At 39.5% G+C, this 58,025-nt stretch overlaps 10 protein-coding genes and 1 long non-coding RNA gene across 22 annotated transcripts; 7 read left to right on the top strand and 4 right to left on the bottom strand.

Annotated features, from left to right (window-relative positions):
- The first annotated feature begins 4,129 nt into the window (after positions 1-4,129).
- On the top strand, positions 4,130-9,652 carry LOC116198528. Of its 3 annotated transcripts, none has more exons than XR_004155338.1 (6): positions 4,130-4,292; positions 4,386-4,598; positions 5,199-5,293; positions 5,515-7,063; positions 7,663-7,763; positions 8,741-9,652. It is a non-coding gene; the product is annotated as an uncharacterized LOC116198528 (long non-coding RNA). The 3 variants fall into 3 exon arrangements; XR_004155337.1 differs by having other exon boundaries at positions 7,637-7,763; XR_004155339.1 differs by lacking the exons at positions 7,663-7,763; positions 8,741-9,652 and adding an exon at positions 7,637-7,651 and having other exon boundaries at positions 5,515-6,762; positions 6,938-7,063.
- A 966-nt stretch (positions 9,653-10,618) lies between these two features.
- On the top strand, positions 10,619-14,829 carry LOC116201585 (methyltransferase-like protein 22). 5 transcript variants are annotated; one of them, XM_031532867.1, is made up of 10 exons: positions 10,619-10,822; positions 11,204-11,317; positions 11,973-12,046; positions 12,119-12,221; positions 12,767-12,817; positions 13,058-13,211; positions 13,295-13,433; positions 13,510-13,615; positions 13,791-13,963; positions 14,477-14,829. In XM_031532867.1, the coding sequence occupies exons 1-9, from the start codon at positions 10,660-10,662 to the stop codon at positions 13,958-13,960; spliced, it is 1,074 nt and encodes a 357-aa protein (XP_031388727.1). In that variant the 5' UTR covers positions 10,619-10,659; the 3' UTR covers positions 13,961-13,963; positions 14,477-14,829. The 5 variants fall into 5 exon arrangements, with proteins under 5 accessions (XP_031388727.1, XP_031388728.1, XP_031388730.1 ...); XM_031532868.1 differs by having other exon boundaries at positions 14,458-14,829; XM_031532870.1 differs by lacking the exon at positions 14,477-14,829 and having other exon boundaries at positions 10,621-10,822; positions 11,246-11,317; positions 13,791-14,340.
- Positions 14,830-14,900: 71 nt separating this feature from the next.
- LOC116201583 (protein ALTERED PHOSPHATE STARVATION RESPONSE 1-like) lies at positions 14,901-18,531 on the top strand. The gene is made up of 4 exons (XM_031532864.1): positions 14,901-16,163; positions 16,342-16,517; positions 16,693-16,916; positions 17,495-18,531. Exons 1-4 carry the CDS (start codon positions 15,227-15,229, stop codon positions 18,303-18,305), a joined length of 2,148 nt encoding a protein of 715 aa, XP_031388724.1. The 5' UTR covers positions 14,901-15,226; the 3' UTR covers positions 18,306-18,531.
- A 328-nt stretch (positions 18,532-18,859) lies between these two features.
- On the bottom strand, positions 18,860-22,709 carry LOC116201584 (pre-mRNA-splicing factor SLU7-like). The gene is made up of 10 exons (XM_031532865.1): positions 22,468-22,709; positions 21,745-21,908; positions 21,540-21,652; positions 20,715-21,143; positions 20,466-20,601; positions 20,072-20,371; positions 19,746-19,962; positions 19,554-19,657; positions 19,319-19,387; positions 18,860-19,217 (listed from the first exon to the last, which is right to left on the bottom strand). Exons 1-10 carry the CDS (start codon positions 22,481-22,483, stop codon positions 19,140-19,142), a joined length of 1,626 nt encoding a protein of 541 aa, XP_031388725.1. The 5' UTR covers positions 22,484-22,709; the 3' UTR covers positions 18,860-19,139.
- A 500-nt stretch (positions 22,710-23,209) lies between these two features.
- On the bottom strand, positions 23,210-25,474 carry LOC116201062 (ras-related protein RHN1-like). Of its 3 annotated transcripts, none has more exons than XM_031532138.1 (7): positions 25,238-25,474; positions 24,498-24,619; positions 24,231-24,398; positions 24,070-24,118; positions 23,819-23,892; positions 23,582-23,675; positions 23,210-23,482 (listed from the first exon to the last, which is right to left on the bottom strand). In XM_031532138.1, the coding sequence occupies exons 1-7, from the start codon at positions 25,278-25,280 to the stop codon at positions 23,382-23,384; spliced, it is 651 nt and encodes a 216-aa protein (XP_031387998.1). In that variant the 5' UTR covers positions 25,281-25,474; the 3' UTR covers positions 23,210-23,381. The 3 variants fall into 3 exon arrangements, with proteins under 3 accessions (XP_031387998.1, XP_031388001.1, XP_031388000.1); XM_031532141.1 differs by having other exon boundaries at positions 25,242-25,460; XM_031532140.1 differs by having other exon boundaries at positions 24,498-24,575; positions 25,242-25,455.
- A 1,347-nt stretch (positions 25,475-26,821) lies between these two features.
- Positions 26,822-28,773, top strand: LOC116201061. Its single transcript, XM_031532137.1, has 3 exons — positions 26,822-27,501; positions 28,293-28,364; positions 28,503-28,773. Exons 1-3 carry the CDS (start codon positions 26,908-26,910, stop codon positions 28,503-28,505), a joined length of 669 nt encoding a protein of 222 aa, XP_031387997.1. The 5' UTR covers positions 26,822-26,907; the 3' UTR covers positions 28,506-28,773.
- Positions 28,774-29,057: 284 nt separating this feature from the next.
- On the top strand, positions 29,058-33,776 carry LOC116201058 (pentatricopeptide repeat-containing protein At3g16010). The gene is made up of 6 exons (XM_031532132.1): positions 29,058-29,754; positions 29,857-29,947; positions 30,502-31,983; positions 32,227-32,596; positions 32,744-32,838; positions 33,307-33,776. The coding sequence occupies exons 1-4, from the start codon at positions 29,707-29,709 to the stop codon at positions 32,586-32,588; spliced, it is 1,983 nt and encodes a 660-aa protein (XP_031387992.1). The 5' UTR covers positions 29,058-29,706; the 3' UTR covers positions 32,589-32,596; positions 32,744-32,838; positions 33,307-33,776.
- Positions 33,777-33,883: 107 nt separating this feature from the next.
- Positions 33,884-36,161, bottom strand: LOC116201059 (trihelix transcription factor ASIL2-like). 4 transcript variants are annotated; one of them, XM_031532133.1, is made up of 3 exons: positions 35,946-36,161; positions 35,706-35,786; positions 33,884-35,602 (listed from the first exon to the last, which is right to left on the bottom strand). In XM_031532133.1, exon 3 carries the CDS (start codon positions 35,409-35,411, stop codon positions 34,155-34,157), a length of 1,257 nt encoding a protein of 418 aa, XP_031387993.1. In that variant the 5' UTR covers positions 35,412-35,602; positions 35,706-35,786; positions 35,946-36,161; the 3' UTR covers positions 33,884-34,154. The 4 variants fall into 4 exon arrangements, with proteins under 4 accessions (XP_031387993.1, XP_031387994.1, XP_031387995.1 ...); XM_031532134.1 differs by having other exon boundaries at positions 33,884-35,531; XM_031532135.1 differs by having other exon boundaries at positions 35,706-35,775.
- Positions 36,162-39,077: 2,916 nt separating this feature from the next.
- Positions 39,078-41,269, top strand: LOC116201276 (FCS-Like Zinc finger 8-like). Its single transcript, XM_031532445.1, has 3 exons — positions 39,078-39,186; positions 39,610-40,601; positions 40,849-41,269. Exons 2-3 carry the CDS (start codon positions 39,673-39,675, stop codon positions 40,997-40,999), a joined length of 1,080 nt encoding a protein of 359 aa, XP_031388305.1. The 5' UTR covers positions 39,078-39,186; positions 39,610-39,672; the 3' UTR covers positions 41,000-41,269.
- A 2,823-nt stretch (positions 41,270-44,092) lies between these two features.
- Positions 44,093-46,290, top strand: LOC116200300 (protein SYS1 homolog). The gene is made up of 3 exons (XM_031531159.1): positions 44,093-44,944; positions 45,351-45,577; positions 45,852-46,290. Exons 1-3 carry the CDS (start codon positions 44,721-44,723, stop codon positions 45,857-45,859), a joined length of 459 nt encoding a protein of 152 aa, XP_031387019.1. The 5' UTR covers positions 44,093-44,720; the 3' UTR covers positions 45,860-46,290.
- A 464-nt stretch (positions 46,291-46,754) lies between these two features.
- Positions 46,755-52,070, bottom strand: LOC116200299 (probable sulfate transporter 3.4). The gene is made up of 13 exons (XM_031531158.1): positions 51,609-52,070; positions 50,336-50,384; positions 49,708-49,915; positions 49,426-49,597; positions 49,237-49,302; positions 49,039-49,152; positions 48,792-48,908; positions 48,510-48,636; positions 48,097-48,383; positions 47,745-47,935; positions 47,512-47,597; positions 47,293-47,369; positions 46,755-47,183 (listed from the first exon to the last, which is right to left on the bottom strand). Exons 1-13 carry the CDS (start codon positions 51,969-51,971, stop codon positions 47,040-47,042), a joined length of 2,001 nt encoding a protein of 666 aa, XP_031387018.1. The 5' UTR covers positions 51,972-52,070; the 3' UTR covers positions 46,755-47,039.
- Positions 52,071-58,025: the final 5,955 nt, after the last annotated feature.

Raw genomic sequence — 58,025 nt, 5'->3', positions numbered from 1 at the left:
ATGGAGTTGGCTAAGCTGACACTGAACCAGTTCAACGTATCGGCCAACAGACTGGATGGCGAGGTCCCATTGGTATTCAATCACGGGTTGTTCATCTCAAGCTCGATGGGAAACCCAGGCTTAGGCAGCCCGAATTTGAACCCGCTGCCAAGATGCTCCAAACCCGGGAAGGGTAAGCTGTACATTGTGGCGGTTCTCACAATATGCGCTTTGGTGCTCTTGGTTTCGCTCACTTGGTTCCTGAGGGCTAAACTGCACGTATGCCGTGGAATGCGCAAGAGCCTGTGGAAGATAACCATGTTCCGGCGAGTCGGGTTCAGCCACGGTGATTTGTTTAATCACCTTCTACCGGGTTAGGCTGAAGTCAGATCAGATGGTGGCTGCAAAGAAGCTATAAAAAGTAATAATTTGTGGATTAGTCGGAGCCACTGGGCTTCCGAATACCGGGATTCACACCGGAAAAAAGAAACTATCTGGATCTATATTTATATGTCTATCTATATATTATGTAATGTAGATTCCTGCACGAGAGCTCTCCATTCTATTAATGAGGAGATTTCATTCGCAACCGTCAACTCTTGAACGATCGACCCTTCGAATCCCCGTACATTAATATATACATAGATTTTTTTCACATTTTTCATAATTATTTTTTTAGAATTTTGACAATATTATTAGATATTTTCAAGAATATTATTTATTTTAAATTTTTTGTTATTATTGTAAGATTCATAAATACAATAATATCAATAACAATATATATAATAAAACCACAAAAAATTCCACACAACACGGATTAGACAACTAGTTTTTATTTCATTGTATGTTCTATACTCTTGAGCCTTTTTTATATAAAAAATAAAAATAAAAAACTCTTTTGTTTAAAAGAAAAAAAAAATCTGATTCTTCATATTTGATGCATAGAGCGTACATGATACATGATATATAGAGGATCAAAGGAACCAACGTCTGAATTTACGAAATCCGAGATGATCGATCGGTCAATCAATCAAACTTCAGACCCAGAGATGGAGACAACCTCAAAGTTCGGAGCTTGCGGGAGATTTCAAGGGGATGAAGCAAAGGCTGCGGGAGGTGGCGCGTGGTGAACTTCAAAAAGAATTCGGGTAATATTGATATCTAATGAAAGAGATATTATTTCGATTTTCTTGGAATTAGAATATTTAAATAAGATTGCATCGGATCAATGAGTACAAGTTTAGAGATATATCTTTCAATTTACGAATCTTCACATTTATATTTCGCAGTTTGTTGCTATAAATAGGTGAAATATTATATGTAATCTTCTGAACGAGTTTGAATAATAAATTGCTCCCGTAATTTTGGCCTACTCACCGCGTACTGTTTAGTATCTCTAATTCGCTCCTCTTTTATTTAATTTTTTTTTTCATGAACGTACTTCGTTAGGCCCGGTGCAAGTTCCATGAACTTACTATACGGACTTCAACTGGGTTAATAGGTAGAATTCACATAATTGTAAAATTACTTCTTCAATTAGCGGTCCGACAGAAAATCATCCCCATGCTTGACTATGATGTCCCATTCACCAAGAGATTGTTTTGTTAGTTTATAAAAACAAACTTAACTTAACTTTTTCCTAATTCAACATAACACTTATTACTTTTTTTTAATCTTTTTCTTTAAATTTTATATCATATTTTTTTATTTATTATTACAATTAATTTTATAGTACTAAATTCTCTTAACTATTCGACACTTTTTCTCAATTTCAACATTTTTTCCTCAATTCAACAATACGATAATTATTTTTTTTATCTTTTTCTTCAAATTCTCCTTTAAACTTTTTCCAACTACTTTTATCTTCATCTCCTCAAATCAAACTAAATCAAATTAAATCAAATTCAACTTTTTTACCTAACGCTATGTACAATTCTTGTTTGTCCTTCACCAGCTTCCAACTTATTTATTGTCTTTGAAAGCCATCTGATAATGAGTTCAGGATGTTCTTTGTGGGCAAATATATCAAAGAAATCAGACTAAAACTTTTCTCAAGCTACGATAATAATGGGTTTGATTGGATCTGTAACGTCCGGTTACGAGATAGCACAAAATGTTTCCATAATCATAATCTCGATTGGTGATAGTTACATTTACGTTTTTTTAATGTTCTTTTCGATCACGAAAGAGGCTACTAAACCTAGTATAAAGAAATAAAAATCCTAAATAGTTAATAAATGTGCACAGATACTAGAGACACGCCGAAAAAATAAAGGTACACGGATAATTTACTACGAGAATCGGACTTGAAACTTCTTAATTATCAGATGAGGTATGCAACATTGCATTATATATATTTTTTCTAATCATATATTGTCCTTTTAGATCCAACAAATGGTAAATAAACCACGTGCCTGTCATTGGAAGTTGGATGTTTATTTCCTCTCCTCCTATTTCCTACTACACCATGGACACCACCATTTTTATCGGTTATAGGGATGCCTGTAGGTCTAATATAATAAATAAAAATCCTAATTATAGCTAATAAAGGGCACATGTAATCCCACTGGGTGCGGTGTCGAGCCTCAAACCTCTTGTTTTTCAAGTAAGAACGTACGCCATTGCGCAGCATCCTCTTTTAATTAGACATCTCCATTTTAGTGAGAAAAAGTTAATTTTTTTCATCATTTGAATTATTTCCACGCATTAATTACGAACTAACAAATTCCCAAAAAAAGAAAAGAAACACAAGATATTGAGAAAAGGATCATTAATCACGGATACAAAAAATGTTTTTTTTACTGCTTCACATTAAGAAAATTATGGGCCTAAAAGTATTAGCACAGTTTTTTTTATATTAATCTTTGTTTTTAATCATCATAATGTAACATTATATCATAAATTGATCCAAATTCCAATAAAACTTTCATGCTTATTTCATCAGTTCTTGAGCCATATTCCACCCCTCTATACTCCTTCATGGGCAGGAGATAATAATGTCTACGACAGAGACAGCCGAACATAAAATGGTAGACCCGATAGACCTGCATTTGATCTTGCATTATTCTGTCCGGAAAATGTTGAGATATATTATCCCACGCGGTAAAATTGAGAAAGAAACTACAAGTTTATATGAGGTTTGGATCAAGTAACCTATCGGCTTAAACTTTTGGGTTGCCGATGTGTTCAAGTCCGTATGGTCCAAGTAGAAATTTTACATTATATCAGAGTAAGTTATGCTTTCGCGCGTGCATGTGGGCGCACACCATGCCAGATTCTGTTTTGAGGCAGCTAAGAATGTGCCTTATATTAGTTAGGCCCAAGAGTGGTCCGGTCCAATTTCGAGGTAATTAAAAGGTACACCTCTAGTTAGATTCGAGGGTGGAGCTCGAGGCTAGTTTGGTGTTTGTTCCCCTCATCCGAGCACGAAAGAGGATGTTCGGCTCGTGGTCGGTTGTCGAGGGTAGGTGTCAATAGCCTCCTATTTTTCTCCATGCCAAGCCGGCATACAAAGAAGTCATGCACGAAGTTTCTAGCTAATAGGTATAGGGAAAAGAAGTCATGCACGAAGTTCACTTTGAGAAATTATATTTCAATTCTAATTTCGATAGAAAAATATAGTCAAGCTTACGAATTCAAATGTCAGATATGTTCTCTAGATCGAGCTGGAAATATGAACATGACCGAACACATATTATGAAATCCGGTCATCAATCCTCCAACAACTTTCGCCGCCAATTTCATCTAAAAATCCACATTCCGAGCATCTAAACATTTCGCCATCAATCCTTTCACAAGGCTTTGCGACAGAGTTAATATGGCTCCACTCATATGCTGATGAAAGAGCAACGGATTAAAGGAGCTGCTAGCAAAAGCTTTGTGCGACCTCCGAACATATCATGTACAAAACCAGAAAGTGAAGCGAGCGAATAAGAGCGACCAACCAAAGAGGGGCCTAACTGAAAGAAGCAGCAAAGTACACGGACCAATTCTAACATTTTGCCTCATCTGTATAGGACTCCTGTGATTCTTCAAAAATTGGTCAATGGTTCATAGGGAAAGCCGAAGACGGGTAGGTCTGAGCTTAAAGCTCTGAGATCAATGGCAGCTCCGAGCATTGATTTCTCTCAATCTCTCATTTCTCTCTCTCTCTCTCTCTCTCTCTCTCTCTCTCTTTCGGGGGGGGGGGGGGGGGGGGGGGTGGTTAAAACGCAAACCATCAGAGCAAATGATCCCTCTTGAATTGATTTCAGGATCATATATGTCTTCTCCTTATTAATTCCTCTTCATAATCAAATCAGTCCAAAATCATGGTATTGCACGCTTTCTTGATCTCTGTTCACTTGAACCTGCACTTATCCATTCAACGAATTTCACTTTTTGTGACGTTCTTCATTTTTCTGCAGTCTCTGATGCCACAGATGACCAGATCACTGGTCAGGGTAGTCACTTTGCTGGTGGCCCGGCCTGCTTTGACGATCACGACCCTACTTCACTACAGTGATTTCCTCCCCCGGCACCTCAACCTCGAGAGGTCGGTCCAACGCGAGCTGCTCAATCGAGAGAACTACCTCTTCCACTTCCTCGTCAACGTCCTTAGATGTTTCCGGTACATTCGAGTACGTAATCAACTGCTCTTTCCTGTCTCTAAAGACAATAATAAACTTAAGCAAGGAATTCTGTACACTCACTCTTACCGAATCAATGTACATGGCTGATGTTTATTCAAGAGAGCAACAGAAAAGAAGGAAAGAATGTCAGAGAGAAAATCAAGGAAGATATTGTACATACCGATACGTAGATGCCTAATTTGGGAGATATGCAAATATTCTAGAATTCTCGATCCTTAACGCTATCTGTTTGCCCATCATGACTGATATTTTCACGCTCTCTGATTATCCTGCAAAGATCAATCGTGATCTGTGGGTCACGTCAGTAGAATCATAAAATTCTACGCTCAACTTTTACTAAGAATTAACTTAGAATCATGTGATCTCGTAAATCGTAACCCCGATACCATGATATAGTTAAGTTTGGTCCCGCATGGAACAGTGACCTCTGGTGATTATGTATAGATTCTATGCCTATGTTGATATTTCAGTCAGAGTATGGAACTAACATATATTGCAATATCGTCTGGTAGACTGTAATCAAATCAAGTCTTCTAATTCATTTTTTCTTCTTGTTTTTTTTAAATATATATTCATTCCTATCTTCAGAACGGCTCGAGATTATTGCTGGCAAATTTTCCGGTGGACGCTTCATTCCTCGAGGAGATTTTAGCAAATTTGAGAGCCTTCACATTCTTCATCTGGTGAGTTTCAGACGTGCGCAAAATTAGCTGAGGCAGCTTCACAACATATGTGACTAAGAGACCGATGATGAACTAAGTCATGTTCGTATTTCTATGATCCATGATAAGCTGTGTAAAGAATTTGTTGGAGAGCTTCTTTTCTTCACTGTTCGTCCTAAAATTTTACAATTCTCTACATATATCAGGAAGAATTACCTTATCTTTTTCTTCTTCTTTTGAAGATGGGAACTTGACAGCTTCTCCCTGATGCAAAGAGCCGATCGAGATGAACTTCCAAAGGACCTTTGCGAGATTTAGGACGAATGGGTCGATGAGGATTTGAGCACGTGAGGTTGGGACGGACTTAAAAGTTTCTCGTCATATTAACTCGAAAATAAGAGGTTCGTAATGGAATTACTGAATAATTCTTCCTCGGAATCGGTCATTCCGACTTCTTGTAAAACCGTCTAAGCAGAGTATCACAGCTCCCTCTTGTAAATTAATGGATCTCTGAAACATCAAAATGGTATGCGTTGATGCAGATAGTGAACTTACTCGAACAAAGACGAAGCAGTCAATATTCAAATAACTTTGTGGACTATATATGTCCCTTTGAGCTTCACCAAGTTCCCAAAGAGATGCTTTCATCAAAGAAACATCGAGAAACCACGTTTTTAGCAGCAGAGGCAAGAGTTTGCTTAATCACTCGATGGGATATAAACTTAGAAGGAATTACATACGGCAGTAAACCATAATCAGCAGAATGAGATTCACACGAGTTCATGATCTGATGATTGTCATCAGGCCACAAATTTCCCACATTGGAATCTGCTGACACTGGTAATGTATCAGCCAACTTTTGCCTGTAACATTACAAATTGACAATAACAAGTTTACAAGACGATATCACATCCATTAGCCCTTCAATGTATCAATGCGCCCGGGCCATGTGGAAATAAGAGTGAGTAATAAATATACAAAAATAGAGGGGAAAGTTGGTAATGGAACAAAGAAATTCGACTCACAAATCACGGAGAGGGAGAAGAGATGAACATGATATCCGTGGTTTGGGCCACTGGTGTGGCAACTTCAAGTATAGAGAATCCCTCAAGAACAAACACTAACCCCTATATTATGAGTTCACTCACTCTCTGTGTTTCTCTGTCCCTGAAATACAAGAACGAGCCCGAAATACAAAGTGGACCTGAATCATGTCAAAATATCCTACAGCCCAAGCCCTTCGTTTTTACGACATAATTCATGACTCGGATTTTACAACATTTAATCGGACCAGGCTTTATATTAGGTAGGAAACATAAAATTGTAGATGCATACACAACAGGAAGCATGAAGCTAAAATCCCAACAGGAATGAGGACCTCTGAATCATAGGACCTCATATGAAATTAACCGGATTAGACTCCATTTGATCGGGAGTCAGGCAGCGGCATGGCTTCTTCCTGTAAAAACAACAACAAATGAGCAGAAAAGGTGGGCTTAATTGACAATTGTCCTTGATCTTGCTACGTTTCGTGTTGAACAGGATCCCGCCTTGAAATCCCCACTGTTCCTCATGTAGTTCTGCGAATTCCTTGTTAGTTATCAACTTGTACCAACCCTTGCAAACACTCTTCAACTGAACAAGGTTCTCGGCTGGAATTCGCAGCAAAATCTCCGTCAAACACATCAACTGGCAATGGTGCTACTGTATTTTGTGCCTGGTCGTCATCTTCCGTCTCGTTTGTCTCCGTGACCCACATACAACAAGCCGTGTGAACTTTCTTGCTGACAGGTACAAGGAAGAGAACAAGCTCATAATTTCCGAAGCTCCAGTATTCGATAGGTTTGATGCAATTAATCTTTTTTGTTCCTTGCTGTCTTGCATCTCATCTGTCCTGGATATGATAAGCTGCAAAAAATGTTCTTCGTGAATAAGGATTTCAAAATAAAACGGACTCAATCTTTTTGAGGCTATATGAGGTTGATTGAAGTGTTTCTGAATGGTGACCTCGACGATAGTTTATATGCCCCTTTTCAAATGCCAAATTCAGGAGTTTGACTGCCAAAACAAAAAAAAAAAAAAAAAACAAAAATCGTTCTTTCAGTTGGTAGATTGACACATGATGTGACCAATTGTTTGGTCTTAGGATTTCCATTTCCCCCATTTTCGATGGATGACTAAGTCGCCTCATTTTTGCCAGCTCAAGTTTTTAGTTTCTGTTTACTTCAGAAAATTATTTTCTTCTGTCTATTGAAATCTATTTTTTCTTCCTGCAAAATTATATGAAATTCATGTTTGTGACTTCAAAGGTTAACTATTTTCTCTAGATGTGAAAATATGAACATCGTCGTGCTTTTCTGATAGCTTCTTTACGAAGATGAACCTTGCAGAGGACTGGTTTGGGAGCTTCTTCTCTTTACGCCCTTAAGAAAAGAATTCTCATTCGAGGAAGATGTGATCCTGACAACATGCACAGAAACATTTCATGCAGGTAAATTTACTAATGGTGAACAATGGTCCATCTTTGTTGCCTCATCAACTATTTTATCGAGGATCAACTTATATGTTCGATTGCTTTACTCACATAATTATATATCAATTTAAATTTTAAGAAGTGAAATACCCAAATTAGTTCACAAAAAAATTACAATAAAGCAGAAATGGTTCTCAGCTTTCCAACAGATTGGGCATCTGTTTCTTCTTCTTGCCAAAACTGATAAGGCTATAAACATGAACAGCATAAGATCGCAAATTCTCCATATCGTATTCATGGCAAAATGTTATATATGGATCAAAGTCCTCCCCGGCTATGTCCCACTTGTCAGATTTTATGTCGTAGGCAAGCATCGCTTTTCCATATTTGACAAGCAGCTTGTTACCCTCATCGAAAACTGTCATGGGTTGAGGATAAGATCCATGATTTATTGACTCCTCCGCCGGCAAGAGACCATAAGCAGAGTCGAGTTCAATCAGTCGATGTCTTGACCACACCTTGATTCTCCAGGTCCCTAAGAACCCACAGATCTAACTGCTTTCCCCATAGATTGTAAACTGTATAAAACATTCCATTCGAGGCAAACTGAGCATCAAACGGACAACTTGTGGGAGGGAGTGTCGGGAAATAAGGTGTATATTTCAATCTCCCTGTTGCGATTCCAATGGACATTATGCACGGTTCCTCTCTCTCGCCAGTCCAATACCTCATTATGTAATGTATCTTCCCATTCATGAAGACACTTGCTAGAACCACAGCACACGGAAATGGAGTTGAATGTAGGTCCAATTCCTCCCACATTGGGAGCTGATCTTTATCTCCATGCAACTCGAAAACCAGTAACTTCGAGGATAATCCAAGATTCTTATATATTTTTATCTGAACGGTCGTATACTAATGTCCAATACAACCGTTCAACATTTGGATAACCAGTGGAAGGGAGCAACCTGAAGGATCTAGTGACTGGTTTGCAGATGGACAATCAAGGAATTTCACCAGTAATTCCTATGAGAAGCAATCCATTGCAGGAATCAAGGATCGAAAATTTCAACCAAGTGAACCTCCCTATCTCCTGATATTCTTTAATCATGACTCCACGGATGCAATCTTCGATTTGCATAATTGTCTGTCGACTTATAGATCCTGCCACTACATTTAAAGGACAGAGGAGAGCTGATACTGAAACCTGAAGGTAGGACAGTCTAACAGAAAATTGGAGGCCCGAGTGACCATGCTCTGGAATATCGTCCTGAATATGATCCCCCCCATGAGATCTCCACCGTTCGAGATGCAACTCAGCAAAGTCGTGGTTGCTTATCAACTCGTGCCACTCCTTGCAAACGCCCTTCGCTTGAACAAGACTCTCAGCAGAGAGCAGCAGAAAAGTCTCGGTCAACACTTGAAGAGGCTACTGTGGTCCGTGCCTCATCGGCATCTCCGATCTGGTTTGCCTCTGTAACCGCATGCAGCAAGCCATGATGGAAACGTCTTGCCGCTAAGTACATGGAAAAGAACAGGCTTACGCTTTCCAAAGCTCCGGTGCCATCTTGTATACTCAATGCAGTTCTTGTTTGTTCCTCACTGTCTTCCGTCTCGTGCATCCTAGAACGCGCATACGAGAAGTCGCATAGGAACTTCTTTGTGGATAAATGCATCGAAGAGAACAAACTCATTTTTTTTCTGGAGCTATACAAATTTGAGCTCTAGTGCAATGTCTGATACGAGGTTGTGCGAAGTGTTTTCGCATCATAAATAGGTTATGTGTGCAACCCAATTTGAGGAGGTTAAATCCTACAGATGGTTTAATAATGGGCTGGTCTGTTCGTCCGAGTATAGTCCATAGAGAGAATTGGTTGAATACATGAACCGACTTTGGTTTGGTTTTATTGGACTCCGCAAGTTTCAATTTTTTTTCTTTTCCAGCATTTAAATCGTTTCTCCACATTTAACAAACTCAACCAAATTCTCATATTTTTCAACTCATTTTCCCCAAAAAAAAAATAATCTAAAGTTATAACAATTTCTAATTAAACTTTTTTTAACTAATTTCATCCGTCAACAGTTAAATATAGATAAAACTTTCTGTCACAATTTTTACCTTCTTGCCCATTTTACGTCCCCAATTTCGCTTACATAAATACTTCTTCGTGTCTCCAAAATCATTTTTTTTCGTTGATGAGAACATAGCCGGAATAAAATGAACCCACTGGCCACAATAAAATGCAAAAAGTTAATTGTCTAAAAAAATACAAAATTTTCACATTTTATCAATTATAGCACGGACTTTTTTTCTCGACTTAAAAATATACAAACTATCAATTTGATATCAGTTTTAGCATGTCTCAACTTGTGACCACACCCTCCGATTAAGGTAGCCGAGGTTGCTGGTGACCTTATAGGAGTGGCGGTGAGCCTCAATGAGGCCCTCATTGCCCCGTATCTGAAAAAAAAAAAAAAAAAAAAAGAAAGTAAAATCGAGAAAAGAATGAAGGAGCTAGGTGGTGGAAGTCTCTTCGGCGGCCACCATCCTCTTAATTGGGGTTATGGAAAACGTTTGCCGTCATGGGCAACCTTGATCGGGCGAGCGGTGGTTGCCATTGAGGCTCACCGATCGAAAAAATGAAAGTCGTGCTAACATTGATATCAAATTGATAGTTTGTATATTTTTAGGTTAAGAAAAAAAATTCCTGCTAGAATTAATAAAAGGTGAAAAGTTTTATTTTAGACCACTAACCCAAATGCAAATTGAAAAGTGCAAAATTGTATTTGGGGTGAAGTCGAATAATAGGCAAAACATCAGGGGGCAAAACACAATTTTCCAATTCTCCGCCATTTTTGTAAAGCAGAGCGCGCTCATAGCTCGCAGCTGAAATCACTCACTCCTCGGAGCTCAATGGAGCAGAGAGTTGAATCGCCAACTTCTGCCATCGACGATGGAGATTCGAATAGAGATGATGAAGAAGAGGAGGAGGAGGTGATGAGTGAGGTTCACATAGGCTGCCCTCCGGGTACCTCGGGCCCCCACATCTCCCTCTTCACCATCTCCATTCCACCAGGTACTTCAAACCTAGCTCCTCAGTCGAGTATTATGTTTTCTGATAGCTTCTCGGGTGATGGAAAGCCTGTGATTGTGTTAGTATCGCCACAATTGATGATGAACTGTGTGAAGAATTTGCTCCAGAGCTCCTGCTCTTCACCATCTTCGGAAAAGCTCAAAAATCTGCATTTCAGGAAGAATTTTTGATGAAGATGGGAACTTGACAACTTCTCTTTTATGCCTAGAGTCAGAGAGCTCGTGAGAGTGAAAATTTTTCCCGAATGGCAGAGTGTTAACTGTGACTTTGTTAGAACTTGCTCTTCTATTCTGTTTGTTCGAGAATTAAGAGGTTTGTTATAGAATTTCGGGATGATGTTTTCTCTGAATTAGTTATTTGAAGCTTTTGTAGATTGTGTGACCAGAGATAGTAACCTGTCTGCAGAGGATCGATCTCCGGAGCATGGAGAGGTCTGTGTGGACGAAGATGGTGATCTTGTTCTGACAAGACGGAGCAGTGAGTATTCAAGTAGCTTTATGGACTATCTGTTCTCTTGTTTTTGTTGAACTTCCTGCGAAAAGCCATGCATCTTATATAAACTGTGTGGACAAGATGACCTGCTTAGATGTGTATAGATGTTAAGTGTGTTGCCATGAGTTGGGATTTGGATGTTCGTGCTTCAACAAGTTCTTTGCGAAATGCTTTTTAGGTGGCATCAAGGGAATCTCCAAACCTTTTCTTAGCAGCGAAGGCAGGATTTTCTGAAAGAGTGTCAATTTTGAGAGAGAGAGCCTGCAACTTTGGAGAGTTTACTATACTGAATGCAGTAATATTAGATGCTGCTTCCCTGATTACATGAGTTACCCCTTGACAAACTCTCGTAATATATTCTAGCCAGAAACAATTGAGTTTAGATTCTGCTATCTTTTAGGATTATTCAGTCAATTACTAGTTACTCCAAGAAGAATTTCTTGATTTTGTTTTTTTTCCCCCATTATCGGGCTGCTCGTTGGAATTTCTCAGTCATATTGGATAAACTATGTCGCACTTCTGGCCCAGCATATATTACTCTACTTTGACCTGGTCTCTTTGGATGGTCTTCCTTGAGTCTAGTTAGAGGCTGTTTTCTGTCCTCTTGTAACTATAACTGCATAATTTACTAAAAATGCAGAGCCATCTACCCATTGTTTTACTGTGACCATACAGCATAATATCACATCTTCCATTCCCAGAGTTGGTTTACAGGTATCAATTATTTTCAGAATCTCTCCTTTCAGTCAGTTTTCCAGTAAGCTCATAAGTTGTTTCTCCGTTCAGGTCTGGAAAGCAGAACTAGTGTTGTCAGATTTTGTGTGGCATACTATGTCTACTTCATCCAAACTAGATCAGATCACTGCAGTTGAACTTGGTGCTGGAACAGGTTTGTCTTTTAATTGCTTTCTTCAAAATTGTCATTCTCTTTATCCCGATATTAATCCGTCTCTGTTCCATATACGTGCCCAAGCCCCCATAGGGAGTTTATGGATTGATTACTAAGGCCGTAGAAGCCTTCTTTCCATTATTCAATTATGGAAGGGGATGATAGGGAAAGCCATTTTTCTTATGAAGTGCGTGGGCAGCTGAAATGATGTTTTGATGATGTCTGACCACATCTTAATTGACAGTCAGACGTGAAACCACTTACTAGAAAGCGTATAGTTCTCATGGTCTATCTGCCCAACTTTGACAGGGCTCCAAAATGTATCAGCCAACGTCCATTTAAATTTACTGCCATGGAAATTGAAGCTTAAATTAGTATAAGCCAGATTTGTGCTATCATCTCTCTCTCTCACAAAACTCTTACTAGCCTATTCAGCAGCTGTGAAAATCTAATTTATGTTCTCTTTTACTTGTGGTCTGAGGGTTTACTCGATTTAAGATACTTCAAATTTCTTCTATGACAGGCCTTCTTTTCTGTCTGTACAGGGCTGGTTGGTATGTTGCTGGCACGTGCTGCTGAAAAAGTTTTCCTCACAGGTCTCAATTTCGCTATATTTATACTTTTAATTAATTTTTGTGTTGAGTTGGGTGGGTGAGAACTGTTTCTAATTTTCTAATGGTTTCTTTTCATTTTGAAAGCTTTGATGGTTATAATGCTTTGATTATCCTTCCACGGTCACAGCAACTTCTTGTGAATGAGTTGATTTCTCTTTTTAATGGGTTCTATTTATGTCCAAGTTTAATCTCAACAAGCACATGTTCTGTATTTGTTCCCAGATCGTGGAGATGATATCCTTGAGAACTGCTTAAAGAATGTCCACCTCAATGACGGAGTTCTCAATTATAAAGCTGCTATTTATGTACGTGAACTTGATTGGATGAAACAGTGGCCTCCTGAAGTAACACTAACGAACATTGCACCACAAGAAAGGTAAGGTCCGCACTTCTTCTGCACATCTTTTGATGTAGGTGCGTGATGTAGAAACTAATGAAGAAACCTGATAAATCTTTTAGGTACTCATGGACTTGCTCAGAAATTGAAGCAGCTGAGGGCGCTTCTTTACTTTTAGCTGCTGATGTAATCTATAGCGATGATCTCACTGATGCATTATTCAATACCTTGGAGAGATTGATGTCTCGAGCAATAGAAAAGGTATGTATTGGCATTCGTGCATGGCCACTTAGTGGATTGCATATAGTATTCATGATATGCTGAGACATGAATTCAGGTACTATATTTGGCATTGGAAAAGCGATACAATTTCAATCTCGATGAAATGGATGTTGTTGCAAATGGTTACTCTCACTTTCGGGATTTTGTCAGAGACGAGGGAGGTAACTGTCGTGCAATATACTTATCACTTTTTGTATGAGGGAATGGCAAGGAATTGGAGTGAAACCACCGGATACACTATTCTCGTATTAGATGGCCATTCCTTTCTTTCCTATCTATGCCCGTTCTAAATGTTCATTTAGGGAGTATTCTGAGGTTCATAAATGAATGATGCAGAAAACGATATTGTTGACAAGGAGGTGCCATGTTTTGTGGGCAAATGCATCGATCTTACTCAAATTCCACGGTACATAGATTCTTATGATCGGGGAGATGATGTTGAGCTTTGGGAGATCAAGTATGTCAGGGGAAAGTCTTCTTTACTGTCAAACGTCGAGGGATCTTGAAAGGTTGGTCCACTCTTGATCATCTTCCATTTATAAATTTTGAAGCCAACCGAGCTGTAACACCGCGATTCTATCCTGTTGATCTATGGCAATTCATGACATATTTTCGACCATTTCCTGGTCACTACTGTGGAATCTTCCTCTTTACTCAGTCGAATCCCATTGTTTCTTTCGGCCTATAGTCTTCTCCATTCACGATTGTTAGATTAGGCAGATCTATGACCTTATTTTACGCCTTAAAGTTATAGCTTCTTTGACCAAAAGGCTGTGTTCAAACAGACAAGGCTAAGGTTTCTTGAAAATGAAGCTAACAATGGAGAATCTGACATTGCTTTCAGCCGAGGCAAATGATAATGTGATTATTATTATTTTTTTCTCTCTATCCACCCTGGTAGTCCGCTATGTTAACAAAAGTTCCTTAATTTAGAGTCGTTTCCTGATAATCCGAATTTCTAATGGAATTCTTGTATAAATCTCATCCGGGTCCCGGGTTTCAGGTAATGTTTTTCATTGCAGATCCATTGCACTGGGAACACATTACAGCGCACATGAGAAGCTTCAAGCTTCTCATAAGAGAAGAGAATCTTGTTTTGATGTCAGTCCCTAAAGTTGCTTTAGGCAAAGATGGGCTAAAAAAAGTTTGCAATAAAGCGAACCAACCACCTCATGTGCTATCCACTTATTCTCCCACACTGGAAAACCGCATCCAGCTAGTAACGTCGAACGACAAATCAAGATGTTCGGACTGGAGCTCCGGGTCGACAATGAACATTGACTCGGTATCAGAGTTCATTTACGATTGACCCTATATTTCACATGTAGGAAGTACCATATGTCATTTCTCAACAGCTTTTGTCCGTATTATATTCTCTCGTCTCTCTGTATTGGGGCTGTGGAATTGATATTCCTTTCCGGTGCCATCCCCATTCCATAAACATTCCCGGGAGATTTCCTTCCCAATCCTAACGCTCTCACTTTGTTCGTTTCCTTCCGTTGCGCAAACGCTGTCGTTTCACTGAAACACACGCCACCGCCTCTCGTCTTCCTCGCGAACGTACACTGCTGTTTCCTAAAAACAGCAACTTGGAAATTGAAGACTGAAGAAGAGTCAGAGTGATCGGTTGCTGTCGGAAGAACCCTAATTGGGAATGAATCAGAGGTAGCAGACGGAGCAATTGATCGGAATCTTCTGCTTGGGAAGCTTCAATCGGCGGATTCGGCTATTATTCCGTGACATGCGATTGTAGAAGGGAAGGAGCCGGAGCTATGGGGTGCACGCAGTCGAAGATCGAGGACGAAGAGGCTGTCATCCGATGCAAGGAGCGGAAGCAGCACATGAAGGATGCCCTGGCCTTCCGGAACGCCTTCGCCGCTGCCCACTCCGCCTACGTGGTGGCCCTCAAGAACACCGGCGCTGCCCTTAGTGATTATGCCCATGGAGAGGTACAGAATCCCCTCCAGCTCGCCCCCAGTCACTCAGGCCCCGCCGCTGCGGCAGCTCAGCTCTCTTACGAGTTTCCGGTGCCGCCTCCGCCTTTGCCGAACTTCGGCTCTCAGGCACCGCTCCAGCGGGCGGTTAGCGCCCCGGAGATAAAGATCCTGAAGGAGGAGGGAAGGCAGGTGGAGCCGACGATCCAGGAGGGCGATGAGGAAGATGAGCTGGAGAGCGAGGCAAGCGGCAGTCTTAGGCATAGGAGCAGCAGGGGTCGGCCCCAGCCGCCGCAGAAGCCGCCATCTCCGCCACGATCGGCGGCGGCGCCGCCTCATGTGGAAAGCCAGCCCCTTGCCACCCCTCCTCAGGACTATTACGATTACTTCTTTCCTCCTGTGGAGAACGTGCCTGGACCAAGCCTGAGCGAGGTGGTGGAGGAGGTCAAGGTCGATAAGCAGCATATAGAGGCGAAGGTCCATGATGAAATGCCCGGGAGAGTGGAACGCCATGCCGATGTGGCTCCAGAACCGGCAATGGAGAAGGTGGTGGAACCGCCCCCACCACCCCCAGTGGGAGGGAAGATTCTGAAGAAAGGGAAGGGAGGATCTATGGGAGCAGAGGGGAAGAGGTCCCAGAAGAATATCAATTTGGCCCTGATATTTGTGGAGCTTGATGATCATTTCCTGAAGGCTTCGGAGAGTGCCCATGAAGTGTCAAAGATGCTGGAGGCTACTCGGTTGCATTACCACTCAAATTTTGCAGATAATCGCGGTAAAGAAGTCCTACCTTTAGCGTGTTCTCATCTCGGATCGCTTCAATTTTGTGAATTTGGGGTGATATTGCGATTGTCTTACTGGTCCTTCTTGATGGGTCACGTTCTCAGTAATAAAGATGGTTCCTTTTGTAGCTTGGACACCCATATTGTTGAGACCACCTTCCTTTTCTGCAGGTCATATTGACCACTCAGCAAGGGTGATGCGTGTTATTACTTGGAATCGGTCGTTTAGGGGGTTGCAGAATGCTGATGATGGGAAGGATGACTTCGATTCTGAAGAAAATGAAACTCATGCCACTGTCTTGGATAAGTTGTTGGCTTGGGAGAAGAAGTTGTACGATGAAGTGAAGGTAAGTGATTGGTGGATCGCCTCATTGTTTACATTCATTCTCCATGTTTACCTTGTTCTTCTAGTTCTATAGTGCTTGAAGTTATGCACTTGCGAGTAGATTTCTCTCATTAGTTTTTTGCTCGTAATTCACTGGACTTTGATTCAAGTTAAATGGTGATTTCTTTTATGGATAGGGAGGTGAGCAATTGAAAATCGACTATCAAAAGAAGGTTGCTATGCTTAACAAGCAAAAGAAACGTAGCACCAGCTCTGAATCTCTGGAGAAAATAAAAGCGGCTGTGAGTCATTTGCACACGAGATACATCGTTGACATGCAATCCATGGATTCAACTGTTTCAGAAATAAATCGTCTGAGAGATGAACAATTGTACCCAAAGCTTGTGCAGTTAGTGGATGGGTAAGTCTGCACCTGCATATATGATATTTGAATGTACCAATGGATTTTCTTTATTGGATAGTATTCTAGCCGCATTATATGCCCTAACTTCCTTTTCTGCATTATTGGATCGACTGTTTTCTATTCAGTAAATTCTTTTTCTTTGGAGATGATTCAGAAGCTGCTTTCATAGATCCTATCCTCACTGCAAATTAGTTTTTCTTTTCTTTGATCCTTGGGTGTCCTTAAACTTGGAACTTTGTTCAAGATGGAAGCTTCTTCAGAGCTTCGATCATAATCTAGTATTCCTCATTCATATTACATTGTGATTTATCGTCCCTGTACTTGTTTAACAATAAGATATTTTGCCCTTTTCATTGAGATCTAGGGAGTCGTTTCTCAATCTATTATTCTGTGTTGGGCTTGGGAAAGTGATTCTGGCTCTCAGTTTCTTATGTAAAAGTCGCGCTTAGAATTTTTCATGCTCAGTTCCAAAAAAGGTCTCCCCTGAAGTGCATCCCAAGGCACATTTATCTTTAATATTGTCTGGAGAAGATAAAGGAATCGAGCACATGTTGACTTTCTTCTTTTGAGTACAGGATGGCTAGAATGTGGGAGATCATGAGGGATCACCATTACACTCAACAAAAGATTGTGCTCAACTTAAAATATCTGGACATCTCCCAATCACCTAAGGAGACAAGTGATCACCATCATGGTCGAACCATTCAGCTTCTTAATGTAGTCGGAGAATGGCACTTGCAGTCTGGATTGCTTGTGGATAATCAGAGGAAGTACGTAAAAGCACTATACAGTTGGTTGAGGTTGAACCTGGTCCCAATAGAGAGCAGCTTGAAGGAGAGGGTTTCTTCCCCTCCTCGGGCCCAGAGCCCCCCAATTAAGAAACTCCTCCATGCTTGGCAGGATGGCCTTGAGAAACTCCCTGATGAGCTTGCACGAACCGCAATCTATAACTTCCGTGCCGTTATAGACACGCTTGTGAATCTCCAACAGGATGAAATCAAGCAGAGAGACAAGTGCGAGGAAACAAGGAAGGAGCTCGCTCGCAAGGAGCGGAGTTTTGAGGACTGGAAGAGGAAGCTTATGGAGCGGACGACCCCAGCTGGTGATGCGGAGGCTGATGATGAGCGCCACAGGAACGCCCTAGCAGAGAAGGAAGTGGCAATTGAAGTACTCAAAAATAGGTTGAAGGAAGAACAGGAAGCTTACGAGAGGGTGTGCCTGCAGGTGAGGGAGAAATCCCTGGTGAGTTTTAGGAACCGTATGCCCGAGCTCTTCACTGCTATGGCGGGCTTTGCTGCTGCCTGCACAGACATGTACAAGGAGCTGAGGTTGGTATCACAGCAGCATCCGATCGCTGTAAATGGTGAAGCTTCCCCGACGGAATGATGTCTATATATTGAATGCAGTATCTTTTTATACATGTATATTGATTGATGGGGTCTTGCATATCAATACAAAGCATGTAACTGCGTGCAAATAAGTATACTTTTGTATGTAGTAGTGATACAGAGATGTGCCTTTTTCTCTGAAAGTCCCAATGGGACACGTCCTCCATATGATTTGTACTCTTTTTTAAGTAGACTTTCCCGCCTTACGCATTGTTGCTCTGTTTTCTCGCGTTGAAGTCAAATAATACGTTATGGCATCTTAGTGCGTTTTTTCTCGCACAAGAACAATTGTTCATATCAATAAATTTAATGCGAAACATTATTCTTCTTATATTGATAATTTAATAAGAAACGTTCGTTATTATGCAAAAAAAAAAAAAGAAGTTATATGAAAGAGTATTCTTCATGCCCAATCTTCTTACAAATGAATTGTCCATATTTTATTGGCCAAAAAGAAATTCTCTCTCTCAACCCGACCTGCCATGTTCTTCCATATTAACCGTCCATGGCTTAACCTTGTTAGCTCAACAACTGAGCTGTGGTAGATCTAAGTAAACCTTCACGAATGAACCCGAATACATAAAGATGAGTCGGAACATGTCAAAAACAGTACCGGATCCTTACAACTGCAGATTGTATTGTTCTGCCCTTGGTGGTAATCTAGAACAGGAAACTATATAATACAATCAAAACCCTGAGAGGTGGCATTTGCGTTCTAGAAGCACGGAAAGCCATATAAGCTTTACCGCCTACTGCCATATGAGGCATATACAAACTAACCCTTCATATGGGATGCCCAACATTGATTTTAAACCATAAGAGTGACAGGACTCTAGTGCAGAAAATCCTTCATAGGATCGTCATGGTGTACCCTCTTCATCCGGTACGCCTCCATCTCCTCCGCGGTGACCTATCAATTGAATCATGTCAACAAAACAATAAAATAAAAAGTCCATCCTAGGATTTTGTAAGTGATGACTGCACAGTCAGAACAGGATGACGGAACAATACCTCATCATTATATCTGACATTATACTTGCGCTTTCTCTCATCCCTTTCTTCTCTCCTTCGTTCATCCTCCTGCCCAATCAAAAAAGTTTCCCATGTTAATACAGCTTGATTACCACACACATAAGAGAAATCAAAAGGGAGAGAGTAGCCTATGCCACCATGCAGATCAATAATTTCATATGTTACAACTCCATAAATCCAAGCAAAAGAAGGATATCCGGTTCCCAAAGTGTACCTTCTTCAGGGCCTCTCTGAGTAATTTTTCATCAATCACCAGGTCATCAGGCACCTCACTACCCCAGGTTGCAAGGTTTTTCTCTTCTGCTGGAGCAGGCGTCTCTGTGACCACCAATAAAATTGGATGAGAATAGCGACTTATATGGGAATAATTAAAGTAGATTAAAATGAGTTGAATTTAAACACTGACCGTCATTTGCTGCTTTACGGGCTATATTAGTCTTCATCAGATCTGCCGCAGCTTCAGCAGCCTCAATTCCAGCACTACCAGTGCAGTAACTGTTGCGGATTGTCTGTTGGCAGCACTTGTAGCCCCATTGATGATCCTTCCACCATGATCCCCAAACCGTCGTGTGGTTGTTGATGAAAAGATCTTCTTCATACTTGCTTTTAGGAAGAGCCATCTCCTGATGCAAGACAAAAAGTTGAAACAATTGTGAAGGATTTGCAAACAACATACAAACCAGAAGAAAGAGTAGGAAACATATAGTGATGAGTAGATTTTATATCACATACCATGCCCTTAATAACTCTGCCAGCACGATCATATTCCACTTCCCTTTCACTTTGACCCAGAAGGAGCTCCCTTGGCAATTCCTCTTCACTGGCAGCATTCCCGTACTTCTCCATAATGGTGTCCTTCACCTTCGACTTTAACTTCTCCTTGATAACCTTGTAATTCTTATATAGCAATTCAGCTTGAGAAGGAGCAGCTTGCATGTGGATGTCTTGGCCCTTGTCAAAAGCTTCCCAAGCATGAAGATTGAGTTGCTTGAACTCCATAGCTTGACCACTCAGTCTATATTGATTATCACCCTGCAAGATCCATCATAGCAAAATTATTTACCTCATACAAAACAGGTAAAGACATAATGTAAGGGGCCATGTATCAATCTTAAAAGGGACCCACTAAATAGAATTTCTCATTTGGATCAGCATCAGGAAGAGGATCTTCACGCATGGACCGAGTCTTAGGATCATAATATGCAGAATTGACATCAAGATTCAATAGGTATTTGGCAATGTCCTCCCGAATACGCAGATTTCTGCAACAAAATATGAACTGTTAGTGTTACGCTGAATGCATACATAAATCACCACCAACCCGACATAGAAACAATTCATGGGAGGCAACTTAGAAAAGTGATATTGAAAATACCTGACAGTTCCTGTACTTCCACCACCGGTTGTACGGACACGTTTCTCCACCTTAGCAAAGTCCATCTGCTTGCTTTCATCCACCTTGGCCTCATCAACCTTCAAATCATCATCATCGTCCTCCTCCTCCTCCTCATCCTCATCACTGACCTCGCCTTCACCATCCTGCTTATTGTTTTTCTCCTCTAATTTCTTAAGCTGCTGTTCTTTCAGGTACTTTCTTCTGGCCTCGTCTCTCGCTTCATATCTCTCAATGACACGAGCATAAGTTGTTGCATCATATCCATTCCATCGGTCTCGTTTGCCATCATAGTCAAGCTCGAATGTCTCTATCTTCTCATCTGGTGCAATGTGCATGTTCGTCCACTTTGCTCCCTTTTGCCGAGGTCTGTCCATGCACGATTTTGCATCATGTGTCATTGCACCACAACTACAACAAAGCACATTGAAGACAAAAGCAACAACCCATGTTACTTATGTCAGGTCAATGAAAATATATACAGTTCTCCACATCCATAAAATACTTACAAGAGAAAATGACACAAATAATGCAATAACAAAAATATAAGCAGCCCTGGCTAATTAGATCTACAGGTGAGACTTGGTGCAAATTATAAGCATTACTGTTTCTAAAATTAACCTAAGGGCCAAACAACCTACACAAACATATGCACTACTCGACTATAAATGTAGGTCCAACCTCCACAGATATCGGCACAGCAAAATAATGCCATTTCACATGCTTTAGAAAAGCATAAATAATGTTGCTGAATGGCGTATGGAGGGTAGAGAAAACTTGCTTAAAAGAAAAGAAAGGCCAACTTACTTTTCACAAGCTCCCTTTCGGTACTTATCAGCCTGAAATATCTTCGCGCCTCTATCATACCATGATTTTGTGTAATTTGGATCAGACTTCCATTTCCTTTGATGTTTCAAACTCTAGAAAACACAGAAAACAATTTTCCATGAGCACAAATTTTAACGAAGGCCCAGGGCAAAAGAGATTAAAACAAATAAGCCTGGTAGCTTACCGGTCTCTCAGCATTAAGATACCAAGGTGCAGATGACATATACTGGGGAATATGGGGGTTAATTTCTTTCCCATCTTCATCAACCTCGGCTGGAGCAAGCCCGGCTTTTCGTGCTTCCTCCAATTCCAATTGCTTGCGGTGATCCTCTCTGGATTTGAAAGCCGCTGGACATTTTCAGATTGCCAAAGATTAACGTGGTGAAGTACTATATCATAAACCGGGGGGGGGGGGGGGGGGGGGGGGGGGGGGGGTGTTGTGAATCCTTAATTTCTTCACAGAAGACATCAACTAATGATTTTGGAAACAGTTTCAATTTTTCCAGTTTTCACTCTGTACAGCCTCACCAATCAATCTTGTATTTCCTACACTCTCAAACAGGAGGAAAAGAATAATCACTGTTGCAGCCCAAGCTCAAACCTTTTCCGAGAAATTTATGGAACATATGCAAGCCAAATTAGTCGAGGAACTTCAATTCAATTGAAGGTTAGAAAAAAGCGGAAATTAGGTCGACAGATTGTCTATCGGCACAAACATCACGACCCACTAATCTGATTGGGCAAACCCAGGACGAATCTTGCCCATAACCTAACTACAACGAAACACCCTCTTTCAATCAAAAACTTATCGGATAACAGCTTCTCCGATCTAAGCAAATTAAGCTCCTAAAGCTCAACTCAATAACTTAAAACTAACAAAACGAAGATTTGAGAACCTCACGCGTACCTGAAGCAGTAGCCATGGTGATGGATCAACGGGAAGCGGTACCTCGTCGGCGATGGCCGCTTGCAGAGAGAGAAAGAGACGAGAAGGAAGATAGAGGAGGAGAGAATCGGCGACAGGGAAGGCAGAAGTGGGTGAAGGAGGGATCTTATGTTTTGATCCCACCAAATTTTCGATGCACTTGCTGACGTGTCAGCTTCAGTACGTCTCTAAACCACCGAAAATGGACGAGATGCCCAGAAGATATATATAATATATATATATATATATATATATATCTATATTTATTTTTTTGGGGGTAAAAGTGATTGATGATATATATCGCTCTACCTCAGGTCCCATCAGCCGACTTATAAGCGCCGAATAAGTCGGCTTATTGTTGGGTGGGCCGAGGCCGTGAATTGGACCTAAAGGCCCGACCCATATTGGACAAGCCTTTACTGTTTGGCCCTGCATGCGTCCGTTGGTTCATATGAATAACTATTGAGTTGCTCTACTTGAAATATTATGAATCATATTGAAATTTGATTCCGATTCCATAAGTAATGAACCAAACAGAAGTAAATTAAATGCAATTGAACTCTATTTCATTTTTAGACCAAACAGAAACGAAAAATTTTCATTATGTTTCCAATTCCATCCCATTCTATCTCATTCCCCTTCCATTTCCGTTTCCGTTTCCATACCTCGAACCATACGGGCCCCATATCTTGGATTTATTTCGTAATTGTCGTGCACATCAATCGAAGAAGCGGAAGCAACGGATGTATTTTACAGATTCCAGCAGTTCGAAGGTAAGGAAACATGACAGAAAATGACACCAAGAACAGATGTGTTATATACAAATCATGAACGGAAGAAGAAAGCCAGAGTTATTTCTCGGTATACGGTATGACTTCGAAACCACTTGCTCATTATTATCCTAAGCAACAAAGAAGTTTTCTCCTTCGATCTTGCGCGCCGCTGTTCAGCGTCATCCCGCTCGGTTTTGACGGGTTGGCCTTTGCCAATCTCTTTGCTGCAAAGAGTGAAAATGAAAGGATCCCATAAGGTTTATGAGATCACGAATGAAGTTGTTCTTCGAGTTAGCTCTTTATGGGTTAATTCCGAGGCTCACCTATCTCGTAGAAAAGCTCATTCACGTTTAGCGCGGTCTTGGCAGACGTTTCCATGAAGAACATCCCATTTTCTTGTGCAAATTGCTCCCCGTCCTGCAATTACGACTAGTGATCATTCATGGCCGATAAAACTGCAGAAACGTGAATATAAACTGGATATATATCTCTGTAGATAACGTTAGCTAAGGGAAATAACTGCTTCAGGGCTGTTAGCCTGATATTACTCCTCCTCGTACCTCATTTTGAACTTCCCTCTTCTCCTCTAAATCCGACTTGTTGGCGACCAGTGCCATCACCATGTTCCTATTTCCTGTAATGCAAGAGGCAAATGACCGACGTTAAACGAAATGGAAGTAACAGTAATGATTGTCGAGGACAGTCTACAACCTAGTACTGATTAATCGGGAAGCACTGGTGTTGCACTTGATCATTCAGAAGTTACAACACTGATGTCTGTGTACATTAATATCCAGTTTGAATGTCTCACCTTGTCTCTGCACTTCCTGAACCCATTTCTTGGCACGAACAAACGTGTCCTGGAGAAAGATATGGATTGAAAAAGTGAGAATATGGGGAGTCCAATGCCGCGATGCCCGACTTTAAGATCCAAAAACACTAGAAAATTTCTGAAAGAACATATAAGCATACCGTGCTTGAGACATCGTACACAATTATTGCTGCCGCTGCCCCTCGATAATACATAGGAGCCAGGCTGTGGTACCTTTCCTGTCCTGCGGTGTCCCATATATCAAACTTCACTGTTGCTTCGGTCAGAGACAGGATTTGGGTGAAGAAAGCTGCTCCGATAGTTGGTTCCTAATATTTTACGAATTTAATGATGTCTTGTGTATGGCATATTGAACAGAGTACGGGAGATTACACGCAAATTCTGACGAAAGTGGAAAAAGAACGAACCTGGTGATTGAAGAATTGGCCCTTTACGAATCTGAGTACCAGACTTGTTTTCCCGGTTCCCATGTCGCCTAGAACCACCTGCAATATGGTGGAGAAGCGTTTTACACCACCTAAAATCAGGACTGGAATGTGTGCAGTATAGAACAATCAGATGCAGTATCTAATGTACTGGAAAACAGGACATTGTTATCAAATCTGAGCCGGAAAAGGGCAATGCCAACTACGGTATAGCTAATAAAATCCTCCTGTATGTTGTTCGTGAATTACCGGTGAGAAGGAGGTGAATAAATCGTATTTCTTCCAGAATTCATTGGCCAAATCAGAAGGAATGTATAATGTATAATAATCACAGCCAGGTCCATGCCTAGTAAGAACTCAAAATTAAACTCTAGGAAAGCGATTGAGGAACATTGTGAGATATCTATGTCAAGGTCATGACCACGGACAGAGGACACAAGCTAACATCAATTCTGGAAACCGATGACTGGTGAGAACAGAACTTTTCGTTCTCGAAATATATTGCAGCATCTTTTGGTTTTATGTTTCCCTTGTTATGTTCCTCTCAAATCGGGTAGGATCATCATGTGAACAAACAAAATTTCTCGAAAGAATTCAGTGCGTGCATCTATGTCAGCGAGTTTACATTAACCGAGCTTCATCCATAAGAAATTTCGGCATCCGATCATTATCACAAGAAGTTCAAGTCAAACAAGAAATTTAATGAGAAGGGTGAGACATACCCACCAGTTTGGACTGAACGATCTTGTTCCCGGGCCTCGCCATATCGTGATCAGATCAATAGAACCGATGTGGAAGGGGCAGAGAATTGCACGCCAAAGGGAAGAGTCACCCAAGGGAAACAACGATAATCTTTGCTATGATCCAAGAACACAACTGGGAACAGCTAAAAGGGAGATGGCTCTGCTCTCCTCTGCAAGATATACAAAGGACTGGTAGTTCTGTCATATGTTGGACTGGTAGCTCTGACATTTCCTTCAGGAGAATCAACGTTAAAATTTTACATAATTAATCACAGATGTCTTTACTTGGTCTCTTGTTCATATTTAGGAGATGACTCATTACTCGCATCAAATAGTTCAAACGGTCGAACATGTTACAAACTCTAAAATGCACACAACGCATTAATCGAAGGGCCGATTTGCTTTATAAACAGAAGATACCCCGTGAACTTTCTTTCTATAACCTGGTAAATAAGAAAGGAATACATCTGTTTTCTGCAAGATAACAATCTCACTTCGGCCGTCCTTCCTTGTCGGTCGATCTGTTTCTTATGTTTGTCGAATCAGAAAACAGATTTAGAATTGTTTTCTCTTGACATAGCTGTCCTGACGTGATGCATATGCATATCTCATTGCAATGGGAGATTTCAATCCAACTTTCCCTATGCTTTGTAGATGAGCACAGTCAAATTGAGCAATCATCGCCTTTTTTTTTTCCTCGCAAAACTTTAATTGGGCCTTTACTTTAGCGTGGCCCAGGCTTCGCGCATTATGATGCCCTATTGCCATTATTGGTACGGCCGATCTTCTCGAAAACTTCTTTTCGTTTTCACATTTATGTAGGAAAGTCTTGTATGTAACGGGCTATATGACTTTCTCTGTATCTACGGGTGATTTTATCTTGTGTGATCGATGCCTTCCCTCGCCAATTAATTCACATGAAATATTACCTCCTTTAATCCGATAATCTGCATCTCGATATCCAATCAATATGGCTCTTTCCTGTTTTGTCAGATTGATCCTTGAAAAAAATTTCTGGATATTTCGAGAAAAATCTTTATAATCTAATTACATGGCAGATGGGTTGACTGCTACACGTATGTGATAGATTTTGTTTGTGTCTGATCATGAAAATTATTGTGGTCAATTTTAGAGTTGAGTTTTGGTTTTAATTAGTTTGTAATGATTGCGTTATTGAATTATGAGAAAAAATGTGAAAAAGTAATGAATAATTGAGAGAAAATAATGATTGTGTTGTCAAATTGTGGACAAAATAATGAATAATTTAGAAAATTTAATATTAAAAATTAAATTGAATAATTTAAAAAATAGAAAAGTAATAATTATATTGTTGAATTGAAGATAAGATAAGTTAAAATGGAATAGAGTTAAAAAAATTTCAAGACCAAACGGATCTGTTTTTTGAATTATATTCATGTCATATCCCTAAGAAATTTTTAGACCCCAAAAGAAAAGTAATGTTTTCTTTTTCGGTGGAAAATAAAAATAAAAAACAACCAACAACAAATGTGACTCAATCATTCCTCACACCAAAACAAAGACATTAAAGCAGAAGCAAACAAAAGATAATCAAACCAACTTACCTTTCTTCATCGGCCTCCCTACAACTTTGTACTCTGTCCATCAGCTCCACCTGACGCCCTCCCACCATGTCATCCTCCAAACGGCCACCTCCACCGCCTCCGCCACCACTGCAACCGTCGCCCTTCTACTATACCCCTTTGCCACCGCAACCCCAGGACGACCACCAGGACTATGTAGTCCTGCTCCCTTACCGCCCCACTAGCCGGCGGTGCATGCTGTGCTTGGCTTCCTTGATCATGATGATCATTCTATCTCCGCTGATCATCTACATCTCCTGGCCATCTGATCCGGACCTGAAGATCGTCCGCATGAGGCTGAACCGGGTCAGGATCCACCGGTCGCCACGTCTTCTCATCGATGCGTCTATTTCGCTTACGATAAAAGTCCGCAACCCTGACATATACTCCCTGGGGTACCAGACGCTTGATGCGTCGGTTGGGTACAGGGGGAAGGACCTGGGTTACATGAGGTCAGACGGTGGTCATGTCAGGGCGCTGGGGTCGTCTTACATGGATGCTGAACTGGAGCTTGAAAGTGTGGACCTATTGACGGACGTTGTCGACTTGCTGGAGGACTTGGCTAAGGGGACGGTACCATTTGACACTGTGACTGAGATTACAGGACAACTCGGCCTGTTGTTCCTCGAGTTCCCCTTGAAGGTAAGGCCATGGGAGACCAGATTGGTCACCTGGTATAACTTTCGAGATGGTAGTCGATTGATCTAAAAGTTTAAGCTCGTGATTAAATGCTCGATGATCCGTATTTTCGTGGCTTGACATATTCTAGATGAAAAGGACTTAAAAACAACCTTCTTATGTGACGGTAGAGCAATTCTTGAATGTGTGGATTTCTGCAGAGTTTTGCTCTACATCACAAGCAAGTGTATGGAAAGAGTTCTGCCTTTAGTGAAAACAAAAAAAACAAGAAAAAAGAGACAAAATGCGAGTGGTCTAACAAAAATTGACATGAATTCAATCCATTGCTTCACCGGGAGAAGAAGTATAAATCATCGGTTTTAAGGTGACAATATCCAATATCACCCATCTGATCATTTCCCAAGAATTTGCTTTGGGAGTTTATTTCAGATCACCAACCGGGAGACTATCTTCTCGGCTAGACCTCTGCAGTATAATGATTGTTCTCGTCCTGCCACAAGCTTGGCATTCCAAATTCCCGTACCATTTTTTTTTTCCGGTAATCTTCCCGTGCCATGTTTGCATCAGCTTGAACTTTTACAGTTGAGATGAAATGATTTCTGCATCAGCTTGCGTATGTGTTTGTCCCGTTTGTTGCAAACAGCAGTGTTTTTAAAAGTTCCATACTCCAAATTACACACAGATGCTAGTGCTGCCGAACTTTTAGACATGAAATGCAAATTACAGATAACCTTCATTTTGTTTACTTGCAATATCAGAATTTGACTACTCCAACTTATAATTTGACCTAACAGGCAAAGGTGTCATGCGAGATTCTGGTGAATACAAGGAATCAAACATTCGTCCGGAAAAACTGTCACCCTGAGGTGAGTGCCTTGACTATAGGTTCATCATATCAGTTATCAGCAGAGAATGTTTATTCTTCATTTTGAGTACCAGTAAACCTTAAATCTTTCCTCAAAACTGTGAACTGAACTCTGCCTTCTCTTTCTTCTTTTTCACAGTGACAAAGCAGGAAAGGTCGATTACAAGGCTTCTGGCTTTCTACTTTCTTACACTGTACTATCAAAGAGTTCGAGTACCGGAAAATGGATGACACGCAATACTGTGTATTGCGTCATGAATATATGGAAATGACCCGAAAGATATATAAGCGCATACTGTGTTAAACAGGGTTATACTATTAGGTTTGCTTTTGCACGCTTTGATTGTACAAACCTGAACTACATATTCACTGCTCAACCTCGACCTGTCGGCCATTTATAGTTATACTGATGATATCTGCACCGGAACGAACCTGGATGGTCCGTTGGAGAGCACGAACACCACTTTTTTGACCCACCACCATTTGATCCTCCACCGACGTCGGCAGATGGGGCTCGGGTGTCAGTCTCTTGCTCTGGTTCACGTGGCGCAGGAACACTTCTTCTATGCTGCTGCCTTTGGCAACTCTCCAAGGGGAAATTAGGGGAACACATTTGTTCAGCCTTTTTTACCTGGGAATTCTTTATGGAAGTGTAGTGGGTTGTGTTCACTTTACGCATGGATGAAGTCTGGCTCTTAAATAGGAGGATAAGGAATGCAGGTCCCTAGATTCAGGGAATTCTTCCGGTGTACTTTACTGCTTCCAAGAATGTGCAGATGTCCTAATGGATGCGATCGATCGAATGAAATCAGTTTGCTTGTCCACGTTATGGTCCCAGTTGATAGACATGGAGGAGTTATAGAGTGGACAAGGAAATCTTGGCCTGTTGTTCCATATGGGGCTGTGGCCCTGCAGGGGGGATTGGTGGAATTTGTGTGCTATGGATGGCTTTTTGTGTGTGGATGGCGTCAAGGTGTGAAATCGAATCACTTATCTGCTCCGACCGATACAATCGACAATCACACAATCCAATCTCGTGGATCGATCTTGATATTTTTCGTACGACCCTGTTTTAGAAATGGAACATATGTCCGCAGAAGTTCGAAATACAGATGAATTGGATCTAACCGGAATATATGGATGACACTGATACTCAAACCGGCATCAATAAGGTATCGTGTTGAGATCCTCGAAAAATTGCGAGGCTCCAAAATGCAAAACAAAGTGAAATTGAGGCCCAATAATATAAATAGGCCCAAAATATTTTTCCCGGGGAATCGTATCTATGGCCGCCGACCGTTTTATTTGTTTATTACGAAGATCTCTGTTTGTCGGAGAGTCATATGCTGTTCTCGGTGACGATTCATAGACGACTAAAGAGCGCGATAAAGGTCGATACTTTGTCCACGAAATCCGGTCCTATTGATCTGTAGAGCAGACTCTGACCACCTCGGTGAGCTTAATCTGATCCGTGGACCCCTTTTGAATAGCAGACAATACACGGAGCAATGCCCGGAGGGTCAATTTCTTTGAGGAGATCTGTCTCGACTCTATCCCATCTCTGCGAGAGAATAAAACAAACAGGTGAGGTTCAACTTTGAGCTCGTTAATATGATCAGCATTAGCTGGGTGTAAAGTTTTCTCTTTGAGGCATTTAAGCGAACAAGTGGGCGGCATGGCTTTCTGTTGCTTTAGTATAAGTGATTAAATCTCAAGGGGGAACTAAAAATCATAAATCTTTTCGGGGGTGAGCAGATTGAACTGACTGCCGCTGCACTGGATGGGGTCTGTAGGATTATAGTTTGCAGGGAGTTGGCATATGCATCTGGCAGTGTGAAGAAGCTATATGGGAAAAAGCTATCATCTGAGACTTACATTGGCATGTGACCTTTTCGAATAGGTGGTTCGACGTAATCATGACAAAACTGCGGAATAGAGCTTACCCTTTTCTTGTTTCATATGTTGTATTATGATTATTTTCTGTGATTGCTCAAAGAACTATGGTGTTTGAACAAAATTGGTTATTTTACCGTCCACGAAGTTATAAACCTGAAACAATCTCTTGTGCTTGCCATGGTAAGAGACCATCATGAACTTTTCTGAAAGAATAATGCTTTTGCTACCCACTGTTTTGGCAGAAAAGGAAATAGCTCAAATGTTCCAGTTACCACGCCTCCAAGAGGATACAGGTAATTCTCCCAGAAACTTAAAATTCTATAGAAAAGACCCCTCAGTTCGAGTTTTGGATGAAAGATTTATTAGGATCTTGAAGATATTCAAGTGGGGGCCTGATGCTGAAAAAGCTCTGGAAGTCCTCAAGTTAAGAGTGGACCATCGGCTGGTCCGCGAAGTTCTTGCAGTAGATGTTGAGATTGGGCTGAAGATTCAATTCTTCAAGTGGGTTGGAAAAAGAAGGAACTTTTCTCATGACTTCACTACTTACATGGCTTTAATCCACTCTTTGGATGAGGCTAAATTGTTTGGAGAGATGTGGAAGACAATTCAGGAAATGGTTCGAACTCTCCCAGCTATCAGTTCATCAGAATTATCTGAAATTATCAGAGTATTAGGCAGGGCTAAGATGGTAAATAAGGCCCTAGCAATTTTCTACCTAGTTAAGGGCCGGAAGTGTAAACCCACTGCAGGCACATACAATTCTGTTATACTGATGCTCATGCAAGAAGGTCATCATGAAAAGGTCCACGAGCTCTATAATGAGATGTGTAATGAAAGCAATTGTTTCCCTGATACACTAACTTATAATGCGCTTATCTCGGCATTTGCGAAGCTGGGTCGTGATGATTCTGCTATTAGGCTGTTTGATGAGATGAAGGTGAACGGTTTAGAGCCTACAGCAAAGATATATACAACACTGTTGTCGATCTATTTCAAGTTAGGTGAAGTTGAAAAAGCTCTGAGTTTACTCCGACAGATGAGGGAGAAGGGATGTGTTCCAACTGTTTTCACGTACACAGAATTGATTAAGGGGCTAGGAAAGGCTGGTAAGGTTGACGAGGCCTATGATGTGTATTCTAACATGAGAAGAGAAGGATGTAAAGCTGATGTGGTCCTCATGAACAATCTGATTAACATTTTGGGAAGGGCAGGACGTTTGGATGATGCTATGAAGATCTTTAATGGGATGGAGCACATGCAAATTACTCCAAATGTTGTGACATACAACACAATTATTAAATCCTTGTTCGAATCGAAAGCTCCAGCTTCTAAAGCCGCTTTATGGTTCGAGAGAATGAAGGAGAAAGGAGTGGCCCCAAGTTCGTTTACTTATTCGATCCTCATCGATGGTTTCTGCAGGACTAACAGAGTTGAGAAGGCTCTGTTACTTCTTGAAGAGATGGATGAGAAAGGTTTTCCCCCGACCCCAGCTGCATATTGCAGCATCATCAACAGTCTTGCGAAAGCAAAAAGATATGATGCTGCTAATGAATTATTCCTAGAATTGAGAGAGAACTGTGGGCAGTTGAGCTCGAGAGTATATGCTATCATGATCAAACATAATGGAAAGTGTGGGCGTCTCAGTGAGGCAGTTGATCTTTTTAATGAGATGAAGCAGATGGGATGCAAACCTGATGTTTATGCTCATAATGCCCTCATGTCAGGTATGTATACTTTTTTTCTTTCTTGAACTAATTTTGGGAATAGTAAATAAGAGAAATAAAATAAGGACAGCACAAAGCTGAGAAATGCATGCCAAAAATTGCAACCAGCAAAATAAAGCTCAACTAATAGCAAGCGACTCAAAATCATATCTAGCCATTTGTATGCCAATTGTACCCGCTCCACTATGATGCCTAATGGGAAAGGCGTCATGCTGATCATCTTTCTTTCTCTCTCTCATTCAGGTATGGTCAGGGCTGGGATGGTAAATGAAGCTTACTCGTTGCTTCACACCATGGAAGAAAATGGCTGCTCCCCGGACTTAAATTCACACAATATCATTTTAAATGGCCTTGCAAGATCAGGTGGACCCACTAGAGCTATGGAGATGTTCACAAGGATGAAAAGGAGTTCAAAAATTAAGCCTGATTCAGTGTCTTACAATACCGTGCTTGGGTGTCTCAGTCGTGCTGGGATGTTCGAGGAGGCAGCTAGGCTTATGAAGGAGATGAAAAGTGAAGGCTTTGAGTATGATCTCATCACTTACTCCTCAATACTAGAGGCTGTTGGAAAGGTTGATGAAGAACGGAGTGTTTCTGCTTTCTGAGGAATACGGTAACTATCCACTTCTTGTTCACTCCCTCCCTCTCCCCATCCCTCCCTCACTCTCTCTCTTTGCATATGCTGGCAATCAAACTTCTTAATTACCCATTATTTTGATCTAATACTCATAAGTGAATGCTGATTTGCCACTTCGTGAAGGCACGTTCACTTCATGCCAGACGGGGCTAGCTTGAAAGTGGAAGTCTCCACTTTGGCAGATGCAATGAAGCTTTAACTGCAGGTCTTGGGGTGGGGTAAGTATGCTTGATGTCTTTGCTATAACCCATTTTCTCTACTGCTTCTACTCTTCGAGATTCTCAAATTCCTTTATAATTGCTATCAGTTAATATTTTATGCATTCTTTGTGGACAGTCAGACCAAGAACTATATCCACTGCTTCTCGATGATTAAGGAAAATATCTCTAAAACTGCATTCTGGTGAATGGATAACATCATTAATCAGTAAATTTATTTGTTCCCTTTAATTATAAGATAGATATCTTGTTGATACACGCCAGAAGTTGCAACGGTTTGTATACTTCAATGAACTGCAAGCGTGACTGAGAGGAAGTCTTGTCTTTTCATTCCTTAGCCGGTGATTGTGAAAGAGAGTTATTGGCTTTTACTCATTTTAATGCTGTAGAAATTTGCTTCCTCATGGTATCCCACTCGAAGAAAAAAGCCAAAACAAATTGCTAACGCTGTATGTAAAATGTTCGCAGGGAAATTCTTTTTTTCTACCCTGGCCTTTCGTCTCACCATGGAGGAAGTGAGAACTGCCAAGAATCCTACTTCAGAGTCTTCACCACTGATATGCCTTGATCGTTGGCACCTATATCCTGATTGAGAACTCATAGAAGTTTTAAGTAAAAATGAAAGAGCTGCTGCATATGCTTGCAAGATCGACTGAAATTGGATTTTACAAATCCAGATCTTGGAAGAGCATGATCTCAGACGTCCCAGTTGTACTGTGAACACAAGGAGGTGAGATGCTAGTTAATTCAACAGAAGAACTGATGATGATGCTTGGAGCGGAAGTTTCTAATCCGATCCACGAAAGACACAGCAGTGGGCAGAGTAACTATCGATTGTGCTACAGGCTTTACTCTATAAGAATTTTGATTTTGCCTTTCTTGAACTGTAGATGCATTCGATTTTCCAGTTTCCGTAAAGAAAATTTCTGATTAATTGCTCTCTCGTCTAATTTGAATGCTTCTCTGATCACTTTTGTACGGGAACTTCTGTTCGCAAGATACTGCCAAAGCGCATAAATTACCGAATTGGGATCGGAAACACAAATGTCGAGAAATTTCCCCGAGAAGTAAACAAGGTTAATTGAGCCGAGCCAAACAAAAGAAGGATCATGTCAAGCAATAGCATGTTCCACAGATATACCAATTCTACTACTAGTATATGACATTACATACCGATTACTATTACATGTCTACCGAGACATTATTTTTGCCCTCTAAATGTTCAATCAAGCCTGCCATTTATGTTACAGACTGAGGCCACCAGTCTGTATAACCGATCCGGAACAACATGAGGGATTTCCACCATACCAGAAATGTCAACCGCTTGCATTCTGACCCGAGTGATCTTGATCGTTATCCTCATCATCGTACTCCATGATCTTTGCAATCTCTGCATGGGCCCTCTCCATAATCTGCCTCCTCTGCACCTCCAACTCCCTCTGAAACTCCATCCTCATTTTCTCAATCTCTACCATCTGCTGACTCTTCCTATTCTCAATTTTTTCATATATGTCACTGAACTTAAATATCGAATCAGCAAGCAATTTGAATGAGGACCCTTCATTAGATTCTCTTCGAGACCTCCTCTTCTTGGGCGGCAACCCCTCAGAATCATCATCATCCTCCTCATCCCTATTCGAAAATTCTGAGTTTCCGGGGCTATCCCTCATCTCATCCATCCCATTGGCCCGGTTCAAGTAAACCCTAGGGTTTGTGAATACGTACTCTCCTGAATCCACTCCACAGGAGAGGCCTGCCACCGACGATTGTTTTTGGGGAGGAGACGACATTAGAGCATCCATCTTTTTGAAATATACCCACTTGATGGGAGCACTGCCACCTTCATCTGCCAGCTTAAGCTTCTCCTTCTTGTACTTCTTCTTCAGCGTGTCCAGACGGTTCCGGCACTGCGCATCTGTCCTCTCAATCTTCGACACCTCGGAGACCTTCTCTGCCACCTCCTGCCACTCCTCAGACCGGAGGCTCTTCCTTCCATGCTGGAGGAATCGGTCACCCCAAGCATCCAAAAGAACAAATGTTTCAGTCTCAGTCCAATCGGTTAGGGAATTCCGGCCGCCAAAAGAGGACTTGGGAGCTGATGGCAGGGCGGCGGCCACCAATGGCTCTGGTTGAGAGGCAGGCACACGAGGGGCAAACTCATAGCTTGAAACTAGACTCTTTAGTTTCCGTTTCTTTGTGCGCCTTTCTGAGTCTCCAGCACTTCCACCAAAGTTCTTCTGCGAGCCAGGATTATCATCGTCTTCATCATCATCATCGTCTTCATCTTCATCCAATTCATCCTCATCCTCTTCATCATCCAAGTCATTAGCCCCTTCCCTGAGGCCGTTGTTCTGATGATTCTCGACATCATTTTCATCTCCCAACTCCTCCTCATCATCTTCGTCGTCTTCATCATCGTCCCCATTGCCTAGGTATTGATTACCAATTGGTCTAGAATACGGATCACTCCTAGCAGGAAGCTTATGGGTGATAGCAGAAGAACCATAGCCAGACTGCTGATTCCCGCCTCGAGGGTTAGATGGGTACCGGGCATCATCCTCCACGTCTTCCATTCTAACTATTCACAGCTAATCCTCAACAAAGTAACAATCCCGACAGAAACAGCAATCTACTCCAAGAAAATCTCCAGCATCTCCAAATTTCACAAAAAACTGTATAAGCCGCCCTAAACTCTGCAATTGCACACAGAATCACTTCTAACTAGATACTCCTCATTAATTTCCATTAAACTCTTCCAATTTCTCTACCAAAAGCAAGCAGTGACATTTCCATATCAGGAAGAGGAACAATAGCGGCAAAGTAGATGCTCCTACTCTCAAATAACCAAAATCTCGAAACATCCATACCAATGAATGTCTGATGCGAAATCAGCACGCCCCGCCTCTCCAGTGAGAGCAAGCTGGCCGAGATAATCGCCTAGGGTTCGTCTGCCAAAAAAGGCAGGGATTTGATCAGCAGCGCATGAAGAAATTCAACGCATTTCACACAATCAAACGTCAAGAACCAAGAAACAACATCTATGTTGCTCAATCAGAACTGCCCCGAAGAAGAAAGAGGTGGAAGCTGAGAGAGATCTTGCTGCTTACCTCAGAGAGCTCAGTAAGCTGTCTCGACGGAACCCAAAGGTCGAAACTTCCGAAGCACCAGAACCCTAATTGAGATTCTGACGAGGACCCATCTCTGATAATTTCCCGGGGAATCGAAGCAATCGATGTTAACGAGAGCATATACGCTTCAGCGTGGAAACACGGGAGAGAGAGAGAGAGAGCGGAGGGAGAGAGAGAGGGAGGGAGACAGAGACAGAGACAGAGACAGAGACAGAGAAGAGAGAGAGAGAGAGAGAGAGAGAGATCCATATGATCAATGGGCCGGTCCTGGCCCACCTCGAGTAGCCCGCTAACGGCAAAATGATTCGAAACCGAACCGAAAAACTGCGTTTCTTTGTCGCCTCCATTGATTTTTAGGCATAGAAAGATAGTTCCGATAAAGTCGAGGCCCATATGATCAATGGGCTGGGCCTGGCCCACCTTGGGTAGCCCAACTAGGGGCATAAGCGAAAAAAACGACAAAATCGATTAGGAACCAAACCGAATTTTTTATCTCCTCAAATGGTTTTTGGATGGTTTTCAGGCATAGAAAAATTGTCTCAAAAAAGTCGAGGCCGGAAATAGAAACGCAATAGAGCCCGACCAACACGAGTTTGTAGTTATTGTACATTTTTATTTTATATTTTCTTAGTCTATGATTTTAATATTAGACTTTTCTATTCTATAATTTTTAGTTATTTGATCAGTCCATTTTCATTTATTTGGCATGAAACTTATTATTTTGATTACGTTGTACCGTAGATTCTGCATGGCCGCAGATAGTTGTGTACCAAGATGATGCGATTTAGAAAAACTACTTGTAATTTTTTTGTTTCTTGTATTATATTATGAAAACTTCACTTTTATTTTCTTCATACGTAATGTTTGCCGAAGAAAATTTTAAATTTCAAGTTCGAGTTCAGGTCCCAAAAGACCAACGTAAAAAATTCCGAACCATTAACAATCGGTTTTCCCTCTCCCCGTAAAATTGTTCTTGGACAATCCTTAATAGTGTGTTTGGTTTTAGAGTTGAGTTGAGTTGAGTTTTGATTTTAATTGGTTTGTAATGATTGTGATGTTAAATTATGAGAAAAAGTGTGAAAAATAATGAATTGTTGAAAAAAAAGTAATGATTGTATTGTTGAATTGTGGAAAAAGTAATGAATAGTTGAGATAATTTATTATTAAAAATTGAATTGAATGATTAAAAAATTAAAGAAAAATAAAAATAAAAATAATTATATTGTTAACTTTTGTTGTATAGTGAGTAAAGTTAAAGTTAAAGTTAAAATCTTAAAATCAGATTACAAAATTAAGCATGCTTATATACTTTAGAAAAGCAATCTGGAAAATTCCAGATCAAAAAATATTTCCAAGAGACCAAGTCAATCCAACCATTTGCACCCCTAAGCCCAAGAATGTTTGTGGATTTATCATAATTGGATGAGACCACAAGTGTCAACTTACTGGCAGAGGAAGCTGCGGTTTGATTTCATAATTTGATTTTAAAATTTTAACTTTAACTTTAATTTTACTCACTACACAACAAAAGTCAACAATACAATTATTACTTTTTCATTTTTCTTCAAATTTTTCAACCATTTAATTTAATTTTTAATAATAAATTCTCTTAACTATTAATTATTTTTTTCCACATTTTTTCTCATAATTCAACATCACAATCATTACAAATCAATTAAAATCAAAATTCAATTCAACTCAACTTAATTAATATTCTCGTTCATGCATTGCCTTGGTCGGGAGGTCCTCTCATTGTGCTTCGAGTTTCCGTATTCTGCTTACATGAGACGCAATTTATCAATTGTGTCATGCCTCGTGACGGATTATAGCTCATATTCATATATCCTCGAAATTCTAAAAACTGGAAAACTGTTTTCCAGGGTAAAAGTGCAATTCCAATGAGACTAGACTATATGGATTCATCAAAGAAAAATAAAGAGACATTATATGGATTTATGCCAAAATTTTGAAAGTGAATCAAGGACGGTTCGCCGAGACAAGACATACAAATGTTTGCTGTGATTTTCTTGGCTTTATCAAATGAAAAAAATCAACAAAGAAGGGAAGAAATGAATCGGTCGTGCCAATTCGGCATAAATTTTTTAGATCATGGCAGATCAAGCATGAAAAGAATCCGAACTTTACTATAGGAAGCTCTATCTCTGCATAGGAAAATATACAGAGAATGGAGAAAACAATAAAAATAAACAAGCAAAGACACTGGTCGCTTCGTTTGGTTTCAGAATCGCGGTTTAAAATTTTAACTTTAACTTTAACTCAATACACTACACAACAAAACATACTTTTCCAAAGTCAAACTGATGGGCCCCATATATTATTCAATATACAATCACATACACTACCCAATACACTACACAACAAAATTGGTGGGGTCCACAGACCCTATATTTTTTTTGTCTTTTTTCATAATCAAAATCAAAGTTACAAATTTAAAATTTTAACTCTGAAATAAAAAGCATTGATAAAGTTACTGAACAAAACAACACGGAAACACATAAATGGACATTCCCTTTTTGGTTGAGGCGCATAAAAGTACTCCCCTATGAGTCACTTGTTCAACTAGAATTTAGTTATCACGTCGTCCTATCCATGCATGGGGAAGGACGGACCGACTGTGAAGAACCAGAGGCGACGTTCAATGCACACAATAAATTTATTTCAAAATTATGCTGCACAGTAAAAAACATCCTAGTAGCTGTCCAGATAATAATGTTCCGAGATGTCTGTCCTCCTTCATCGATTCGATGCTGCGCCCATATTAGTTTTAGTCCTCTGGATGCTGTTTGCGCGAGAACACAACATTTACGAAGTGCAATGGAGCATATACTTGTTGCATATTTCTTGCTACTTGGTATGGAAAGTTCTCCGAAATCAGTCAAGGACTCTGCTGCACCATTTTAATGATTGTCACTTAGTGGCTGTTTCTTAGGGAAAACCTTAAATGAATTTTCTCTTGTCTGTTACAAACGTAATAAGTTCTTAACTTATTGACCCATGTGAAGGAGAGTTAAAAATGTTTTAAATTCAATGAGGAAGGAAAATAAAATACAGTAATTCCTCCTCTCATTTCAAGCCTACGTTATTGAAGGTTTCTTCTCATTTATGAAAGAGAGAGAGACAGCAGTATATATGCTCTCCAATGGAGTTTCTGAATCCAATGTAAATATTTTCTGCTGGGCCTCTCAGTGGAGAAGACCAGGTCAGTTTGATCGGATCATTCCCTTTTTTTTCCCTCCTCTTTCCCTTCTGTATTGACTGATCGGTTTGCCGGGGAGAGCTCGAAGTTTGATGTTTTCGAATTAGTCCTACTTCACTTAGGAATCACATTAATGAAGTGTGCACAGCTCTGTCCCTTGGGTTAATCCATCATTTATGTGGTTTCCTAGTTGATGATCTGCACGTTGAAGTGATGGTCTGATTGGTCGGAAGTGAAACTGAGACAGATTTTCAGGCTAATGCTGGTTGTAGGAAATGTTTTCCAGTTTTCTGTTTTCCGGGGGCGGGAATTCTATTGCATCTGTCTAGTTTGTTCAGATGCAGCATTCCCGTTCTAGTTGCTTTGTGTTATTTCTGTATCTCTTTCTTTTTCGATTTTTTTCCTGTAATATCGAACCTACTGCAGTGAAACCACGGCAATTCGTGAGGAAGGTCTGGTCCGATTTTGATATGAAAAGCTATTCTTCTGATGGCTGATTCTACTTGGAGTTCCTATTTCCCGTGTGGTGCCTTGGGCTTGAGGAACTGGGGTGGCCCTTTCTTCGCCATTGCAGGCTTCATTATCGGGCTAGCGGTAAAGGGGTCTTCAAGACAATTCGAGTCCCAGGCAAGCCCTACATCTCATCCTGACTTCAGGCCATTTTCGAGTTCAAGCAACACTTTTACTGCCGCCGTGGACCATTCTCCACTGCTCCAAATTGTGCCCTGCAGCAAGATGAACTTCGGAGGGATCGGACTTGGCATTGTGAGCTCTTCTGCAGGTGACGCTGAACGAAATAGCTCTTCGCGACCGAACCAGATAGTGTTTAGGCCGCATGTGGAGAGCATCAGTATAAAATGTGAAGAACCCGGGGGAAAGCCCAAATTCTCACCCGAAAAGTATAGGATTCCTTCACAATTCTTGTACTTGAACGGTCCTTTGAAAGCATTATCGCCTAATGAAGAAAGGAAAGCTAAAGCCCCATTGGAACAGCCGGAGTGCGAGCTTCCAGATGCCAGACGTGGGAAAGCAAGAGCCTCATTGGAGCAGCCACAGTGCGAGCTTCCAGATGCCAGACATGGGAAAGCAAAACCCGAGCTTGATAAAACTGATTCCTCATTCTCATGCTCAAATGAGAAAAAACTAGAGACTAAGATATGCGAGCCCACCTTTTCTGCTAGGGATATCATGCTTTCCGAGTATTATACTCGCATAACTACCCATGGCCCGAGTCCAAAAACGACTCACATGTTTGGTGACATGGTTCTGGAATGTGACAAAAAGAAAGCTCCAGCTGGTTCTGTTGAGGATAGCAAGGCCCCGGACCTGGAGGGTTCGGCTGCTGCCGATGAATTTCTGAGCCGCTGCTTCTACTGCAGTAAGAAGCTTCGAGAAGATAAGGACATATTCTTCTGCAGGTTCGTCTTTCCGTTTGGTTATAGAGATGTTTTTCCGAATTTTATATCATCCAAAGATTTTCTGGAAACTGTTTTCCTGTTTTTAATTTGTTCTATGTATTCTGAAAGCTCTTGCTGGTTTCTCCGTCAAGTGAAATTTTGCATACCGGAAAGAAAAGGATAACAGAAAACCGGAAAACATTCTTTAACAAGACACGGATGTCCTCCCGTCGAGATTTTATTCTTTTTGCTGGTGGAGTTGTTGCAGAGACAAAGCATTTTGCAGTTTCCAGTGCCAGTGCATGGAGATCCTCAGCTGCGGGTTGGGAGAAAGATTCGAGCGCTCGTATCTGGAGAATCATGGATGTAGCTTGCAAGGGGATCAGTCCCTCTCCTGTTTTCCCTATTTCCCTTCATAAGGCCATCTGATGATAATGCAAATGGGGGAGTACAGACTGCCGATTTAGTTTTGCGACGAGGCATTTTACTTTATTTTGATCGGGAGTTTACTTGATTTATGTTCGGATTATCGCCGAATGCTAATCGGGGAAGAATCGGTTAAGTACCTACCGCTCATCAGTTTTGCTTGCTTACTCACAGAAGAGCATGCTGAGCAAAGATATTAGAGAGTGAAATGTACTGCAAACCAACTATAAAGGCACGAGGAATATATGTGCTGTTTTGGTTAATTCTGATGCTTATATAATTGGAAAAATCCCAAAAGAATGAAAAATAATCAACATTGCCTAATTTGAGGAACATCCAAAATATTAAACATTAATTATAAAGTGACGAAGGATAAATAAAGTATCTTAAGATTCTTTTCAAGAAGTTTATTGATAAATACTGAACCGAAAACCTTTTGATATCAGGTCGGGAGTAAGTATTGCTTCAAGATAAGCAGATAGTTGAAATAAATTCTAAACTATTCTTCTTTCATCATTAGGATAACTTATAGCATTGAAACTAAAGGCAATGCCTCCCCACATAGGACGTAGGTATCACATCATAAGTTGATCGAATGCAAGAATCGGGATGATTTTTGCTGATTACGTCATCACCCTGATTGGTTCTTCTGCATCAAATCGTCCCTTTCAAGAATTATATAAATCATTTTCGGTTTGGAGTTTGGACCAATCGGTAAGCGATGGAATCTGACATAATTTGGCAGCCTTTCTTTTCTAAGGGAGGACAGCAAATTCCAAGTGATGTTTTACCTTTTGGAACTCCATGCAGCATTTTCCTTTGTGCTCTGTCTAAAATAAGAGCAAATGTTAGATGAATATTATTAATTTAATTAGATGTATGATACGAAAATATCTGAAATGAGAATCTGATCCCATAATGAATTTATAAATTTTTACTTATAAATATTTTAATTAATTTTTAATCATGATAAATATTTTCTCCTAAAAAAAAAAAGTTTACAAATCAAAATGTTACAGTAAATGTCTGATTCCTTCATTTTTTTTATTTTTAATTCTGACATCTTCATTCATTGCTGATGGCTTCCGACAGCATGCAAACAAATACGCTTGAGCACATTGACGGAACAAACATTGGGAAAAAAAAAAAAGGGATCCCATTTATGTCTCTCCTTTTCTCTCCCTCCTGCGAACAGACAATTGCTGCCTTACCGCCCCGCTCCGCTTATTCCCCGCGCCCAACCGCTCCTGTATCGGTCAGTCTCTCCCCATCCTTCCTCCGTGCCACCACCCTCTCTTTCACAGTCACAGCCAGAGCAAACCAGCTATAGGCGCTCGCCCCCCACCACCACTGCCTCTTCTACCGCACCTGGAGTGCCCTCCCCCTGTCGGTTCTCGAAGCTCAGAGTGAAGGTGCTAGATTTCAATAAGACTCCCCGCTAATCGGTATCAAACTAGAGTCCATTATGCATTTCTTTATGTTTGTTGTTTTGTTTGTGTTGGTGTGTTTTCTTGTTTGTCTAAGCCTGATTCTTCAATCAGACCGCTCTTTAATACGGTTTGACAATTACTCATGCTTGATGCTGATATGGCCACCTCCCACATTTTCCATAATCATTGGTTGCTCAGGCTGTTATCGTTGATGCCTTACCGACGTAATCCAACACCGTTCTTGGGTTCATGCTATGAATCCCTTCGGGGTTGTGAGGATTTGTAATCAGGATCACTCGGTTTGGTCCATATCCTATCAAGTCGGCAAGGCTCGTGTCGTCGCCGATTGTCTATTCGGCAATCCAATGTACATTATGTTTGCTTTTAATAAAATCTATTTACTATTGATAAAAAAATAGGAAAAAAGGAATAAAAAAAGCAGTTTAATTTTTTTAACAAGAGGATGTATTTTACATAATCTGATGAAAAGAAAGGTGGACTGTTACATGTTACTGGAAAATGTAATTTCGACTACATAGATACATATAAGAAAAACCGAGTTCGGGATGGACGAGAGCTTTCGAATTTATCAGGAATTGATTTTTCCGCTTCATTCGGTTTATCGAACTTCTTCCCAGAAGCAAGCTGTCCAAGAAACTTTACTTTAGACTATCAATCTCACTCACACTTTCATTGTTATGCCCTGCATCGTAGTCAGCGACGGTGTCTAACGAGCCATGTAAGCTATAGAGCGGGTCTAGATTAGATTTCCTCGACACAGTTTTATACCCAAAAAAATAACTGTGGGCCCCGTGTGAAGAACTTGAATAGCCGGCCCACAATTCCCCAACATGGGCCGTTCTGGCCCATCATGTCTGGTTAACTCGGCGGTTAATGAATTATTAAGGGTGTGTTTGAATTGAGAGTTGAGTTGAGTTGAGTTTTGATTTTAATTAGTTTGTAATGATTGTATTGTTGAATTATGAGAAAAAGTGTGAAAAAATAATAAATAATTGAGAGAAAATAATGATTAAGTAATGATTGTGTTGTTGAATTGTGAAAAAGTAATGAATAGTTGAGAGAATTTAATATTAAAAATTGAATTGAATGGTTAAAAATATTTAAAAAATAAAAAAAGTAATGATTGTGATGTTGAATTGAAGATAAGTGAAGTTGAGTTGAGTTGAGTTGAAAAATATTGTGAATCCAAACATACTCTAACTTTGTTTAAATTTCACTCTATTCTAAATATAAATAATTATATTTATTTAATGTTACAATAATTATGTTGTTGAATTATGGAAAAATATAATAAATAATTGAGAGAAAGTAATGATTGTGTTGTTGAATTGTAGAAAAAGTAATGAATAGTTGAGAGAGTTTAGTATCAAAAATTAAATTGAATGATAGTTAAGATAAAAATAAATTTAAAAAATGAAAAAAAGTAATAATTATATTATTGAATTGAAGATAAGTAGAGTTAAGTGGAGTAGAGTTAAAAAAATATTCATTTGTCAAACAAGGTTTAATTTCTTTTAATTTTAATATATTTATTATTTTTGTTATTATTATTATTTTGGAAAATTTCACTGGGCCAAAAGGAATTTTAATTTATTTATTATTTTAGGAAATTTCACAGAGAAACGCCAAAAAGAAGCAGAAAAAGGAAGAGCACCAGAAGCAAGAGGAAGAAATATTCCTACTTCCTACCACCTATTGGATCTCTCTGATCTACTACTGTTCTTCCCTTCCCTTCGTGAATTCAAATCCCATCTGAGACCTTGAACTGGTCAGATTCGGCTTGTTTGATTTCTGGGTCTGCTCGTTTCAGATCTGAATTGCCGCAGCCAGCCTCGAATTCGGCTTCTGCAATCTGGGCTATGCGCATTCACTGAATTCAGTCAGTTTCAAGAATTTTTGTGTTTGGTTGAAGGCGGTTGGCGTCGAATCGAAGTGTTTGGGGGCAAAGTTTGTGGCTTTGGTTACAATTTGGTTCAGTAAGTCGGGAATTGAAGATTTGCGGTGCCTTTCTTCGGCTAGCGAATTGAGGAATTAGAGCCTGTTGGAGCTGCTGATTAGCTACCGGCACATGGATCGTGAAGGGTCCTTGGTCGGAAGTTGATTCAGTCTATCGCCTTGCCATTTAACAGGGATTATTCCATAGTTGTCAGGAATAGTCGAGTTTTTCAGGTAATCTTTGTTTATCCAATTAGGGAACCAATCCATACTATAACTTCCTCCAGAGGGTCTTCCCTGAATTGGAAAGACAGAGACGTCCGCAGCCATGTTCTATGGAGCAGTGGTTTGGGACCCTTGGCTTATTGTTGCCCAGATTGTTACCCTTCAGTGCCTATACTATCTCACCCTTGGAATGTTTTTGTCACTTCTTGTTGGGACTCGTGTTTCTCGAATGAGTCTCGTGTATTTCTTCGACTTTGCCACTGTTAGTGTTGCTACGGTAACCGGCTGGTGTGTAATTGCCTCGTGTATGCTCGCAGCTCTTGTGGGGTGAGTGACAAAATTTCGTCCTTTTGTTCGTATTACTGTCATTATAATCTCATGGGCCTGTTTTGATTCTGTGTGTGTGTGGAGATTAACTTGAGTGTACTTGCATTTCATGGTTTTTTGATGGCAAAAGTAAGTAATTCGCAATGACACCCTGCCAAAGTAGCAAGCTTAATGCATAATATCTACTCTCAATTTTATTACAGTAAGCTTTAGTTCTAGTTAAGCTTTATGGTGACGACAGTCTTGGGATACGATGCAAGGAGGACAATTATCTCCTTCTGTTGGATTTTGACAAAATGTTGTGATTGATTTTTCTTTGGCGGGGTATATGATTTCATCTTTATGATTCTTCTGGTTTGTGAATATCGCTAGACGTTTCTGAGTATTACACCATTTCTGAATGCAGAGCTGTGTTCATGCTTTACTTGATTGAGAGGGCAAAGAAATGTCCGGACTTTTCAGCCACTCTCTATATCATTCATCTCCTATTGTGCATCCTGTATGGAGGTTTTCCTTCCTCTATGACATGGTGGGTCGTGAACGGTACTGGACTTGCTGTAATGGCCCTGCTGGGTGAATATCTCTGCATCAGACGCGAACTTCGGGAAATTCCAATAACACGGTACCGTTCAAGTAAGAATATGTCCTGCCACTCTTAACTTAGAGAAGCAGCCATCATCGGCATCTTTCTCAAACCCTTGCATGATCATTGTAGATTGACCTTTGCTTTTTTTTTTTTTTCCTTTTCTTTTTTCCTGCTCGGGTTTTCAATACTTACGAAAACTGATTTTACCATTGTGTATTTCCACATGCATTATCTTATCCATAATCATCAGTGCTGTATTAGTTTTGGCTATCTTGATTGTTATTCATTGATTTCATTCAGCGTGTGATCATTCTCTTGCAGATGTTTGACTTCTAGGAAATCAGCGAAAGTCACGCTGTCGCCTCACTTATTCCGTTTGTACTGGAGCTTCTATGTGCAGTCTCGCAGTACCAAATTTCATGCAAAAGCTGCTTCCAGTTGTGAGTTATACTATCTACAGGGATTGAATGGCAGAAAAACGATGGTATCCGGGAATCATAATCTGCCAATAGGGTTAGAAAAATTAGTGCATTGGTCAAGTGCTTCACGGTACTTTCTGTATGTGAACCATGGGTGATTCTGGGGAGGGCAATGATGCTTTAGGAAGTAGGGTCTCTATTATTTGGATGAGATGTGAACTGAGTTTATTTTGCTGCTATGCAATTCAAATGTAGTAAATTCGAGATTCAAGTCTGGCCCTATCTGATTCAGTGATGTAATCACATGCTTGTTGATTGAAGTCGGCTGTACTCTTATCTTTTGACGGAGCATGCAATTTCATTTTGATTACCACACGCAACTGGTTGAAACTCCTCTGGTTTGTTCGAAGCGAGAAACTTCTAACCTATTATTGACTACTGAGAGTTCCATGCCAGTTTTGTTATTATGGATGTTCTCGAATATTGCAGATTCGAGCTACTTATCCATCCTAAGAACATGTTTTTCTTCTCCAAAAGCGATGATGCATCTATTGGAATTGTAAATCGATAGTAAACAATGCTGGAGTGCTTTTGAGCTTAAGGACAATATTCGGGCTTAGTCCTTTATGAACAAATGCGATACACAGAGAATCGTGGCATTTGTTTATGCATGTCTGGTGATGCAATGGAGTGGAATCGACTCGCTAGTGAAATCCAAACTTATTCCGTATGCTTGATTCTGTTCCATTATTGTTCTATTTGCTTGTATAAGACAGGACCTGAACATTCAGATGAACGCCGAAAATTGGGATAAGAATACTCTTGATTAGCATTGTTTATCTTTATACTTCAAAAATCTCTTCCTAGAAGAGAAGCATAGCTCCTTCCGCTTGCCGGCGGTAATACCAAAATGTTTGTAAGGGGAAAATTGCCGAAATTTTGACAGGGAGAAATATTCGAGCTCCCAATTCCTAGGACCTTACTTGGAAGAGGGCAGGTCGAACTATGTCTACCCACCAATGGTGTTAAACTGGTACAGTCCCTTGGTCTCTATATAATTTTCCGAGGCTTCTACAGAGAAGGGTCAGCATTAAGCATGGCATTTCCATTGCGAAGAGATGTCGGAGACGGCCTCTCCAACTGTTACATAGAGGCCATCCAGTCCCAAGTACTCCAATGTCTTCGATTGGTGTAGCTTCTCCATTACAGTGGCGACAGGATTCGTCAACACAAGCTACATCAAAGAGATCAGGGAAATCAGAATAAGTCAGAAGTTGGTGAAAATGGTCTAATGTACATTATTCAGATGATCGTCGGGTTAAGTTGCAGGAGTTACTCTTTACCTTGATCGATCTTTTCTCGAGCATCTTCTTGATTTCGCGGATGGCATCTATCCCGCTTGTGTCTATGGCAGTCACAGCTGTAGAGAACGGAGTATTTAGATCAGCAAATTTGCGATATTTCAGCATAAAATTCTCGTCGAATGTTCGTAGCATGTACGTGTGTTGTTGTAATCCCGCAAAACTTCGAGAGTAGATAGATGTACTAAGGTATATAAGTACCAGTCATGTCCAGGATTAAGCACTTGAGTGCACTCCCATTATTCTCCTTTATCCACTCTTCCTCCTCCCTCACCCATCTTAATATCCTGCAAACAGAAGAACATTATCTCAGTCCCAAGAATGCCTCTCATTGATGGGGTAATTACAGGTAAAGACCACTTCGCTATCAATAATCGTGATGAGCAACAAAAACCAAAGTGCAATTTCGTCAATTTGTACGAGTTAGGACTTACCTTTCTTGAAGGTAGGTGGAGTTGGCAAAGTAGATGGGAGCCTCAACAGCAAGTATAAGGAAGGAAGGAACTTTGAGGGCTTCCCTGTATCTGGTTAGACTCTGGTATATTTGAGTTCCAGGAATGTTCCCAAGGACAACTGTGTTCGGTCTTGTGACGTGCAGGAGAATCTTGAAAACGGAAATTCCGACCTGAGATTTTTCACCCGGACATAAATATAAATTAGTCAAGATAAATCAAGTGACAAGTTGGGGCAATGAAGAAAATCAGTATCTTTTCAGCTTATCGCAGAAGACTACATAGCATATGATAACATGCTAATGATATGCATAGAGATAGTATATGAACTTACTGCAATGGCAAGACCAAGAGGCACAGAAATGAAGAGAACTCCAAAGAAAGAAGACAGGCAAGCCACAAAGTCGAGCTTGTCGACTTTCCACAACCGAAAAGCCGCCTGATAATCTATGAGGCCGATCACAGCTGTTATGATGATAGCCGCTAAGATTACGTTCGGGGTGTAATAGAACAAGGGCATGAGGAAGAGAAGTGTCACTAGGACAGCCGTAGCCATCACTATGTTCGAAACTGCCGTCTGTGCTCCGGCATTGTAGTTCACCGCAGATCGAGAAAATGAACCTGAAAGATCCAAAAAATAATGTTTCACATTTTGTGCCCTGGGAGATCCATAATGTTTGAAAAAGGTAGAAAGTAAAGAAAGAATGCTTTAGATTGTACTTATAAGGTATATGGAGAGGTCGGTACCTGTGGTGACATAGCACGAGGAACAAGACCCGGCCATGTTCATCATACCAATTGCCATCATTTCCTTGTTCCCGTCGACTTGGTAATTCTTCAGGGCAGCAAATGTTCTTCCTACTGCAATTCCTTCCTGTCAAATGTTATGTCCTAATGTAAACAAAAACGAATGAAAAGAAAATGAACTAATGGAACAATTCTATCGGGCAATCTCTCATTCTGTTTCCTTTTATCCGTACTGAACAGACGCCTAATTACAACGAGAAGATAAGGAATCCTTTTACTTACAGTGAGAGACAAAATCCCTGTAACTAGGCCAGTTTTTACAGCGAGAGCAAGATACGGCTCACTGAGATATAACATGTTTGATGAAGGAGGGTTAAGACCTTTCGGCAAGTGTCCAATCTGGGGAAAAAAATTATAGAAAGTCCTCATCAGGAAAGTAATCAACAGAATGTACGGGAAATTTCAATTTCAGATATTTCACAATGGATAGAAAGAAATATTTTCCGAGTGAAGGACCTCAGAATCATACAGTTGAGATTCCATGTGCCTTTGAACGGAGGAGGTAGACGATGAGCGTCGAGATGATCACTGAGGTAAGAGGAGCAGCAGCGGAGACCCAGAAGAGCTTTGGTCTTCTCATGCTCTATATCGGAGATTCAAACATATTAATCCAGAATTCAAAGAGAAAAAGAAAGAGTGATATTCGTACTATGAGGATTCCACTCACAATGTGCCTAGTTCCCAATAGGAAGATCAAGAAGCTGATGCCCAACACCACAGTCTGCCAAGACCACTGCAAAAGGCACAAAGTAATACTGAGAATCTAAATCGATGAAAGCGAAACTACAATCATCTATTTTTCATAAATTTTGCTTCGATCATGGTCCATGATCAAAGGGGTATCAGTATTATTTACCTCGTCTCTTTGTTTGAAGACAGAGGACATGACAGGGACAAACTGCATCTTCGAAGTAAAATGGACGATCCCAAGCAAACCCTTCAGCTGTTGCAGCGAGACAATGATGGCTGCCCCAGCCATGAACCCCACCAGTGTCGCCTTTGACAGAAAATCAATCACAAAGCCCAACCTGCAAGATTATCCACAGCTTGTCAACTTTTGGTCAGACAGACATGAATCCTAGGACGACATGAAAGTTACAACGTTGGCTCGAATATTATGGAAGCTAGACATTACTACCTTAGGAGACCCAGAGAGGCCTGGAATAGGCCAGCGAAGAAGGTGGCAGTGAAGGCCAATTTGAGATAGAGAATGGGATCCTGAGTGGATGAGACTGACTCTGTCAGCATAGACCCCATCACAAGAGAGGCTATGGAGACTGGTCCTACTCCGAGGTGTCTTGAGCTCCCCAGCACTGAGTATATCAGTGGTGGCACAAAGCTTGAATCTGCATATCAAATTGCAGAAGATAAGAGAACGTAATTCGATATCCAATGCACCGAATTCAGCTGTAAATTACGCCTGTAGGGGAAACATCATTACGCGCGAGGTCAATATCGGTCGGGCAACACACCAGCCCGAAATGGGCCTCTTGGGCTAGGCGTGCACAAAGAATATACCATCACGATACATTGTACGGCCTTATGCCACACAATTCGGATGCGAAATTAATATGGTATATCAATGGATGAGTATCAATCACGAGGGTGGTAGTGATTTATTCAAAATATAAATTAAAAATTACAATTTTAGTTTATTGGTAATACCATGTGTTGCTTGCAACATGACAAAACCGCGTTTCCTATCTACTGAATGAAATGATGCAAAGGAAAAAAGGAGGGAAAAAAGTCAAGGAATTGATACTTACAGAGCCCAACTATGGGTGGCAAATTCGCAAGCTTGGCATAGCTGATTCCCTGCGTATCACAATAAATTAAATAGTAAATAAAATAAAATTGAAAAGAAATAAAAGAACTGTAAACCTGAATTTGAATTTAAATTCCAATAAGTTATGAACATATTTTATTCTTTATTTTTCTAATTTCTAATTTCGTGATTTGTCAAGGGAGAGTATTAATTAATAATAAGATTTTAAGCACACTCGAATTTAGGGAATTAAGAAATGCTTTTATTTATTATTAAAAATCTAAAATAAATAGATAAATATTTGCATAATATTTATATACATTTATTATTAGTTATAGTTAAAAAGAAGTAGAATTATCATGATTTTACATTTTTACAGCTGTTGTGCTCATATTATGAATTAGTTTACATTAAATGCACACTGGCAGACCCTTCGAGATGAAATCAACATCGCCAAAAATTGAAGATTAAAAAAAAGAAGAAGCAAAATGGCTGGACCTGTCAAGTCACTTATAGCAAGCTGCATACATTGTAAATAATTAATCAATACCAATATCCTCTAATCACCTCTTAATTAATACCTAACCTTTTCTGACCACTGACCACTAATAAAGCAAACAATCATAGAATATGAATCGTCCATTTCTTTTAATTTTATCTTTTAGAAAAATAATAAAGCATGTAAATTCATGACATGCACCCTTGGATTAGTCCTTTTCCTCTAAAAAAAAAAGATTTCCCCAAAATCGAAAAGGTACATAAACCATTTTTCCCAGAGCAAACCTGGCCATTCTTTTTTAATGCATGCATGTCCATTGTTTTCAGTGACAAAGCTTCAGAAGATAGAAAATCAATGGAAATTATTGAACTGCTTATTAAAAAATTATATTGAAAACTAGATTTTCTTTTTCCATTTATATGAAGATGGTCGTAATAAATAAACAAATCAATGCATGTTTATGATTTGCAGAACAAAGTTTCTGAAAAGCAGAAAAATTGAGAACTTGTTTTCAGTGAAATCGGGAAATTGCAAAATCAGGTTCTTATTTGATTTTGGTGAAAACTAGAAAACTTAATTTCCCCCTCTATATGTATGTCCGATTTTTCTCAAAAAGCGAGAGAAGCGAGCAAAATAAATACGTCCGATAGGCTACATAGGACGAGCCTTGCATAGACGCAAATGCGCATGTTTTCTCGAATCGACGAGTCTCACTAGGATGCTTTCAAAGCCACGCAATTTGGTGAGAAGGGAACACAGAGTTTAACTCCCATACCTGCGGGATGGCGAGGCTGGCAATGGTGAGGCCCGACACGAGATCAGACCGGAAGGGACGAAGCCCATACTCAGGAGCCCACTGGAAGATTGGGAAGAGGAACTGCAGCCCGAGAATGAACTTCCTGACCCACGACTGGTTCTTGAACCGGTGCAGTGGGTCATCGGGGAAGAAGATCTCGGCCAGCCTCTGCTTGAGTTTCTGGAGGGTGGTACGTTTCGGCGGCATGGAAACTCTATGCACCCCCCGCTGGGGCTGCGGCAGAGGCAGCGACTCGACTCTTATGATGGTTTGGGCTTGCGGGTGGTCGGTGTCGTTGTCATGGTCGGAGAAGTTCTCGACCCTGTTGGAGTTGACACCCATTCCGGAAGTGTTTCAGGGTGCGTTTTCTACTAAAGAAACAAAAGGGAAAATGTTTTCTGAGGAGAAATGAGAATGCATGGGAGTGGATTTATAGAGTAAAGAGAAGAGGGAGGGGAAGTGTGGGGCCCCCACTTGGGGAGATTAAGGAAGGGAAGAAGGAGAAGAAGAGAGGAAGGCAAGGCAATGATGTGTCGTAGAAGGTAGTTAATGAGGGAGTTTTGTTGGTGTGTGGGCCATCGGGGTAAAATGGTCATTTTGTTGGGTTGACGAAATAACTGTGTATTAATGACTTGCTTTGACCATTTTTGACGCCTTTTAACTTTTATCCTCTTTCGAAGAACTTTAATTAATTTTTTCATAATCATTTGGTATCCGAAAGTCCGAGAGCTCTGATTATTACTAAAGGATAAATTAGCTAATTTGTGAATTTTATTCAAACTTAAAACCGTATTTGAGGGAACCATACGTGAACCACTTGAATCAATGCTCGCTATTTAATTTGTGTTTAATTTGATTAAATGAAAATAAATATTTCCAATCTTCCCTTTTTACCGGTATTGAATTATTGATGTGAAAATCATTTCTTAATGTCACTTTTTGTTACTTTTCCGTATACTAATATAAATAAAAGTCAGGAATTTGGATAATTGACTCCACCTCTTGAAAATTATATAGAGAGTATACGTGTTTGTGATAACGCGATGAATTGCAAATAACTGAGCCATACTCTGTGTATTACGTAAGTTTCGTCGGATGAATGATATGATTTTCTTTTTTGGGGGAGATTTGAATACTAATTTTCGAATTAATGAAGTCGAAAGGTGATACATAGTGGAAAGGGAAGAACCAAGAACTTGAGCAGGATGGTGGTGGTGGTAATTGAAAGAGACGGGAAGAGAGAAAAATTTATTACAGGCACGTCACCCTTGCCAAATTCGAACGACATGCCCTAGAATTTGCCTACAGTAAATTGACTGCCGCAAACAATAATAAATGTGTAATTATCTACCGAAAAAAATAAATGTGTAATTAGTGCAACTAAAGAAAAAAAAAAGACAATTAACTTAACTTGCAATTAGTATCTCCTAATAAAAGTGATAATTATTCTAAAATTATATAATGCATATTCAATAAATATTTAGTTGGATTAGAATATAACTTTTTTCTGTAAAATAATGATCACATATATTGGATTTAAATAAAATTTCATAAGCCATTAACTCTATTAACTTACGGTAATGTAACAAGATAACAATTAAATATTTCAAAATGAGAAGAATTATGTACGTAAGTGAAATTTGTATAAGAAACCTTATGAAGGGAATATCTGTAGAGAATTCATTAGATAGCTACATAATGCATAATAATTGAGACTGTTAGCTGTAAAAAAATATTAGAACATGTATCATAATTAGTCTAATCTCTATTTTATGCAATATTTGAAATTAACTATTGAAAATTCTTTTAGTTCTTGATAAGCAAATTTTCCAAAAAATATAAATAATTAATGTAACTCTATGAAAATGAACTGTTGCAATATAAGGGTTAGAGTGCCAAAATAAAAAAAAATAAAAAATAAATTTAATTATATATATTTTTTCAAAAATTATTTCAATCCACTAATTTTATAAACTCAAATTCGCATAAAAAATAAAAATTTATCACAAACCACTAACTTTTTGAATTTATAATCATCATAGAAAAAAATTTAACATTTTAATATAAGGATATAACACAAATACATTGTCTCTTGAAAAAGAATGAAGTGTCTATGAACTGATTTTAGTGATAAATCTTTGAAATGCTTTAATAGTTAAAAGAAAATACAATATCGATGTTGAAAAGATAATTGGTGGCAAAAATATTATCATTGAATCGTTTGAAAATTTTCATCGATTACCATTGCAAAACTGAAACAAGAAAATTTGTCTTCAACAAGCTTGAGTACGTAATTACTGTAAAAATAATGATAAGTATAAGATAACAACCTGTGCAATGCAGTATATAAGGAAAATTGACCACGAACAGTAATAAATGTAAAACACAACTTCATTTATGTATATATTTTTCTGTCTATAGATAATAAAGTTGACTTTAAATGCAATTTATGTCCCCAATATCTGTAGTAATTACTCTAAAATATATTTAATGTGTTATACAAAGTAAATATATAATTGAATTGGGATGTAGTTTCTACTGGAAAATATTAATTGATCACATATATTGGACAAAAATAAATGATCATAAGCCACTGATTGAAAAAGATCGAGAAAAGAAGAAGTCAAAGAAGAAGCAGCGGCTACACATGAGGAACTTTTGCATGACATGCACTGAAAGAAAATCACGTCGTTAACGTTTTCGACATATAGCTTCATGCCTTCTGCATTTTCATCGTTGTTTATCTATTTATTTTTTGCGAAAAGCATTTTCGTCTAATAAGATAAGCAATATTTCTATTTTGTATTCTGCGAATAATAAATTATTAAAGTTCACTTTAGCATAATCAGATCCAATTGTGATATATAATTGGATAGAAATTATCGCTATATGGTTCCAATGTGACTCTTCCAGTTAACAGGGACATTTTTTGCAATTCGATACATGTTTTTGAAGCTAGCAAGATGGTCATATTAGATGAATTCATTATTTGGGTATTTGAGAATTCGTGATACAGTGGGCTCATATAAAAATGTCGATACTGAAGTATGAGGAAAAAAAAAATCTTCATGCTCAGACAAAATAACTGAAACTAATCAAATGAAAAATACATCTATCCATTACGAAAATTCTTAAAACTTTGCTACGATTTTTATTGTTATTCTTAACATGTCTGAGTTTGTTAGGCAAAAAGGTGATAAGAATCATGTCGTCAGGACAGCTCCCATTAACCACGGCCAACACTCGACTAAAAGCAGAGGAAGAGGAATGCGCCGAGGGAAGTAGCATTGGGGGCAAAGAATGAAAAAAAGAAAAAAAGAAAAAGAAAAAGGAATATATAATATGATAACGCTCCGTTCACGGCATATAAAAAAACGCACATTGCAACATTCCAACCTTGAATTTGGTTTTAGACAATCGATCGACTCAAATAGATTGTGTAATCAATTTTCATTTCCCGGATATATATACATTTGATCGCTTTTCTTCATTTTATGTGAACCTAGCAATAGAAAATTAGAATATTAATTTGGGACTTCTCGACTAAGATAATAGTTTCTCTACATTTAATTATTGTAAAGGTAGGATTAATTAATTTTAATCCTTAGAGAGAGTAATTATTAGGAGTGGAGAAAAGGCAAAGTGTACAGATGAACAAGGGAACGTGCCTCAGATGGGTAGCGGAGTGGAATATCCGGATTATGCCATCCGGTTTGCCTTTTTAATTTTCACCAAAATCTATATTTTTGTATTTTTGTATTTTTTGGTGTCAAAATTAGGACGGTTGATCACCCAGTGGTTCTTTACGCCAAGAAATTAAAGATTCTCATTTGCTGTAAATTAATTTATTCTGCCAACAAATTGTTCCGCTGCGGCTGAAAGAGTTAAATGATCTTGGAGATGCCTGCACAAGAGAATAGAGAACATGCATGCATAGAAACTTCCGAAATTACTTTGGTTGTATTTTGTAATTCCTTTTTTTAATATTTTGCTTTCGGTTACGAGGCAAACTCATGAGTATAGTAAAGAAATAGGGATCAACATGAATTGATGCAAGCGATTTGATACTTGTTTCCCTTAAACAATGTCTCAAGTTAGAATTTTGTGAATAAAGAAAATCCATTCTGGAAAATTTTTACCCTTTTAGAGAGTCGACCTGGCTCGATTTAGATTGGCTGGGACTCGTGACCTTCCGGATATCAAAGTATACAATCAAAAAAGAAATGGTGAAAGAAAATAATAGAATACTTGAAGATTTATTGACGATAATTGAAATTAAAATCTCCCTCTACTCCAAATAAAAGCATATATTACTGTATTGCGCTATTCTGTGAAGTTATTCCATGGTCGGACGGAATGAAGGGGGAAAGATATATTTGGAACCTTTGACAAAATATTGGTTGCTTTGGCAGCTAATTATCAATTAAACTAGGCTTCCGTGTTCCAGTTGAGCTTTCATTTCGATCCCTTATGGGGAAATGTAACAAATATATCTATTATTATTATTATTATTATTATAATTATTTGTAAGAAGCAAATTAGTTTAGCTAACTTTTACTTCCCGAAATTATCCTTATTGTATATGTTTGGATTTATTGCAACAATTAAATTAAGGATATAATTGTAAATTAACAAAAATAACTACTCACTAACACACTATTTACTACATTACGACCCCTATTTTCTCTCCTCTTTCACCTTCTCTTTTGATTAAACTACCGATCCCCCTTCAAAAAAAAAAATACAAAAACTGTCGTTTCCCATTTTTTTAGTCAACGGATTTCTTTTATTATTTTTATTATATTTTAATTAAAAATAACAGTTATTAGAATTATTGTACATACTTTTTTTGTATCGGTGATAATTTAATTTGGACTTTAAAAAATCAATTTAACATAATTAAATTTATAAAATACATGCATTAACTCTATTAGCTTAATAAAAGTATTATTTATTAAAGACTCCGCACGTAGTGTGGGAAAGTGTCTATGATTTGTAATGAAAATTTATAAAGTCAAAAATTTTGTAATAAGTAAATTGCCGTATATATTTCAATTTATTTAAATTCTTTTATGAACATATTGATATTCAATTTTTTTTTTACTTTATTTTAGTTTTCTGATGTGTTATTTTTTTCCGTGCGTAGCGCAGGTGTCCCGCTCTACTATTAATATATAGAACATGAGCGGCTCAAAATTAATGAACAATATAGTCCTCCGAGAAGTTCCAAACCATGTCGTGTATCATTCAACTGCGTTCACATAAATCAGTATCTATCGAAGTTGACGTATTGAATTTCTTCTTATTCTTCTTCTTCTTCTTTTTTTGTCTTTTTTGTCTTTCTTTATTTTTCTTTTTTCTTCCTCGTGACTGTTAGCTATTATATTAAAAAGAAACACATATTATGTGGCGGGGGGACCATATGTGTTAACATCAGAGAGATTCACATAGATCGCCATGCATGTTTATTCAGGTATGAGCTAATGTTGCACTTCTTGAAAGTGGCTCGCATTGTTGTTCGCAAAGGGTGTAGCCAGATTGACATTGATGACCATCCCTGAACAACAGGCATTTCAAATCTTTACATACGTCATCTGTCTCGGTAAATAGATATCGAACCTAAGATATTTGAACTTGATAATTAACTAAAACTTGATCGGACATAAAGCGGACAATATATTAATGGGCAATTTGCAACAAGTGGTTAGTGTATTCTATTGTCCGATAATCTCAGACCGGATTGGCTAAAGGGAAAAGCCAGTAGAGACTGTCATCTTCTTTTGACCAATTTGTGATCTATTGACTAATTAGCCTACCACGCATGTCCTAGAAATCCGTATATATATTTTCATCTTTTTACCAGTTTTTAGATCCTTAGGATATTGTCGTACAATTATACAAGCCTGCTGAAAACAAAATTAGGTTATCGTACGTGTTTCATTAAAGAAAAATCTCTGCAAGTTGAGAAAGAAGATTAGTATAATGATGCACGTTTTCGATCGTCTATGAATCAAAAGGTTCTATATTTGATTATCGCCAGTAGAATTTATCATTTTCCTTTATTTCTCAGTTACATTTCTATTTATTATGCTCATGAATCTCTTTTGCAACTGAAAACAAAAGAGCTTTGTGATTTGTAAGAACGGTATGTAATTCGGCTTGTTAGTTGAGAATATGTGATTTGTGCTTACTTTGTTCGAATTATGATTTGAAATGGTCAGTGACATTATGCAGTTTCCGAGTGTCTGACGTAGAAATTATCGCTGAGATTTTTGTTTTGTTTTTTGTTTTGGTGAAATACATGATCGGATCCCTTAATCAAATGAAAAAAAAAGTTATATAAAACAAAAGCGAAGCATGAGGGCTCCAACAATCTCCAAAATACATATAGTTGTG

Source organism: Punica granatum, chromosome 3 (assembly GCF_007655135.1).
Source record: "Punica granatum isolate Tunisia-2019 chromosome 3, ASM765513v2, whole genome shotgun sequence".
NCBI classification, from domain to species: Eukaryota; Viridiplantae; Streptophyta; class Magnoliopsida; order Myrtales; family Lythraceae; genus Punica; species Punica granatum.
The sequence above is the reverse complement of the archived record's forward strand: the minus strand, read 5'-3'. Positions and strand labels throughout refer to the sequence as shown.

Coding starts and splice junctions, on each gene's coding strand:
- LOC116201585 (XM_031532867.1), top strand. CDS start 10,660: ATGGAGCAGAGAGTTGAATCGCCAACTTCTGCCATCGACGATGGAGAT. Junction 12,818..13,057: donor TGAAAAAGTTTTCCTCACAG/GTCTCAATTTCG, acceptor ATTTGTTCCCAG/ATCGTGGAGATGATATCCTT. Junction 13,616..13,790: donor TTTTGTCAGAGACGAGGGAG/GTAACTGTCGTG, acceptor TGAATGATGCAG/AAAACGATATTGTTGACAAG.
- LOC116201583 (XM_031532864.1), top strand. CDS start 15,227: ATGGGGTGCACGCAGTCGAAGATCGAGGACGAAGAGGCTGTCATCCGA. Junction 16,164..16,341: donor AAATTTTGCAGATAATCGCG/GTAAAGAAGTCC, acceptor CCTTTTCTGCAG/GTCATATTGACCACTCAGCA. Junction 16,917..17,494: donor CTTGTGCAGTTAGTGGATGG/GTAAGTCTGCAC, acceptor TTTTGAGTACAG/GATGGCTAGAATGTGGGAGA.
- LOC116201584 (XM_031532865.1), bottom strand. Junction 21,653..21,744: donor ATCTTAATGCTGAGAGACCG/GTAAGCTACCAG, acceptor TGTGTTTTCTAG/AGTTTGAAACATCAAAGGAA. Junction 20,602..20,714: donor GGAAGTACAGGAACTGTCAG/GTATTTTCAATA, acceptor ATTTTGTTGCAG/AAATCTGCGTATTCGGGAGG.
- LOC116201062 (XM_031532138.1), bottom strand. CDS start 25,280: ATGGCGAGGCCCGGGAACAAGATCGTTCAGTCCAAACTGGTGG. Junction 24,399..24,497: donor GCCAATTCTTCAATCACCAG/GTTCGTTCTTTT, acceptor GTAAAATATTAG/GAACCAACTATCGGAGCAGC. Junction 23,483..23,581: donor TGAGCTTTTCTACGAGATAG/GTGAGCCTCGGA, acceptor CACTCTTTGCAG/CAAAGAGATTGGCAAAGGCC.
- LOC116201061 (XM_031532137.1), top strand. CDS start 26,908: ATGTCATCCTCCAAACGGCCACCTCCACCGCCTCCGCCACCACTGCAA. Junction 27,502..28,292: donor TCCTCGAGTTCCCCTTGAAG/GTAAGGCCATGG, acceptor TTGACCTAACAG/GCAAAGGTGTCATGCGAGAT.
- LOC116201058 (XM_031532132.1), top strand. CDS start 29,707: ATGCTGTTCTCGGTGACGATTCATAGACGACTAAAGAGCGCGATAAAG. Junction 29,948..30,501: donor CGAGAGAATAAAACAAACAG/GTGAGGTTCAAC, acceptor CTGTTTTGGCAG/AAAAGGAAATAGCTCAAATG. Junction 31,984..32,226: donor TCATAATGCCCTCATGTCAG/GTATGTATACTT, acceptor TCTCTCATTCAG/GTATGGTCAGGGCTGGGATG.
- LOC116201059 (XM_031532133.1), bottom strand. CDS start 35,411: ATGGAAGACGTGGAGGATGATGCCCGGTACCCATCTAACCCTCGAGGC.
- LOC116201276 (XM_031532445.1), top strand. CDS start 39,673: ATGGCTGATTCTACTTGGAGTTCCTATTTCCCGTGTGGTGCCTTGGGC. Junction 40,602..40,848: donor AAGGACATATTCTTCTGCAG/GTTCGTCTTTCC, acceptor GAGTTGTTGCAG/AGACAAAGCATTTTGCAGTT.
- LOC116200300 (XM_031531159.1), top strand. CDS start 44,721: ATGTTCTATGGAGCAGTGGTTTGGGACCCTTGGCTTATTGTTGCCCAG. Junction 44,945..45,350: donor ATGCTCGCAGCTCTTGTGGG/GTGAGTGACAAA, acceptor TTCTGAATGCAG/AGCTGTGTTCATGCTTTACT.
- LOC116200299 (XM_031531158.1), bottom strand. CDS start 51,971: ATGGGTGTCAACTCCAACAGGGTCGAGAACTTCTCCGACCATGACAAC. Junction 49,303..49,425: donor TCTTCAAACAAAGAGACGAG/GTAAATAATACT, acceptor TGCCTTTTGCAG/TGGTCTTGGCAGACTGTGGT. Junction 49,153..49,236: donor TATTGGGAACTAGGCACATT/GTGAGTGGAATC, acceptor TCTCCGATATAG/AGCATGAGAAGACCAAAGCT.